Source organism: Arachis ipaensis, chromosome B1 (genome assembly GCF_059453495.1).
Source record: "Arachis ipaensis isolate K30076 ecotype BB chromosome B1, ASM5945349v1, whole genome shotgun sequence".
Lineage (NCBI taxonomy): Eukaryota > Viridiplantae > Streptophyta > Magnoliopsida > Fabales > Fabaceae > Arachis > Arachis ipaensis.
Window position 1 is genome coordinate 139,977,845 of NC_142436.1, and position 72,089 is coordinate 140,049,933.

Here is a 72,089-nt window from a genome sequence, read left to right on the forward strand (position 1 = left end):
TGAGGGAGAAGTTTGAAGGTTTAGGGTTTCATTTGGGTGGTGTAGCCATGGAAGACAAAGCTCGCATGTACCGGCTAAATGGCGTTGCGCACGTGGCTGGATACATCAACCAAGAGGTTAGTTATTATTATTATTATTCTGAGTTGCTAGTATTATTATTATTATTATTATTATTATTATTATTATTATTATTAATTTTATTACTATTATGAATTTATGATAATTGTTAGTATTATTATTAATTTTTTATTTTTATTAGTATTGGGAGCTGTTAGTATTATTATTATCGTTATTGTTAGTACAATTATTCTTGTTGGTATTGTTATTATTCTTATTGTTTCATTATTGTTATTACTATTGTTAAGAAAATAGAATAGCAATGTGGGTATCTAATAAATTTTTTAAATTATGTTTGTTGTTATTAGTATTAGTCGTATGTTGAGGATTTTCTTACCCACATTTTGCAGCCTACTAGGGTTATTAGCGGTGTAAGGAGACAACAGAATATGCCTTTACACGACCAGATTATACCATATCTGGAGACCGCTAGGTTGTATCACCTCGCTAGGCTGAACAGTAAGTGGTTCTGGGTTGATGAGCCTCTACTTAGCGCATTCGTTGAGAGGTGGCGTCCTGAAACGCACACCTTTCACGTGCCGTTTGGGGAGTGCACCATCACTTTGCAAGACGTGGCATATCAGCTGGGTTTGCCCATAGATGGGGAGGCCGTTAGTGGGTGTCTGACTGACTTTGAGAATCTGATGGAGAACGGAAGACCAGCATGGGTGTGGTTTCGGGAGTTGTCTGGGGAGTTACCGCCGCATAATAAAGTCAAGCAGATGACGGTGTGCTACACATAGTTGCAGGCTGACACGATTTACATGTAATTTCAAAACCGTGGTTAACTCCCACGGATTACATAATAATAAAATTGCACATGCACGTAAGCAAGTTTCAATTGTTGGAATCACGTAAAGGTTTCTCACATTTATTTTATTTCAATACATTGCCCATAAAACTACTTGAACTTTATACCTACAAATTTACACAATTTTTCGGGCAATGTACCTATATAAAATGAAAGAGAGAAAGCTTTACGTGATTACAACATTTGCAAAGTGGTTACGTGTGTTAGGTACCAGACAAATGACACAGCAAAATATAGAGATGAAAAATTAGAAATTTGTATAAAATATGGAAACAATTGAATAACTTTCTTTGAGAATTACAACTTCTCTCTATCACAAGGAGACTACAATAACACTCTCTCTTGACAAAAGGAGAACAAACTTCTCTCTATATATATAGAAGAAAACTACTCAAAGAAATATTATGTTATTCTCTTTGGATGACTTGATTGAAATGAATTAAAGAAAAGCTCAATTTATAGGTGAGTCTCTTCAATATGAACCATCCGTCAATTAGAGGTATATAATTTTTCTCTTTTTCAACCATTAAAATTCTAAGGTTATAAACTAAGATTGTTTATTACCTCTCATTTTATTTAGTTATTATTTATTTATATATTTTCTAAAATTAGCTTTACTAATTTTACAATCTCCCACTTAAAGCTAATTTTTGATAAATTTTCAAAATTTATGTTACTCATGTATTCCATAGGCCGTATGAGGATCTACACCATTCAAACTTTTCTGTGTTGATTGGTTTTGTCATGGCATCTGCTAGGTTATCTTAGTGTGAATCTTCTGCATATCAACACTTCCTTCTTCTACTACTTTTCGAACAAAGTGATATTGTACTCCAATGTATTTTGTTCTTGAATGAAAGGCAGGATTCCTTGCAATGTGCAAGGCACTCTGACTGTCACAATACACAGAAATCTTCTGTTGTTTGTGCCCGAGTTCTTCTATCAACCTTTGGATCCAAATAGCTTCCTTGCATGCTTGTGTAGCTGCCATATATTCAGCTTCTGTAGTAGATAAAGCTACAACAGTCTGTAATTTAGATAGTCAACTCACAGCTCCTCCTACAAGTGTAAATACATATCCTGTAGTAGATTTTCGTTTATCAAGATCACCTGCAAAATCTGAGTCGACATATCCATTGACAATGAATTCCGATCCTCCAAAACATAATGCAACATTCGAGGTCCCTTTGATGTATCTCAAGATCCTCTTAACAACATTCCAATGCTCTTTACCCGGATCTGCCATGAATCGACTTACCACCGCAACTGTTTGAGCGATATCTGGTCTTGTACAGATCATGGCATACATAAGGCTTCCCACTGCTGATGCATACGGTACTCGAGACATTTTCATCCTCTCTGCTTCACTACTAGGGCACATACTTGAGGATAATTTAAAATTAATAGGAAGTGGGGTTGAAATTGGCTTGCATTCTTGCATGTTGAAGCGTTGCAAGATCTTCTTCAAATAATTCTTTTGCGATAGCCAAATCTTCCTATCCTTTTTGTCTCGGTGAATTTGCATCCCTAAAATCTTGTTTGCTGGTCCCAAGTCTTTCATATCAAACTCCCTAGCCAACTGTGCCTTCAATTCTTGGATTTGATCTTTGTTGGGACCTACCACCAACATGTCATCCATATACAACAGCAGAATGATGAAATCATTATCACCAGACCTCTTGTAATAAGTACAATGATCTGAACTAAGTCTGTTGTATCCAAGGCTAATAATGAAAGAATCAAATCTCTTGTACCAACACCTTGGCGCCTGCTTTAGACCGTACAGAGATTTAGTTAACCTGCAAACCAAGTTTTCTTTTCCTTTTTCTTCAAAACCTTCTGGTTGGAGCATATATATCTCTTCTTCAAGTTCTCCATGAAGAAAAACAGTCTTTACATCTAATTGCTCTAGATGTAAATCAAATACAGCACACATAGCCAAAATTACTCTAATAGTAGTTAGTCTCACCACCGGAGAAAATATTTCATTGAAGTCAATACCTTCTTTCTGAGCATATCCCTTGACAACCAATCTTGCACGATATCGTTCCACCTGATCATTACTATCTCGTTTGATCTTGTAAACCCATTTGTTACCAATGGCTTTCCGACCTGCTGGAAGTTCAACAAGTTTCCAGGTATAGTTCCTATGTAATGCCTCAATTTCTTCTTGCATTGCTGTCATCCGCATAGAAGCGTCTAGATTGCGCATAGCCTCCATAAAAGTTGTTGGCTCTCCATCTTCTGTCAAAAGACAATATGCATCATGGTTTGTCAAAACATAATTTGAGTGCCATGATGGTGTTCTTCTTTGTCGAGTGGATCGACGAACTTCTATGTCATTAGCCTCTGCTTCTTGTTCTTCGTGCTGTGATTCTGCTTCAGAAAGATCACCTTCTCTGCATTTTTCATCTATTTGAACAGTGGTTATCTCTTTAATAGTGCTGTCATTTTCTTGTTCTTTTTGCAATTCATCTTCTGCAAATATCACATCTCTACTGACAACTACCTTGCGGGCAGTGGGATCCCACAGGCGATACCCCTTAACACCGTCAGCATAACCCAAGAATATACATTTTCTAGACTTTGGGTCTAGCTTTGTTCTTTCTTGGGAATTGTACATCACGTACACAGGACAACCAAATATATGTAAAGAAGAATAATTAGGTGGCTTACCTTGCCACATCTCCATTGGTGTCTTTAACCCAATTGCAGTTGATGGTGACCGATTTATCACATAACAGATGGTTTTAACAGCTTCTGCCCAAAAAGACTTGGCTAAACCTGCAGTTTGCAACATAGCTCGTGCTCTTTCTAGGAGAGTCCTATTCATTCACTCTGCTACACCATTTTGCTGAGGCATATATGCAACTGTGAATTGTCGTTGAATACCTGCTTGCTTGCAAAATGTTAGAAAATCACCATCAACATATTCTCCTCCATTATCTGTCCTTAAACACTTGATCTTCTTTCCAGATTCAAGTTCTAACTTTGCTTTGAACTCTTTGAACATCGCAAACACGTTTGACTTTTTCTTGATCGGGTACACCCATAGCCTCTTAGAGTAATCATCAATAAATGATACAAGATATTTTGCTCCTCCTAGGGACATCTCCGGCGATTCCCACACATCAGAATGAATCAACTCCAATATGTGCTTGCTCCGAGCAGTTGATCTACCAAACGTCAATCTATGTTGTTTGCTTGTAACACAGTGCTTACAAAACGGTAAGTTTACCGATTTGAGCCCGGGAATGAGATTACGTTCTACAAGAATCTTCAAGCCTCGTTCTGACATGTGGCCTAGTTTGCAATGCCATATCATCGTCATTTCTTCTTGGCTTGTTGAAGCAACTGATGCATCTGCCTCTTGCAAAGTATCTCCCATAAGCATGTATAGATTTGCTGCAATCTTTTCTACTTTTATTACCACAAGAGCTCCTTTAACAACTTTTAAGATCCCACCTTCAATATGGGTCTTACAACCAAGTTCATCCAATTGTCCAATCGACAACAAATTCTTCTTCAAGCCTTTCACGTGTCTTACTCCTTGAAGTGAACGAATAGAACCATCAAACATTTTTATTTTGACAGTACCCATTCCAACAATTTCTAAGGCATGCTTGTTTCCCATAAACACAGATCCTTCCAAGACAGGTTCATATGTACAAAACCAATCACGATGAGGAGTCATGTGCCATGTTGCTCCTGAATCAACAATCCAAACATCAGTGAGTTGTTTACTGCCTTTAGAACCAATTGTTGCTTCGCCATACAGGATTTCTCCATCATCAGAGGTACTTGCAACACATCCTTGAGAACTTGATCCTTCTGAAACCTTCTCTATACTCTTCTTATTCCAACAATCTTTCTTGAAGTGCCCTCTCTTACCACAATTGTAGCATTTGACCTGCTTCTTACTTTGTGACTTTGGTCTACTTTGACTCCCATTGAAACCACGCTCCATTGATCTCCCTCTTGTCATCAACAAAGCCTCTGCTTGTTTTGAGCTTTCTAATCTATCTTTCTTATTCTTGCGCCTAGATTCTTCTTCAAGAACCGCAGCAGCCATGTCATCAAAAGAAAGATAATCAGTCAAAATATTATTAGTTAAGTTAATGATAAGCTGATCATATGAATCTGGTAGACTTTGAAGTAAGAGCTCTGCACGTTCGTTTTCCGCTATGGTATATTCCAATGATGAGAGTTGGGAAAATAGCGTATTTAGATTGTTGATGTGATCCGTTGCCGATGTGGATTCACTCATTCGAAGAGTATAAAGTCTTCTCTTCAAGAATATCTTGTTGTGAAGTGACTTGACTTCATATAATTTGGTGAGAGCATTCCAAATTTCCTTTGCTGTCTTTTTCTCTGCTACACTTGATAAAACTGAATCAGCTAGTGCCAAGTGTAAGTTTGCAACAGCATTATTGTCCATCTCCTTCCATTTTTCATCTGTAATTCCAGTGGGTCTACCTTCAATTGCTGTCACGCAATCGTCTTTTCTCATAATGGCTTTTATCTTCAATTTCCATATGGAAAAATTACTCCCACTGAATTTCGGAATTTCATACTTTGCTGCCATTTTTTTTTAAACGATAACTCGCAGCGGAAAAAAAAATATATTAATCAGCAACCTTTGGCTTTGATACCACTGTTAGGTACCACAAAAATGACACAGCAAAATATGGAGATGAAAAATTAGAAATTTGTATAAAATATGGAAACAATTGAATAACTTTCTTTGAGAATTACAACTTCTCTCTATCACAAGGAGACTACAATAACACTCTCTCTTGACAAAAGGAGAACACACTTCTCTCTCTATATATAGAAGAAAACTACTCAAAGAAATATTATGTTATTCTCTTTGGATGACTTGATTGAAATGAATTAAAGAAAAGCTCAATTTATAGGTGAGTCTCTTCAATATGAATCATCCGTCAATTAGAGGTATATAATTTTTCTCTTTTTCAACCATTAAAATTCTAAGGTTATAAACTAAGATTGTTTATTACCTCTCATTTTATTTAGTTATTATTTATTTATATATTTTCTAAAATTAACTTTACTAATTTTACAACGTGAGTGTCCTTTTTCATTATTATATAAACCGTGGGAACTAACCACAGTTTCAAATTTGTGCATAAACCGTGGCAGCCTGGAACGATTTTCACTTGAAAAAGTTTGAGCATAAACCGTGCTTGGTCACCACGGTTTATGAAGAAAAAGCTGTAAGCATAAAATCCTGTTGGCTACCACGGTTTATGATACATCATTGTTATTATTATTATTAATTTTATTTTTATTATTATTGGGAGTTGTTAATATTATTATTGTTATTGTTAGTATCATTATTCCAGTTGGTATTGTTATTATTGTTATTATTATTATTCATATTGATGTTATTATTATCCTTCTTAGTAATTATTGTTATGATTATTATTATTGTTATTGTTTCGTTATTGTTAGTAATAACAAACATTGGTTTTCTATTTTCTCTAATGATAGTAATAACAATAATGAAACAATAACAATAATTACTAAAAAGGATAACAATAACATCAATATGAATAATAATAATAATAATAACATTAATAATAACAACAATAACAATAATAACAATACCAACAGGAATAATAATACTAACAATAACAATAATAATAATACTAACAACTCCCAATAATAATATAAATAAAATTAATAATAATAATAACAATTATGTATTTATACTACTCTAAGTATAAACCGTGGTAGCCAACAGGGCTCGCAATTTTTCTTCATGATCCGTGGTGAGTAGCCACCGTTTATGCTCAAACTTTCTCAAGTAAAAACCGTTCAGGCTGCCACGGTTTATACACAAATTTAAAACCGTGGTTAACTCTCACAGTTTATATAATAATAAAAAGGACACTTACATAACCACTTTGCAAATATTGTAATCAAGTAAAGATTTTTCTGTTTCATTTTATATAGGTACGTTACCCCAATTTTTCTATCAACTTTATTAACAACTATAGAATTCACACTTATTCAATTAACACATTATATATTTTTTTTAAAAAATTTGTGATTCGGCCTTTTGGATCATTTGTCCTTTTTAGTTTTTTTTTTTTTTTTTGTATTGTTACTTGTTAGTTCTAATAAATATAGGTGTGGTTTAAAAAAAATTATAAAATAAGATCTTTTTGTAACTCTTATAATTTAAAAAAATTACCATATTTAATTAGTTTAACTGTCAAAACTCAAGTTAAATTAAAAGTTAATGTTAATTATGATAACATAATTCATTTCATTCAATAATTTTTTGATATATCATAGCGGGTAATTTACCTTTTATTTGATAAAAGATTGGATAGAATTCACCTTAAATAATTAATGCAAGTTGACACAATAGATGAAAGTTTGTGTCTCTTAACCATCTCTCCCAGATTCGATACTCACCTTAAATATATAGAATTATCAATAGAATATCTAAATTTAATATTTTTTAGAAAAAAATAAAGATAATTTATATAAACAAATAAACATGTTTCATTTAGACAAATAAATATGTACATACAAATACGATAAAAATGACTCAGAATATATATGTAAATATGTAATAACTAAAAAATTCAAATAAAAATAAAATATTGTTCAAAATGTATTTTATAGATGTTTGGATAATTTTAGACTTCAAACACATGTAAGAAATTGTATAATTAATTCTTTTTATTTTTACGAAAATTTTTTTTATTCTTTTTCGTATAAAAATCTATAACAGAATATAATATACAAAATAAATTTAGTTATGCTTTTAAAAAATATTTCCCACAAATTATAAGAATGGTACCGCATATAAATATAATAATGTGTTTTAAACGTATAATTGTTCACGAAAATTAATTTTTAACTGTTCTAGAAATTTCAAATAAAAAAGAAATATAAACATTTTCCAAAATCAATGAATGTGATATAAATAGGTCTATAAGTGAGTAATCTATTATCTATTATATTATATTAAAATTAAATTTTTGCACTTAATAATAAACACTACAACAATATAGATTATTTTTTAGGGTTATATGTGTAAAAAAAGAATTAAAATTCGTCAAAAAAATAAATTTTGACACTATTTTAACTATGAAAATATGTTAATAAAAGTTTTGTCAAAAATAGTATTTTTAACATATAAGTAATTGTGAAAAAAGTTTAAATCTTATTTTGATAAATATTAGCTGTCAAAAATAATTTGTTAGAAAAATTTGAGAATATATTTTCTATGATACTTATTAACCGTTAAAAATACTATTTATTTTGACACTTATTGACCATAAAAAATTTTCAACAAAGAATGAGATGAGATTTTGAAATCGAAGAATAAATTGAGATTTTGAAGATAAAGAATGAGTAGTATGATCCCAAACTGAGAGCAGTGTGATGCCAAAATTGACGGAACCCAAAAAAGAAGAGGAACAATGGAGTAAATTGAAAATAAATGAGTGTCAAAATTGAGGAGTAATTTTCTACGGTCAAATTATTCATCAAAAAAACATAAAAAATTTGACATTTGTGATATTTGTCAAAAATATATATTAATTTTTACACTTAATTATGACTGTTAAAAAAGACCATATTAAAATAGTTCTCTTTTTTATAGTGAAAATTGATATGATATATTTTTAAGAATATTTTTTAATTTATTTGTTTTAAATTTTAAGTCATTAAATCAGATCAATTATAGCTAAATAATTATACCAATAAATTAATTTGATTAAATATTTAAATCTTACATAATTATTATAATTAAATTTATTTATTATTATTAATATAATGACTAATTTTATATAATTGATAAATAAGATAAAATTGTTTAATTTAATTTATTTGGTATTAATTAGATGATTGATAACATAATTATATATATGGAAAAAATATGACTATAGGTATTATGCCTTATATATCATTTCATTTTCACTTCTTTTCTTCTTTACAGTAGCTTTAAGAGTTTATTTTGGTAAAAAAAAAATCCTTTTTAATAATTTTTTATTTTTTAATATATTTGTCAAAATTTTTGAAGTAAAAACACTAAAAAAATAAAGAGTATATTTTGTTAAAAATTATAATTTATATATTTTTTAAAAGATTTTTGTTTACTTAAAAAAGGATATTTTTAACATAAAAAATAAATAAAAAAGTATTTTTATATAGTTTTGTCGAAATATAATTATTAGATAAAAAAAATATTTTTACATGAAATATTCAAATATAGAATTATTTTAATTTTTTAAAAAAATTTATAAAAAATTTATTTATAAAAATATCTTTTAGTAAAAACTCACCCAAATAAACTGAGTGGTAAACGGAGTCCAAGTTATTGAAATATATATATATATATTTGTTATTTGAGAAATTGAGTGATTAGATATTCAAATTTCACATCATTATTATAATTTAATTTATTTATTATTAATATAATGATTGGTTTTATATAATTGATAAATAAGATAAGATTGTTTAATTTAATTTATTTGGTATTAATTAGATGGTTGATAACATAATTATATATGGCAAAAATATGACTATAAATATTGTGTCTTATATATCATTTCATTTCATTTTTATTTTTTTTTATTTATTATTTTTTTTTGCAGTAGTCTTGAGTGTTAAACAGAGTTTAAATTAGGTTTAATTACCTGTTAGTCCTATAATTTCGTGAAATTTTTTATTAGGTCTCTATACTTTTTTTCTTTTTAATTGAGTCCCTACACCAATTTTTTTTTTTCAATTAAGTCCCTCTTAATAGTAATTGACTTAATTTTATAGGGACCCAACTAAAAAAAAAAGAATTAGTACAGGAACCTAAATAAAAGAAAAAAAAGTATAGGGACTTAATTAAAAAAAATTTGGTGCAAGGACTCAATTTAAAAAAAAAAAGTATAAGGACCTAATTAAAAATTTTGCGAAACTATAGAGACCAGCAGAATAATTAAACCTTTAAATTATTGAAATGAAGAGATTTGTTATTCGAAAAATTGGGTCATGAAATAGTATAGATGAAGTCTATTGTAAGTCATTTTCTTAGTCTTAGTCTGTTTGTCTTTTTGTAGGATTTATGAGTAGTGTAAAATAGTACTTACATTATATTTTATCTTAGTAAAATTTAGTTGTATACTTGTATGTTTATCTTGAAGTAAGAAAAATATTGTAAATTATGTTGGACGAATAAGTCTGTGATGTAGAATTTTAGAAAATATAATTATTCGATAGTTATTTTATTTAGTCTAATATCTTATTAGTTTTTTTTTAAGTTGAATACTACCTTAATTTTTGTGTAGGACTCGAATATTTTAACAAAAGATATTTAAAAGGATGCAACAATTTTTAGTTAAAAAATAAATAAATTTATATGTTTATTAGAATAACAAGCTAACACTTTGAACTATGATAAAAAAAAATACATTGAAGAATCAAATAAAAAAAATTAACATATTAGAAAAATTTAAAGACGATGTACATGAATATTGAATAAATTTGTATATTGTTTGTTTCTATTATTTTATCATTTATATATATTTTAGTGTTTTTTGTTTGAGATTTTTTAATATCTTGATATTTTTAAAAAGGTTTTTTGGTTCAATAATATATATATGGTACTTTGATATGAAAAAGTAGATACAAATTAAAAAATAAAATTCAAGCTTTATAGGAAACAATTCTAAAGTATATATACATATTGAATATGATTTGTTTTTTTCTGGAGTGTTTAAAACTCTAAAGCTGCGTTTAGAAAAAAAACGGAGATCGAAAGATTGAGATTGAGAGATGGAGACTAAAAGAGAGATTAAATTAAATTTTTGTATTATATTTAATATAAAATATATTAGATTGAATTATATCTCAGTATTATGTTTAATTTAAGATAAATATTGAGATTAAAGAGTAGATTTAGAGTTTAAAAAGTTAAATGAGGATATTTTTTAGGAGAAATTTATCTATTCTATATTATATAAAAATCGAGCTTTTGCACTTAATGATAAAGCTGACGTGGCATGTTTCTGAGAATATTTTTTAATTTATTTCTTTTAACTCATTAAATACAATTTATTACGATGGCTTAATTATATCAACTAATTGATTTGATTAGATATTTAAGTATCACACAATTTAATATTATGTATATCAATTAATTGAATATAATTGTTAGAGTATAATTAGGATCAATTAAATCAATTAGCATTATTCAATATATCTGAATATTTATTATAGGATATTACGTCTTTATTATTTCAATTCTCTTATCACCTATAAATACCCTTTTATATTGTATCATTCTACACAACTTGAATACTCACAAATAATTTTTCTATTGCTCCCTCTCCCCTTTCTAATATGGTATCAGAGTCTTGGTATTCTCCTTGAGAAAGATAAGTTGATTTTCTTCTGGTGAAATACCATATTTTTTTAAAGTGCCATTTTTTTTCTTTCTCTTTTGTCAATGCTTTGATGCTTTTTTGGCTACTCTTGCGGCAGTTCCATCTGCGTTCTCTTCTGGCAGTTCTGTTTGCGTTCCCTTCCGACAGTTTCGTCTACACTTTCTACCGGCAGTTCCGTCTGCGTTTTCTTGTGACAATTCCGTCTGCGTTTCTTTGTGACAATTCTATATGCGCTTCCTTGTGGCAGTTCCATCTGCGCTCCCTTCCGGCAGTTCCGTCTACACTTCCTTCCAGCAGTTCTATCTCCGTTTTCTTGTGGCAGTTCTGTCTGCGTTTTCTTGTAACAATTTTGTCTGCGCTTCCTTGTGGCAGTTCTATCTGCGCTTCCTTCCGACAGTTTCGTCTGCACCCGTTCTATCAGTTTATGCATTTTTTTTATTTAGTTGTTTCAAATAAGTTTCAAACTCAAGTTGTCACTTGAGATTGAGGAAGGATGTTAGAGTATAATTAGGATTAATTAGATCAATTAGTATTATTTAATATATCTGAATATTTATTATAAGATATTACGTCTTAAACATGACAGAATAAAATTGTAAAAATAATCTTTTTATCACTTTGGATATTTTAACTCTTTTTTTTCTTTACGTGTAATTTTGTTTTGCGTTAACTTTATTTATTTAATGATGAAATATACTCATGTTAATTCTATCATATAATAGTTTGTTTTTCTCCTTTGTATTTTGATTTGTATAGTTACTATTGATCTTGTTGTTTTTGTTTTCTTGAATTGTTCTTTTTTTATGACTTGATAATTTAAATAAAAAAAAAAACAAAGAAAGAAAAAAACGATGGCCAAAGGTAGAGGTTAGAAGCCTAAAATAGCAACATTATTCCTCAGCATTATTATTATTAATACAAACTTTATTATTTTTTTTCTAATATTCTTTAATATGAGCTTCATTTTTTTCTTTATTATTATTAATGCTTTTATTATTTTCTTCTCTAATTATAAATCTCCTTATAATAATTATTTGATAGAATTTTTTTTGTCTAATAGATTTTTTTCTCAATTTTTTGTCAAAAATAATTTATATTAAAAAAAAGAAGATACAAATTAAATTTTAAAATTTATGTGCAAAGGGTAACTATTGAATTCATTTGGTAGATTTAAACTATTTGTATTATCGTCATTGAAAATTTTAAATACTATTATAAAATTCTAGATATTTTTTATCTTATTATTCTTAAACTATACATTATACCGTGTATTTGAAGAGTTTCATCTTTTTTGAAATAAATGTGACATTATATACTTTTTTGGATACAAAGGGATAATGAATTTGAAGTGAGTAACAAAATTAATTATATAATAAGATACAAATTTTTAGAATTTTCTAGCACAATTGACAAATTTTTAGTTTCAAAACAAATTTTTACTCTATTTTTATCTTTTATTTGATTTTTTTATTAATTTTTTTTATTTTTTTAATTAATTATTATTGTAATTGTTACGGCCCAGCCCAGCTGAGCAGGGTTACCGCCCGACCTGCAACTAACCGGCCTACACGGCCGGGTTGACGCTTACAATCCGCCCGAACCCAGGACCCGAATACGCGTCCTGACCGACAGCTGGGGGAAGCGAAGCTTCCTAGAAGGTGGCCTCCCCTTGTGAGGCCCGCCCTACTGACAGGGTATATAAGGGGAGGGTCCTACCCCTCCCCCAAGGTACGTCATCATAACTTCCCTCTTTTTCCACCTGCACTCCACACTGACTTGGGCGTCGGAGTATCCTTGCAGGTGGCACCCCCACAACCCATCGGGAGCTTAGAAAGTTGGCAGATAGCACGAACTGTTCCCACGACTCAGACCAAGGCAGGACCCATCTTCACATCTAAACCGTCTGGTAACCCGACGTACCGAACATTGGCGCCGTCTGTGGGAATCTCCCCAACATGGATTTTGTTTTGGTTTCTGGCGAGACCGACGGTAGGGCCAGGACCCGCGGGGAGGGGATGGATCCCATAGGCAGTGGGGTAGCCGCCGGAGCCCCCGTCTGCGAAGGTAGCAGATCTCTCCCGCGACATACAGAGGGACGACCCTTTGGAGGGACAGGCAGCGACAGCGCCAGGATAATACAAGAGCTGCGCCACAGGGTGCAGAACTTGGAGCGAGAAGTAGACAACCGTGAAAGTCGTCAACCCACTCCTAGCCAGGAGCCTTCCCGATCCACTCAAAGGGGAGAAAGAAGTCTCTGAAGGAGTCGCTCCAGGCACACCTCGAGCCCCCGGACAGAATCAGAAAGCCAGAAGAGCAGAGAGGTGCCAAGGAGAAGGCGAGACCCACTGGTCTACAACTGATCACCAACGAGAGACACCAAAGAAGAAGACTGGGAAAGCGACAGAGGACGAAGAAGAAGAAGCCGACCACGTCAAGTGCACCACCAAGAAAGGACGAGGAGAGGCCGGCCTAATAGAGAACACGGCAGCGAAAGGCAACTGGTGGTCATGGGGGAAACCCCTTTCCACCACTCGATCCTCGAAGTACGACTACCAAATCATTTTGACAAGCCAACAAATATGAGGTACGACGGTACCCAAGATCCCCCAGGAACATCTAACGGCCTTCGAGGCCAGGATGAACCTGGAAAGGGTAGGCGACGAAGTGAGATGCCGGGCTTTCTCGGTAACCTTAGCTGGGCCGGTGATTCGCTGGTTTAATGCCCTCCCCCAGGGCTCCATAACCACGTTTGCTGACATCAGTTGTTCTTTCTTGGCCCATTTCACCACGCGCATCACCAAAGCAAAACACCCGATTAACCTGCTAGGGGTGACGCAACGAAGCGGCGAGCCAACCAGAAAATACCTAGACAGATTCAACGATGAGTGCCTTGAGATAGACGGCTTAACTGATTCGGTGGCCAGCTTATGCTTGCCAACGGTTTGCTAAATGAGGATTTCCAAAAACACCTCACCACCAAGCCCATCTGGACAATGCAGGAAATTCAGAACGTAGCTAGGGAATGCATTAATGATGAAGAGGTAAGTCAGGTCGTGGCAGCCAATAAACGGAAGCCCGCATACCCTAGTGCCCACCCATCCGGTGGCGGTGAGAGGTCCAAGAAACACTCCAGAGACGGAGGAACGGCCAAGACTTTCAAACCCTTTTCCCGTGTTGGGAAGTTCACCAACTACACCCCCTAGCGGCTCCAATCGTCGAGGTTTATCAGCAAATCGCCAACAAGGGCATCTTGTCGAAGCCCCGACAACTCAGGGATAGGACGGGAGGAAACAAGAACCTCTATTGTGATTATCACAAGGGATATGGCCACAAGACCCAAGACTGCTTCGACCTGAAGGACGCCCTGGAGCAGGCCATCTGAGAAGGAAAGCTGGCCGAGTTCGCCCACCTAATAAGGGATCCTAGGAGAAGGGACCGATCAACCAAGGACAAAAGCCGCGCCGTAAAGCAGAGACGGGAACCCGAGGAGGACACGGAGCGTGCCCTCACCGTGGTGAATGTGGTGATTGGAAGGGATGTCCCTCCCAGGTCGAAGTCGGCTAGTAAGAAGGACGCCAAGGTTCTAGTTATGTCCTCTGGCCCCGCGCCGACCTCTCGGAGGTTACCCTCGATATCTTTCGGCCCCGATGATCAATGGTTCAATGAGGTTGCGAAGAGTTCGCCGATGGTGATCACGGCCAGGGTGGGCACCGGCCTAGTAAAGTAGATCTTGGTGGACACAGGAGCTGATTCCAATATCATGTTTCGCAATGTATTTGACGCCCTGGGCCTACGAGACGCCGACCTCAGAGGTCACCAGCACGGCGTGGTAGGCCTAGGTGATAACTTCATCAAGGCAGACGACGTAATTTCCTTCCCGGTCTCCATAGGCGGAGGCAGGGGGAAGAGGTCACTAATGGGGGAGTTCGTGATCTTAAGAGACTCGACGACCTACAACCTCATCCTGGGGAGGAAGACCATCAATGAATTGGGGCGGTGATCTCCACCAAGCTATTGCTAATGAAGTTTGTTGCTGATGATGGATCAGTTGGGACCATCAGGGGAGACCTAGAGACGGCAGTCGCATGCGATAACGCCAACCTCTCCTTAAGAAAGAAATCTAAAGAAGCATCTGGTGTCTTTCTTGCCGACCTAGACGCCAGGGTTGATGACAAACCCAGGCCGGAACTAGAGGGAGACCTTGAAAAGTTCAGGGTCGGCGATTCAGATGAGAAGTTTACCTTTGTAAACAGGAATCTGCCCCATGACGTGAAAGAACCCCTCATAGAGATGTTCAAAGCCAACGGCGACTTGTTTGCCTAGACGCCAGCCGACATGCCGGGTATAGACCCCTAATTCATGTCACACCAGCTGGCTGTGAGACCGGAGGCAAAGCCAGTGGCCCAAAGGAGGAGAAAAATGTCCCAAGAAAGGGCGAAAGAGGTGGCCAAACAGACGGCCAGCCTACTAGAAGCGGGCTTCATTCAGGAACTCAATTACTCGACTTGGCTTGCAAACATGGTCCTGGTTAAAAAGCCTAGCGGGAAATGGAGAATGTGCGTGGATTAGTCTGACCTTAACAAAGCATGTCCCAAAGATTCCTTCCCCTTACCGAACATCGATGCTCTTGTCGACGCGGCTGCGGATTACCGATACCTGAGCTTCATGGATGCCTATTCTGGGTATAATCAGATACCGATGCACCCGTCAGATGAAGAGAAAATGGCATTCATAACGTCGGGAGGGATATATTGCTACAAAGTCATGCAGTTCGGGCTGAAGAATGCGGGGGCCACATACCAAAGGCTGATGAACAAGGTCTTCAGGGACCTCATCGGCAAGACAGTAGAGGTATACATAGACGATATCTTGTTCAAGACCGCCAGGCCCGAGGCCCTTTTAAGTGGCCTAGAAAGCGTCTTCGCGTCTCTTCGTCAGCACGGAATGAGGCTCAATCCGCTGAAGTGTGCCTTCGCCGTCGAAGCCGGTAAGTTCTTGGGGTTTATGATAACCCAACGACGGGTGGAGGCCAACCCGGAAAATGCGATGCAATTCTTCAGATGAAGAGCCCGGGAAGCGTGAAAGATGTCCAAAGGTTGGCGGGCAGACTCACAGCACTATCCCGTTTCCTCGGCGCGTCGGCGGCCAAAGCTCTACCCTTCTTTAACCTGATGAAGAAGGGGATCGCGTTCGAGTGGATCCCGGCATGTGAAGAAGCTTTCAAGCAATTCAAATAAATAGTCTCGGCACCACCCGTCCTCGCAAGACCTAAGAAGGGAGAAACGCTATACTTGTACTTGGCAGTAACCGACGAGGCCTTGGCGGTGGTCTTGGTGCGAGAAGAGGGGAAGACTCAACAACCAATATATTTTGTGAGTAAAGCACTACAAAGAGCAGAGCTAAGGTATAGCAAGCTAGAGAAAGTGGCATATGCGCTCCTGACATCGTCGCACAGGCTGCGGCAGTACTTTCAAGGACACCAAGTAATCGTCAGGACGGATCAGGCAATCCGGCAAGTACTCTAGAAACCCGACTTGGCAGGTAGAATGATGACTTGGGCTGTCGAAATCTCCCAGTATGACTTACAGTATGAACCCAGGCACGTGATCAAGGCTCAAGCCATGGCTGATTTCCTGGTAGAAGTAACAGGGGACCTAGACGGGGCGCCGAGCACACAGTGGAAGCTCCATGTTGACGGAGCATCTAACCAAACGTTCGGAGGAGCAGAAATCATCCTGGAGAACCCAGCTAGAGTTATATACGAGCAGTCAATCAAATTAGACTTCCTGGTGTCAAACAACCAAGCGGAATATGAGGCCCTGCTGGGCGGCCTAGCTCTAGCAAGGGAAGTCGGAGCCACAAGACTGGAAGTGTGTAGTGACTCGCAGGTCGTTACTTCTCAGATCAATGGAACCTACCAAGCCAGAGACTCACTATTACAGAGGTACCTGGAGAAAGTCAAAGAATTGAGCAAGAAATTTGAGGAGGTCACGATCCAACACGTTCCGAGAGAAAGGAACACACGGGCAGACCTCCTGTCCAAGCTAGCAAGCACAAAGCCAGGGACTGGCAACCGGTCCCTCATTCAAGGATTGATGAAAGAACTAGCAGTAGTGCTACAGCTAACCCAGTTAGAACCTTGTTGGATGGACCCGATCATCGAATTCCTGGGAAAGGCCAGGCTCCCCAGCGACGAGCAGGCGGCCAAAACAATAAGACAAAAGGCGGCCAAGTATGCAATCATACAGAGCCAGTTGTTTAAAAAAGGACTTAGCCAACCACTGCTGAAATGCCTGCACCCCGACCAAACGGAGTACGTCCTCCAGAAAGTCCATGAAGGATGCTGCGGTCACCACATCAGAGGGAAGGCCCTCGCTAGGAAGCTCATCAGAGCCGGATACTACTGGCCCTCTCTGATGGCGGACTCTAAGGAGTTCGTGAGAAGGTGCAAGAGATGCCAGGAAAACTCCAGCTTCCACAAAGCGCCAGCAACCGAACTTAGCGTTCTCACAACTTCCCAACCTTTCTCACAATGGGGAATTGACCTATTAGGACCCTTCCCGGTCGGGTCAGGACAAGTCAAGTACCTGATAGTGGCGATTGACTACTATACAAAGTGGATAGAGGCAGAGCTGTTGGCCAGCATATCCTCAGCGAATTGTCGAAAGTTCGTATGGAGACAGATAATAGCAAGATTCGGCATCCCAAAAGCCGTTATCTCGGACAACGAGATGCAGTTTGCTGATAAAAAATTTGGAGAGTTCCTTGCCGTTTTGGGGATAAAGCAAAAGTTTTCGTCAATAGAGCACCCCCAGACCAATGGACAAGTGGAGGCTGCAAACAAGATCATCCTGCAGGGCCTCAAGAGGTGACTCGACCAGAAGAAGGGAGCGTGGGCAGATGAACTGGCCTCGTCCTGTGGTCTTACTGCACAACCCAACAATCGGCCACTGGGAAAACACCTTTCCGACTCACGTATGGGGTAGAGGCAATAATACCTGTGGAAGTCGGGGAGCCGAGCCCACGACTACTCTTAGGGGAGTCGAAGAGGCCGTGGAAAAGGACTTGGTGGATGAAGCAAGGGAGATGGCCCATCTATCAGAAAATGGTGCTAAAGCAAAGAATGGCCATGCGCTACAATGCCAAGGTGCTCAAAAGAGAATTCGAGCGGGACGACCTGGTCTTAAGGCGCAATGATGTTGGGGTCCCGACACCCGGGGAAGGCAAGCTGACGGCTAACTGGGAAGGCCCTTACAGGGTGAAAGAGGTGATTGGTAAGGGCGCCTACAAGTTAGAACGGTTAGACGGCAAGGAAATCCCGAGAACGTGGAATGCGAGTAACTTGAGAAGATTCTACTCATAGAATAGACGCGCCAATTTAGTAAGAATGCTTTATGACGAATTACTTGTCAATTTTTACTTGTCGTATTTGCTATCATGTTACATTCAAATCAGTTACCATTGCTACTCTCCACCCCTTTATTATTATTTGCTTTTTTACACTGCTTGTTATTAAGTAAGGCACCATAACGAATAAACGGTCTCGGGGCTGATCATCCCAGGGACCACAAAAGCGACAAACGCCACAAGGTGCGGCTGCTAAAACGGTAAAGGCCATAACCCGGCTCCACGAATTACAAACTAAACGACAAAACGTTCATGAACAAATAAGTTAATGCCAACAAACGATAAAGAAAATAAGGAAAAGTAAACGCTGACAAGACGGGAAATAAACACTTTCATCAAACCAACGGCGAACAAATTCAAATAGTTTGACAAGATTGTAAGGAAAGACTACAAGTCACAAAAGTACATGAGTTACAAAAGTACATAAATCACTTCTTCGGTATATCAACAATTTTGCCATCCCTGATGGTCTTGAAAATGCCAACGCTGGAGGTGTCAAACTCGGGGGCCAGGAGCTTTACTTGTGCCTTTAGAGCCTCCTCGGTCATCAAGATAGCATTCTTTCCCTGCTTGACGGTGTCCTTATACTTCTTCTTGAACTCAACAGCTTCATTCTGAGCAGTCTTGGCTGAAGAGAGAGCCTCATCACGCTCCTTCTCTAAGGAGACCACCCGACCCTGAGCAGCATTAAGCTGACTTTCCAAAGTAAGCTCCCGCTCGGCAAGGCGCGCCACAGAAGCATCAGCAGTCTTCACCTTTTCCTCAGCAGTCTCGACTTCCTCCTTAGCGGCCTTAGCCTTCTCCTTGGCCGCCTTGGCCCTCTCCTTGGCAGCAGCCAATTGCTCCCGAAGTAGTTTCACTTCATCCCTATACTTGGAGTTGGCCTTGACTGAAGACTCAAGCTTCGTTTCCAGAGTCCGTGCCCCCGCTAAGGCAAATTCCTCCTTCCTCGCAATCGCAATAGCTCGAAGCAAGCAGCGATACATCCACCTCGCCTGCGAAACAAGGTCCCCACCGTAGAAGAAGTCCTCTGTACCGGGAAGTAGCTGGGAATCGATAAAGTTCCCAGCATCAAAGATCTTCTCCATGACAGTAAGAGCCCCCTCCGGGCTGGAAGACGGTCTCTTGTTCCTTGGCTCCTCAATTATTTCAAATTCGAGGCTGGCGGAAGATTTCCTTTTCACCTTCCTTCTCAGCCCCGTCAGGTCGTGAGCCAAAGCCATCCCCTGCCTCCAGCCGAGGACTCGAAGAGGCGTTGCCCCCGGGCCCCTCCCCCTGGCCCAACTGGGACTGGACCTCCGGCTCAGTGACGTCGTTGGCAGCGGTCTCCTGAGCAGGGGTAGCGGAATCATCATCACTACCGGCCAAAAAGGTATTGTACAAACCCTCGAGTCCGGTCACCTCGGCAGACATCGACACTGCAGCGAAACACGGAAAACAGCTAATCGTCAAATCGGACAGATAAACCAAAACAACGGATAAACCAAAACAATATGCAAGGAAAAACAAATCGCTAGACAAGCTAGACAAATACTAACGAATATAATTCCTGGCCATATCCCGGTCACCCATGAGAAGATGAGGGTTGACAAGATTTTTCCCGAAAACAGCCAACAAGACGTCGGCAACCCTCTTCTTTTCGGGAGACAACCCTTTGTATGTTATCTTGGTAAAAGCAGTGGCCCCTGCCCCAAAAATCCAGTACATCGGTATGCGATGTTTCCCTTCTAGACTCAACCAAAAGGGGTGCCGACCTTCGGCTGGGTGGACCTTGAAGTACTTGTCCTTAAAACCATGGAAGGAATCTTCAAACACACCAAAGATTCGCCGGCCTTGGGCCGCCCGAAAGGACATATAACCTTTTCTAGCTTCCCCTCCTTCGAGGGGTTTGTCAGGTTGAAAAGGAAAAGAAATACTTCAATAGAGATCGGCAGCTCCAAGTACTCGCATACCATCTCAAAACAGCGGATGGAGGCCCAGCTGTTCGGATGCAGTTGGGATGGCGCTACGTCACAACAATTAAGTAGCGCCATCTGAAGTGAAAAGGGGAGAAGGGAAGGCGAACTCCTAGGCGAGTAAACATGGCCTTATACAACCACATCCAATCGGGAACCTGGGGAGAGTGCAGATTTAACTCATATATACGCTCGTTATCGGCAGGAACGAAGGCTGTGTAATTAGCTTCCTCGTCGGTTCCTCCGCAAAGGTAGTAGGCCTGTCAGAACTCCTCAAGTTCCTCCAGGGACATCTGGTTTGGGGCCTCCTTTACGTCCGACGTTACCCAGGCGTACCGTTCGAATGGAGCCGGCCTCACGACCCTTACGACACGACGTTGATCCATACCTACAGTGAGGCACCACTCAAAATCAGTCTATAAGGCCGGGAGGTCGGAAGTACTACTAGAAAGCTACGACACTACCAGAAAACTACAGATTGCCTATCCATCAGTCATAATCCTTGAAATAAGAAGGCCGAAAAAACAAAATCCTAAAATGGTAACCCCCTACAGTTCCTACCTAATGCTAAAACACAAGAGGATACGCGATCCGCATCAAGCAGTTCATACCAAACTCGCATGCAAAGCGAAAAATAAACACCAATACTAAGAAAAAGGACAGGAAGCTTACCAGGATAAGGATGATAATGGAAAGGGATCGAAGAACTGACAAGAATCTAGATGAAGCAGGGGTCTGCGATGGAGGTTTTTGCAAGAGAGAGGAGAAAGCAATGAAAATGCAGTGGAACTGAGGCAAAACCAAATGGAAACTGTAAAAAAACCAATCCTGAGAAGCGCGAAAGGCAGGGGTATAATGGTCTTTTCTCACAGAGTTTTGAACTGCCATTAAGAGCATTAAATGCTCGGCGCGGTAAACAAGGCGACAAAGGACGCACCCCCACAACGAACAGGTCTGTGCACGCGTAGGAGGCGCGTCCTCATCACGAGGGACTGGCAAGACGACGACTGGGCAAAAGGAGAAAGGGAACGCGCCATACACAGCGCTTACATCCGCATCTGGCGCGTTAGGGGCACTGTTATGGCCCAGCCCAGCTGAGCAGGGTTACCGCCCGACCCGCAACTAACCGGCCTATACGGCTGGGTCGGCGCTTACAATCCGCCCGAACCCAGGACCCGAATACGCGTCCTGACTGACAGCTGCTTGACAACTGGGGGAAGCGAAGCTTCCTGGAAGGTGGCCTCCCCTTGTGGGGCCCGCCCTACTGACAGGGTATATAAGGGGAGGGTCCTACCCCTCCCCCAAGGTACGTCATCATAACTTCCCTCTTTTTCCACCTGCACTCCACACTGACTTGGGCGTCGGAGTATCATTGCAGGTGGCACCCCCTCAACCCATCGAGAGCTCGGAAAGTTAGCAGATAGCGCGAACTGTTCCCAGGACTCAGACCAAGGCAGGACCCATCTTCACATCTAAACCGTCTGGTAACCCGACGTATCGAACAGTAATAATTCATCACAAATTTGTATTTTGTAGAGAAAATTTATCAATCATAAAATATAGAAGACTTAACTAAAAAATTTAAAAAATATTAATTAATCACAAAATAAAAAAGTATGAATTGTGCTTTAATTATGTTGTAAAATAAAAATTGGGGCTATTTAAAATTAGTTTTTTTTACCATTAATGTTAACTTAAATCATAATAAGATAAAAAATAAAAATTGTATATAATAATTTAATTTAATTATTTATACTACCAAAATTATTCTTTATTATATCTCATTCATTTTTATTCATTGGTGATCTTTAATGGTCTATTTTAAATAAAAATTTGAACGAATTGAATTGATTTTTTTAAAAATTAGTAATATAATTACTGTAATATTTTCTTTTCTCAATAATATTTTTTAATTTATTTAATCTGATTAATCATCTCTTTTTTTTTATGCTAATTTAACTAATTAAAGTTAATAAATTTCAGTTATTTTAATTCTTGCTACTTTTTATTCTAATAATGTCTTTCAATTAATGCATTAATACAATTTTAATATTTGTATGTTATTAATAATAATAATCTCATTTTTAAAGTGACATTTTATTCCCAATATATATATAATTTGTCTAATTGTAAAAAATCTACTATTTTTTTATACGATTAGATTAGACATATTTATATTTAATTTATTTAATTACTTAATTAGAATTAATTATATTAAAAGATTAGATTAAGACTATGGTAGACTAATTATATTGTTATTAATTAATTATATTAAAAGATTAAGATTATAATAGATTATCATTATTTTATTATTTTTTATTTTGATATTAATTCAAATATTTAGTTTCTTCTTATTATTATTTTTATTCTCTTATTCTATATATGTGTTTATTTCCATAAATCTTGCTAAATTAAAAAAAGGTACGGTATATCTTCTTTTTATTCCTCTTTTATATACACATAAAATTTATTAAATTATTTCCTTTCTGTCTAATAATTTTGTTTCTCTTCTATTTATATTTTTTTCCTTCAATATTTTATTGGTTCTTTTTTTTCTAAATTTTACTTTAATTTATGTATTTGTTCTTATTACATCTAACATTTTTTCTTTATGTGCAATATATATACATTTTTATAATATTTTATTGGTTCTTTTTTTTCTAAATTTTACTTTAATTTATGTATTTGTTCTTATTACATCTAACATTTTTTCTTTATGTGCAATATATATACATTTTTATATATGTTATAGAAATATGATTTGATTTCATTAACTTGCCAAATTTTTTTAAAAAATCCAAAGCTAAAGCACAAAAATATGTTTATAGATATTTTAATTTTTTAACTAAAAAATATAATATTTTTTGCCATATTTGTTGAAATTCTAAGTTAAATATGAATATTGATTTTTGAAATAGAATAAATATATTTTAAATTTTTTGCATCTAAATAATATTCTATCAATGTTAGAATTATTTAGATAGATAAGTAATAGTGAATAACTGAATATAGAATTATTTAGGATGGATAGAACTAAGTACATCTTTTTATTGAAAATATGAATTTAAAAATATTATATTCAATTCTCAATAGTCAACCTCTCATTGAACCATTGTATGTTCAAAATATTTTTGAAAAAATAAAATTATTTTAGGTATATAATTTTTTGTAAAAATTTAATTAATTCAAGATATTTATTGTTGTTGATTAAAAAAGTAAATTGAAATAATAATTTAATATTTTTATACTTTTAAAATATTATTTATTTATTTTTCTAGTATTCTTTATCATCCAATGATCATATTAATATAATTTAATTCAATAAAATTATTTCTCATCATTTGATTGAATAAAAATTCTATATTATCTAAAAAATTTAGGATTTCTCAACCTTAAGATCATCCATGTTAAATCATTAAAAAATATAACTGAGAACACGAAAGTGTCCCTTCATTCGAGAGCATGATTGAGATCAGAGAGCTTGACTCTTGTGGTTCTTTGATCTTCGTCAACCAAAACCTTATTTATTTCTGATAGGGCTGAATCACAACTCCACTGTGAGAAAAGAACTACGGAGACGAGTTTGATGTGTTGGAGACCAAAATTCTGAAGTCATTATTTATATTTGAGTGTGATACTCATTAAACTCTAAAACTCAAATAAAATAGTATCTATGGTTTTAATCTCATTTATCTAAATCAAAAGTAATGATGACTTATTTAATTCAACATTTATGACAATAAATGAGATCACCATTATATAAGTCATTTAATGTAAAATTACTTAATTTGCAATTATAATTAATATAAGTATTGTTCATAAATATATTAAAAAATAATAATTTTCTAAAAATCTTCAACTTGGACTATACATATATATTTTCCTGAAATAATCACATCTTATAAATTTTATGCACACATCTGAATGTTATTTCCTCGATTACTTTGTTAATATGGTCTGTCTCATATATTAGTTATGAAATTATCACAACTTTATCACATTAATGTCGCAACGAAACCACGATGATTGCTATACTAAAATACTCAACCACATAGATCAAATTTGGATGAGAAAATTCAGAAATTATATGCAAAATAATCTCATGCATGCCTATTTTCAACTGGTCCAATTTGAATAAAAATTTTATTTTATTCGGTGACAGACTCAGATGAAACTACAACGATAATGCATGGGCTTATAGCGACGACAACTAAGTGACGAGTTTGTGGAAGAAGAAGAGAAGAACTTAACAGACTCATAGAGAGAGAGAGAGAGAGAGAGAGAGAGAGAGAGAGAGAGAGAGAGAGAGAGAGAGAGAGAGAGAGAGAGAGAGAGAGAGAGAGAGAGGGGGACTCGGCAGGAGAAAGGTGGCGATGGGCTCAATAACGATGGTAACAGGATAAGCAGCGATGGCGACATGAGCTGTGAAGGAAGATAGGAGCTGTGAAGTGGTAGGCGGTGATGGGCTCAACAACAACGATGACGGGAGCTATGAGATTTTTTGTGAAGAAGTTGAGAAGAAGAAGACTCCGGGTGAGAATGACTGGGTTTCTCTTACATGGCTATAGAGTGTGGACTGAAACTGTGAATCAATGAATCTGTGATGTGAGGCAAATTTTAATTCCTAAAAAGTGTTTATATGTATATATCCGAAGCGGGTACACCCTAAACCCGACCATGCCCTGGCCTGTCCTAAGCAAAATCTGCCCTGACTTTAGCCAATGGATTGCTACACACACAAGGCGAGATTCTAACTCATAATAGTTGTTTAAGCGGACGAGTGAGATGATCACTCAACAAACTCAAATTGATTAAGACAAATACTAATTATTTTTAATATTAAAAATCTTGAGAGTTTGATTTTAATTATAACTTTGTAAAATATTTATAATAATAATTACTATATATATTTTATTTAATTTTTTAACATAGACTAATATTATTAAAATTTTAGTCTCTATCTTAAAAAATTATAATTTTATGTATTTTCAAAAATTTTTGTTTTAATCTCTAATCATTAAATATAATACTAAATGATAATATTTCGGTCTCAGTCCTAGTTTTATAAAACAAATACTACCTAAGAGAACAATTCTGGATCCTTTTAATTTTTCCTTTTAAATAATTCTCTTTGTTTTGTGAATTTCTTAAAAAATTTCCCAGTGAGTAGGTAAATAAATATTATTTTATGGTTTGTCATTCACCGTTAAATAAGACAATGAGATAGTCATAGAATTAAAAAACAAAGAAAAAAAAAAAACAACCAGCAAAGCTACAGATTTTTATTTTAATAAATAAAATAAATATAATAATTACTGAATTAAATAATTTTAAAATTTGTTACCGAAATCTCTCACCCTCTCTTATCTCGTTTACACTGTGAACGAGATAATTTTACACATCTTTTGTTTACAGTGTAAACGAGATCTAGTGAGACAATTTTTCAGTAACTATAAAAGGATGTCTAATCTTTAGTATTCTCTACATTCATTTCATATCTTCTCCTGTTCTGTTTTTCTCAAAAAAAGAAGGCAATAATGGCCAGTAATAACGTATACATAGTTTTTTGTGTTTATTCCAATTGTCGTATGAGAAATGGCGACAATGAAGTGATATTTGAGTGTGAGAATCTGATTCTGTTGCGCACTCAGCGTGTGAGTTCGTTATGCAAATGTGGTGGTGTCAAACATGGTACTAACCTCATCGAATCGTAACCTATCGATCGATACTCTCCATCGCAAGACCCTGGCCTCATGCTGATATATGCTCTACTGGTGCAACCAACCTGACACCAATCAAAAGAATAAAAGTAGTTCATTATGAAGAAGGTCGTAAGAAGTTACAAATTAATAACTAAATAAAGATATAAATAGTTGTTACCTCACAGGCATAGGATACATGTAGAACGCTCACTCCGGTGGACACCACTGAAAAAATCTCTGGTATATCTAGGACATCAACAGTGGAGTACAGCCAGCAATGTCCGTGATGCCTCAGTGTGCCGCCGAGCACAGTGACTGGTACGTCTAAGCCAACACAGCCGAGCCCCAAGACAACGCCTGGCACCTCCCAAAAAACTCAAGAAGTGGGAGTCAACGCAGATGGACCAAGTTGTTCGACTTGTCCGTCATCAGATATCCTCCGATCACTAACATGATGTAGCATCTAGCATACTGTCAGAGGGTCTCTGGGTCGTCCGTAGGGGTATCTGGCAGACACAATCCCGCAGCCATATGAGCTTCATGCGCCGCCAGCTGTGGAGCCACCAGAGGCCTGGCACCGAGTAGCTGCTCCACCAACTGCCACGTCTCCGTCTGATACCACCTACCGAAGTCACGGAAGCACCCCCAACAGGGTCCCGTGGACGCGTAGCCTTAGGTGGTACTCCACGTCCTGCAGGGTGATAGTCACCTCACCCCACGGAAGATGAAACGCGTGGGTCTCTGCGTGCCATCGCTTCACGGATGCCTTAATCAGGGCATTGTCGAATGTGAAATCCCTGAGAGGCACCGTGTCCCCGAATCCAGCCTCCCTCGAATACGGGACAATGGTGTCGGGTGGAGAAAGGGTATGACTCACTCGCTGGGACAGTAGAAGGCGAGGCCTCTGTAGAAAAAATATATGTTCATAATTATCAATATGTAATTTTAAAACTTTTATTGGTTCTTTTAAGTTTAACGGTTCTTATAATATCACTAAATTTTTAAATAGGTTTCTATATTTTTTTATTAAATTCCTACAATGTTTTAAGTTTTGTAATTAGATCTTTTCAGTATAAAAAAATTAAAGTTAAATAAATACTTTTTTTATAAATTATAGATATTTATAATTAAGAACATAATTAGATATTTAGCTACATATTTTTGAGAAAAATATTATTCTGTTAGTTTTAATATATTTGATATAAAAAAATCTAATTATAAAATTAAAGTAGTATAATAACTAAATTAAAAAAAATAAAAAACTAATTATAAATTTGACGAAACTAAAAGAAATAAAATAAAGTTCCAAACTAATAATTATGTAATAACAACCTAACACAAGTGAAATAAAAGAGAGTTTTAAATTTCTACCAGTGACCTATTCCTAACTATACAAACTATATTCTAGTTCTTGACGACTATCCTAACCATGGCTACATACACACATATATCTATATGGGATTGCATAAAATTCAACACAACAGAACTAACTGCAAAGTCAGCTGTCCCGGCATAATGCGAAGTCTCATTCAGCCTGTTGATATCTCAGTTGTTACCAGCTACGTACACCATCGTCGAATTTATCGATTATATGGTCAAAAAAGGGTAAAAGAGAGGAGAAAGTAGTTAAAAAGTTCAAACTGGTACCCGGTCAAACGCTGTAAACAAGTTATATATATAGCCGTCGTCCTCTCTTATCTCGTTTACACTGTAAACAAGATAAGATATCCACGTGTCTTATCTCGTTTATACTGTAAACGAGATACGTATAAAATTATTTCGTTTATAGTGTAAATGAAATAAGATAGAGTAACGAATTTCGATAATAAATTTTAAAATTATTTTTTTTTGGTGACAAATTTTAAAATTATTTAATTCAGTAATTATTATATTTATTTTATTTATTAAAATAAAAAATCCACAAAGCTAGCAAACGAAAAACAAAAATATTTTATAATAAAAAAATAGTAGTTAAAAGTTATCAAAATTTATTATTTTTAATTTTATTTAATATATTCTATAATAAATAAATATTAAATGGGATAAATTTAAACTGATTTTTTTATTTTTTTTAATATTATCGAAAAAAATACAAAGCATATAACAAGTAGGTAAATAAATAATGTTATTAGTCCAATTAATATTATATAAGATTATCATCAATTAATTAATAGCATATGTGACAATTTTTTTGTAGTGTTTCTTTATTTATTTAGCGAGCTAATTCACTAAATGTAATTAATTACACTTATGTCTAATTATTTATTTTTATTTTATATTAAAAATTTAGTTAACACATATTCTAAAGATACATAATAAAATTATTATTATTAGTAGTAGTAGTAAAAAAATTTAAATTTTTTAAATAAATATAAAATAAATGTATTGAAAAATTAAATATTTTGTATTTTTAATAAAAACTTTTTCGATTAGTAATTTTAATATGTATTCTTAAAGTATAAGATAGTTGAATTCTTAAATTAATTAATATTTTATAATTACTAACATGACATTCTTTTGAGTTTGATAGTGCTTCTTGATTTATTTAGCCTAATTTATTAAGTATAATCAATTAGAATTATGGCTAATAATCTTTCTTATTTTACGTTAACTTAATTAATTATTTTAAATTACGTTTATTTTTAGAATTTGTGTGCATGTGTGAGTGTGTTGATTTGATACGTTATTACTTTAATAATAAAATAAGATTCATATGCTATACAAATGTTATATACTATCTATGATTTTAATTATGTGCTACATTTATACTTTTTTATTATTTGCTTTAATTTAAATTTCTTAATATCTTCGCTACAAGAAAACCGTAAAATATCATTGAATTGACCATTGAACATTAGCAGTGGATTAATAGGCAGATTTGACAATCAATTTTTCGGATAAAAAAATTATTGTCGAATTCAATTTTTCGACGGTAAATTCACCGATAATATTTAGAGAAAAAAAAATTAGCACGATCGTTATCGTTGGAATAATTATTTGATAAATCCGTCGGTAAAGCTCAATTAATGGAACATTGCGTTTTGGTTACAGGCAATATATTACTGTCAGATTTATCCGTCAATAAAATTATTTTAAATTGAAATAACACACCATCTCTCCGCATTTTGAAAGACAGACTCTCTCTTTAAACCTCTCCTCTCTCTTCGGTCTCATTTTTCAGAGCGTCAAAACACCCCCATTCCCCGAGCGCCGAATTTTCTCTCCCTCTCTCAACCTCTCACAGCGACGAAATTCCTCCCTCTTCTCCGTCGGCGATGTTGCCCCACAGCACCCTGACCCGTGTTCTACGGTGAAGCAACCCTTTCCTTTCCTTCCCTTATCCTTGAAGCGCTTCTCTCTCCGTCCTCCTCCACGGCGCCACGCACCAGCAGCAACTGTCATCGTCTTTCACGCATCAATAGTAGCCGTCGTTGACTATCCTCCACGCACAGCAGCAACACACACCGGACATCGTCGTCCTCCACACACAGCAAGACTTTCCTCCACGCTGTCGTCCTCAAGAATGGGGCCTCTGTGTCGGGTTAGTTCCTGATTATTTTGTTGATTAATGTTCTTCTATTTCCTTACTGATGGCTTCAGCTATTTTTTTGAAATTGTTAGTGATGGTTTAAATTTTTTTAATTATGTTTTGATGATTTTGTATTTAAAATTTTGTTTATAAATCTGATTTTTAATTCTGTTTTGATGATTTTGTGTTTTAAGTTTTGTATTTATTATTCTGATTTTTAATTCTGTTTTTATGATTCTATTTTTAAATCCTGTGATAATTATGTAGTTTGATATCAGTTCAAGTAAGAACATTGGTGTCATAGAAAGAGCAATAGGACTTGGTGTTGCTCTTCGGAATGAATCTACAAGTATAAGATCCCTAATTACATTGTTCCGATTTCTATTTTAGTGTTGTTTGAGTTAATTATTTTCTGAGTTAATTAGTTAATTATTGTTAATTTTCTAAGTTAATATTAACTTGTTTATTTTTTGAGTTAATTATTGACTTATCTTTGTTAAGTTTTTAAGTTTATTATTATCTGAATTAATTAGTGTTGTATTTTTTCACTTATTAGTTTAGAAATTATTGAATTTAAATATTTAAAATTATATATTTAATTTTTAAACACATTTTTTAAAATCTTTAAAATTTAAGTTTGCTGAAAAAAAATCTGACGGTAAAAATTACTGGCAAAATTTTTTTTTTATAGTAATTAGTATCGGATGAAAAAAAATCTGCCAATTGTCAAATTTATTCCGACACTAAATCTGGCAGAAAGCACCAACAGTGCGAACCTAGCTTATGTCAATAGAGAAGAAAGAAGAGGGAAAGCACAGGAAAAAAAAAAACAATTGACGTAAGTGAGGGTCTGGTTGATTTCATTCGTCAGTCACTAAGAGAAATGACTCTCGATTGAGATCATGCCACCCTTACCATCGAAATCTTTCTGATGGCTTTCCCATGTCGGCGCTGCCGCATGCCTTTGATCAATAGAACAGGAAGAGGAGGCCGCCGAAAAGTGAAGTCAATGATGAATACTTGTTGTTCGTTCTTCAAAAAGATGGTAAGTAAGCTGTCTAACTGCTGTTGTACCAGAAATCCGGTACCTACTTCAGGGACTGTTATAACTTCCACCACTCTCACTCTGGAAAACAATCAGTGCTTTCATATGAGTGTTCAGTGTATGTGTTGTGCTAATTTAAAACCAGAAACGATAAAAGAGGTGGATATTACAAGTGTCCCACCCGACGATTTTTTTTAGTAAATTCGTCGATAAATCTAACAATATCTGACAAATTTCTTGTAATACTTTTTAATTATGCATTATTAGATGTTCTCTTATGTGACATGGACAGATCATTGATGTCAATGGTTGTTGAGGAACATTAAAATAAAAAAAAAAACGCTAATATTAAGGAGACAAAAAAAAAACAGTCAAAACTTATTTTATTTAGTATTCATTAATTGTTGTAATAATTAATAAATATTAAATAAGGCAAGTTCTTACTATTTTTTACTAATATTTTTTAGTTACTAAATATTTCTAAAAAAAAAGGAGATCAAGAGAGTCAAAGCTAAACCATTATTAATTAAAGAGAGCCATAAAGAAAATATCAAAATGTTATAAGAGGGTTCATACACTAATTTGATTTTGGGGTAAAATAAAACACATTCTTATATAGATGAAAAATTAAAATATCTCAAGATTTTATGAAAAAAAAATCTGATAACTATTTATTTAGCTAATTAGCATTCAATTTTCAATATTATTTCAGATATGATAATAAATAAATGACTAAATTGAATAATATAAATTATGTTATAAATTATTATATTAATATCAAATGAATTTAACTTAAGTAGTTTGATATTTTTCCTAATTAAATAAAATAATCGATATAATAAACAAATTATAATTAGGGCAAAAAACCATATTAAGCCACATGCAGAAAAGTTTAACCAAAATACGCCAAACAGAAATTTGTTTCAGCAATAAGCCAAGAGGCATTTTTATATAAATCGAACCAACAAGGTTCGAACTCTATTAGCAAGTAATTCGAACCACATTGGTTCGAACTACCACTAAAAAAATGTGAATAATTCGAACCGGTCAGGTTCGAACCAGGAGAGCATGTAATTCGAACCGATTGAGTTCGAATTATGTGGAGATTAGTCAAGTGTAATAAATCGAACCAGGCTGGTTCGAATTATGGGAAGAGAGGTCGACTGAAGTAATTCGAACCAGGCTGGTTCGAATTACATGTACCTGGTTCGAACCAAAGAGTGGCTGATTGTTATAATTCGAACCAGCCTGGTTCGAATTACATGTATCATGGTTCGAACCAGGTTAGTTCGAATTAGTAGGAGTCAGAGCTCTATATAAACGCTGTAAACGTGATTTGCTCTCATTAGAGGACTTAAGATGGCTAGTGAAGAGGAGAGTTTTGCTGTTTTGGTACACCACAGAGGGTCCATCAAGAGGAAAACTCGGTCCGGAGTGAAGTTCACAGATAAGAATCCTCTCTATATTGTGGTGAATCGAACGACAAGCTATGATGACCTGGTTAGAGCTGTGCTGATGAAACTTGGCCTGGAAGGTGCGAAGCGGATTAAGAAGTTTTTCTATCGCATTCCAGTCACGATCCTGCACGATACGGTGAAGTATGATTGTCTCACGATTGGTAGTGATGAGGACCTCCAAGTCATGTTTCTTTGTCGGAGGCAGTTTCCGGAGGTCCGCACACCAGAGTTGCTGGCAAAGCTGGTTGATGTGGTATCCAGCTCAGGCGGTTCGAACCGGAATACCGCCAATGTAGCCAATGCAGCTGGCTCCAGTTCGATGGCTGCTGTGGCTTCTTCCTCCGTCCCAGTTTACGAGCCAGCGGCCCAACTTGTCGCCTCTCCGTCATTTGCTGTTGATTTGAATGACGGCGTCCGCGACGAGGTAGGATCCTTTGATGTTCTGCCAAACGCTTTACACGGCGTTCCACCGGTTGGCGTCGGAGACGGAGAATTGGGTGATCCTGATGAGGACGACGTTGAGCCCGAAACGATTGAGGAAGATAGCGGGGACGAGCTTGTAGCGGCTGGGCCTGCATTGGCTGGTGGTGGTTCTAGCTCTGGCACACAGCAGTATCCACCATATTTTTCTTCGCTGGACCTGGACGCCATGACGCATGAGGGTGCGCTAGGGCACCCTGTTGGATTCGGAGCTAGAGATGCGGAAGGGAATGCTGGTCTCACAGAGTTCCAAGTTGGTCAGCAATTCCAGGATAAAGATGAGGCCCTGTTAAGTGTGAAGACTTACAGCATCCGGCGAGGGGTACAGTACAAGGTGGTGGAGTCCGATCACCGCCGGTATGTGGGTAAGTGTTCCGAGTTCGGGAATGGTTGCACATGGTTGATTCGGCAAAGTCTCCGGAAGCGCAAGGGCCTTTGGGAGGTCAAACGGTACAATGGCCCTCACACTTGCCTAGCCACATCCATATCAAGTGATCACAGAAGTTTGGATCATTCTGTGATTTCGGCGTTCATTATGCCAATGGTTAGGGCTGACGCATCGGTTAGCATCAAGGTGCTCCTGAACGCCACGGCAGCGCATTTTGGTTTTAGGCCGACTTATAGGAGGGTTTGGATGGCGAAGCAGAAGGCCGTTGGCCTCATCTACGGTGACTGGGATGAGTCATACAGCTAGATACCTAGGTGGGTGTTGGGTGTCCAGCTGACGATGCCTGGTACTGTTGCGGTCCTCAGGACGAGCCCGGTTATAGTTGGAGGACAGGTGGACGACTCTCAAGCTTATTTCCACAGACTTTTCTGGACTTTCCCTCCGTGCATCGAGGCATTCCGGCATTGCAAGCCGCTAGTCAGCATTGACGGGACACATCTATATGGTAAGTATGGGGGAACGTTGCTCATTGCGATTGCACAGGACGGGAACTCCAACATTCTACCTGTCGCATTCGCACTAGTAGAGGGTGAGAATGCGGAGTCGTGGACCTTCTTTCTCTCGCACCTTCGGCAGCACGTGACCCCGCAGCCCGGTCTGCTGGTTATATCGGATAGGCACAACGGCATCAAATCTGCGCTTGAGGCCCCGGACGGAGGTTGGTTACCACCATCTGCGTACCGTGCATTCTGCATACGACACGTAGCTGCTAATTTCGCCCTTACCTTCAAGGGCAAAGACGCTAGGAGGCTTCTCGTGAATGCAGCGTACGCGAAGACTGAGGTTGAGTTTGATTACTGGTTTGATATACTGCGGTCTGAAGACCCGGCGATGTGTGATTGGGCGAACCGTATTGATTACTCCTTGTGGACGCAGCATCGCGATGAAGGGAGGAGATTCGGTCACATGACGACGAATATCTCCGAGTGTGTGAACTCAATCCTCAAGGGTGTAAGAAATCTTCCTGTAGCATCCCTGGTGAAGGCAACATATGGCAGGCTGGCCGAACTCTTTGTTCGCAAGGGGCGAGAGGCTGAGGCCCAGATGGGCACCGGACAGGCTGATGCAGCGGTGAAGGCGGATGCAGCGGTGAAGGCTGATGTAGGGGTACCTCCAAGACGAAACTGCTGACCAGCGGATGAGGATGGAGGCTCGTTCAGATCAACATCTAAGGGGGCCTGGATCCCTGAGGTCTGGCCAGCTCTGCGGGGGGTCACCTCACCCTGCATGATGGCGGTGATCTCATCTAGGAAGCGTGGACTCCCGAAGTCTCCAACAAACGAGTCTGACCCAACAAAGTCTGCCCACTGTGATCCTGATATGCGCCAAGGTGTACCACCCTGCTCAGCCTGATCATCCGCTGGCACACCAACGAAGTAATCTCCAAGCGGGCCCGCTCCAGGTCCAGGTCCAGCGTCACCAGTGTCAGCCCCGTCACCGAGCCCTGTGCCATACCACTCACCTCCATGACCGCCATCGTGTGTACTAGTACCTCCATCGTGTGTGCATCCTCCAACGTGGCCAGGCTGGTCGTCATCGTCGTCCCCATGGTCAGAACCACTCCTCGCCGTCTGATCCGGCCACCTCCACTGACGCTGGCTCCTCCGTGTCCCTACACCCATCCTCCTCTCAACCCTGCGCCTGTCAGGCACGTCATCCGGCCGATCCATGTCAGGCACACGCCCCGGACCCCGCTGTGAGGCCTCAACTGGTATAGGAACTGATCTCGGATCCCCCAGCTGAGTGTCCGGTGCCAGGAACCTCTTCCCATGCTGACTCCACCACTGAAGGAACTGATGAGACGGTCCAGGGTCGGCAACAACATCGAACCTCAATACACTGTCCTGACGAGCGTCCCAGTATGCATGCCACTTCGGCATGGAAGAGGGGAACCATCGATCACCGCCTCTCCCGTCCTTGGACATCAGAAAGTCGATGTTCAAGGCGGGACGCGGAGGGGCCTGTACCCCTCCAAACTGAGGAAGAACACGATCTATCTGATGCCACTCTATGACAGCAAAGTAGATCAGCGCGGTCACAGAGCGCCACACCGCCATGTGCCGAGGCTCCAAAACCTCCGGGTGCAACACCTGAAGTACGTCGGGGCTACTGTACGGCATCCATATAAACTGCAGAACAAACCCACAATTATCAGGGCAACTGTACGAGCCAAGTGTAAAATATTTAACTAAAAGAGCATCAGTTATTAATTAGCATACTAACCTCCCTGGACTGTAACCGGTCTATCCTAACCCTCCATGCCCGCACTCTCGGACCCTTCTCGCTACCGGAAGGGTTGTAACCTGCCTATCTGCACCATACATATGAGTTACATATACTGATATATGTGTTTACATTATGCAACAGAGTATTAACATACACGCAATTCTGTAAGTCATATTGAAAAAAAATAGGCCCAGTATAGTACCTCGACGCCAAAGGCCAGCTGAAGGCCTCATATCCTGTAGGCCTAAACTGAGGAAACCGCCAAAAGATCCAAGACTGCAGTAGCTGGAGCGGGCCCGCTAACTTCACAACATGTCTGTTTGCCACCCTGCACATGCACCGGTACAACCAGGCCAGTGCTGCCGAACCCCAGCTGTACGTACCCAGCTCCTCCAGCCTCGCTACATATGGAAGCCATCTAATGTGAATCCGGTTGCCAGACTTGTCCGCAAACAGCTGCGTGCCCAGCAACATCATGATGTACGCCCGGACATATCGGCGAACAGTCTCATCATCTGCATCCTCAGGGCACTGACCAAAGGTCTCCTGAAACCAGGTGCAGTTCACTGCATACTTCTGAACCTGACTGGGAGGAGGTATAACTCCTAGCAACTCCTGGAACCAGACCCAGGGTGGACGGCCGCCATCGATGTATATATGAAACTCTGACAGGCAGCCGCTCACGTAACGGCCATCGACTGGCAAACCCAGCTGGTATGCCACGTCCTGGAGTGTGATCGTACACTCTCCGAACGGCATATGAAATGTGTGCGTCTCGGGACGCCATCTCTCCACGAATGCACTGACGAGCGCCTCGTCTAGCCGGAACCACCGGTCGTTCAGCCTTGCAAGATGGTATAGCCCTGCCATCTGCAAGTATGGAACGTATCTATCATCAAGACGCATGCCCTGCTGCCGCCTCATGCTCCTAATGCATCGCTCGGGCTGCGCATGAAAAGAAACGCATACTGAGATATATAACTACACAGGTTTTACAGTAAACCGGTTCACATAAACCGGTTTACAATTAACCGGTTCACATAAACCGGTTTAAAGTAAACTGGTTTACATAAACGGGTTTACATAAAACGGTTTCCATAATCCGGTTTACATTAATCATTTCGCTAAATTAAACAGCATAACATCACATGAAAGATAACTAAATGGAAAACAAACCCTAAACCACACAACTAAACCGCTAGCATATACCACAATTAACGAGAGCCATTAACAAGAAAGAAATTCAATAAACCGGCTTACTTAAACCACCTAGCATTAAACAACTACCCTAAACCACATATAAAAACCGCTTGCAAAAACCGCTAACAAAAACCGCTAACATAAACCACCAACATAAACCACTACCAAAAACCACTGACTTAAACCACTAACAAAAACCACTACCCTAAACCACCACCCTAAACCACTAACATAAACCACTAACTAATACCACTAGCTTAAACCACTATCATAAACCACCTATATAATCCCCTCACCTAAACCACCTACATAAACCACTAACATAAAGTACCGTCTAACCAGGATACAAAACCACTAAAGCACAACTAACGCTTGAATCAAAAATATTTCCGTACTAACCTCGTCGTTGATGACCCCGGCTATATGAGCGACTCCGTCCAACCGATATAACTGTGCCGGATCGTCCCCCATCAGCAGAGTAGTCCGTTCAGGTCTTCCTCGGAGAGAATCTGGGTCGTTTTCTCTGAGATTTTGTGGGGTAGGGGTGAAGGGATAATGGTTCGAATGAGGGTGATTCGAACTCCTTATATACTCGAATCACACCTAATTCGAACCAGCCTGGTTCGAATTATGAAGGAGTGCATTAGGAGTAATTCGAACCGGCCCGGTTCGAATTACATGGAATCGATTTTAAAGCATAATTCGAACCAACCTGGTTCGAATTATGTATGAGAGAAGTTCGAACCAGGGTGGTTCGAATTATGTATGGGAGGAGTTCGAACCTTATTGGTTCGAATTATTCAAATACCTACAACACTAAATCGAATCAGGATGGTTCGAATTATGAAGGAGAGAAATTCGAACCAGCTTGGTTCGAATTATATTAAAATACACTTTGGCTCATTGCTGAAACGAAATTGGATTTGGCGCATTTTGGTTACACGATTCTTGCTTTGGCTCATTATGGTTTTTTGCCCTTATAATTAATTTGGTTTAATAAGATCATGTATTTCATATTTTTAAGAGTTAGATGCTTTTTCAAAATTAAGATGCTCTTAACCTCACATATTAATAAATATTTAAATTTATTTTACTAAACAAAATTATTATTTTTTAGCTTGTATTTATTGAAAATTATTTTTAATTTAATTTATTAAATATAGATGCTACAACTTTTATTTGAGTGCAACAACAATGATGTTTTAGCATAATAAAATATTATGTAATTAAAATACCACACATTTCACTGTCCTCTTCAAATAAATAATTAAAATAAAATAGTCTTAATTTTTTGTACAAAGTATAATAAAATAAAATATATGAATCAAATAAGTATAAATATGAAAATTATAAACCTTTATTAATAATCTCCTTATACAAAATTATCATTTATAAGACTATATGTATTAACAATTCAAATAAATTAATATCATAAAACTTAATTCATTGTCTATTTTAAAATAATTACTCACCTTTTATTGTTATAATTCTTAACAATCCAAATAAAACAATACCTTAGAACTTACTTCATGATTTATTTTAAAGTAATTACTAATATTTTATTTTTTTAATTATTTTTTTGTTTTATTATCATTATTTTTAATCCTTTATATTGTTTGATTAAATTTTTTGTTATTTTGACTTTTAAACTTAGTTCTATTTCTTCGCATATCATCCTAAACGAGTTAAATCTCAATTTGGCCCTGAAATTTGGCCTGATACTCAGAATGATTTCCATAATTTCGTTGACCTCAATTAGACCCCAAAATTTACAATTATGGTTCCAGCTTGCCCCTGCAATAATCTCCGTCACCGGAATGCTGATCTAGCACAATTGCATGACATGGTGGACACTATTTAAACGACGGCGCATTGGTTTCGCGCGCAAACCCTTTGAAAACCACGTAGTGTAAGGGTTTTTCTTGATGTTTGGCAACTTATAATCGTCGTACTGAAAAGAAAGAGAATTTTAACCCACAAAAGACTGAAACGACGTGGTTTCCAAAGGGTTTGGGCGCGAAACCAATGCACCGTCGTTTAAGTAGTGTCCACCGTGTCATGCAATTGCATCAAATCAGTATTCTGGTGACGGAGATGATCGCAGGGACAAATTGGAGCCACAATTATAAATTTGGGGTTCTAATTGAGCCAACAAAATTGTGGGAACCATTCTGAGTATCGGATTAAATTTTAGGGGCCAAATTGAGATTTAATTCCATCCTAAACATATTATTATTGTCATTTACAGGTAACCTTTCTTTCATATTATTTCCTATTTATTTTTTCTTCTCTGCATGTGTTTACTTATTGTTATTGTTTCCTTTTTTTTTTTTTTTTTTGGCTCTTGCAATAGTTAAGTAAATTAAAAGGATATCTTCTTTTGCATTTTATTTCAGTTTTATGATAATCACAAAGTCATCATAAATATTATACTATGTTCTATTTTTAATTTATTTTTCTAGGCATATATTCTCAACTTCACTAACTGTTTGCAATTATAAAATATATATCAACTATGCATAGTAATGTAAATTATCATTTTTTTAATGAAAAATTAAAATGATCAAAAATAAAATAGAAAAGATTCTATCAAAAGAGTTTTGAAACATAAAGTATAATTTAAAATAGAGTAAAACAATATTGTCTTTTTTTTTTACAGAAAATAATACTAGACTAAACATAAGTTAATTCCAAAATGTTAATGAGTCTAAGTAATATACTGTATTTAATTTAATTTATTTGTATATTAATATAATTGATTAAAAATAACAATAAATAAAAAATTAATTAAAAAAATAAAATGTTAGTAATTATTTAAAAATAAATAATGAAGTAAGCTCTAAGGTATTGTTTTATTTGGATTGTTAAGAATTATAACAATAAAAGTCAGTAAAATTTTAAAATAAACAATGAATTAAGTTTTATGATACTAATTTATTTGTATTGTTAATATATATAGTCTTATAAATGATAACTTTGTATAAGGAGATTGTTATTAAAGTTTTATAATCTCTATATTTATACCTATTTGACTCATATATTTTATTCATTATACTTTGCACAAAAGATTGAGACTGTCTTATTTTAATTATTTATTTGAAGAGGATAGTGAAATGTGTTATATGATATTTTAATTACATAATATTTTATTATGCTAATGATCGTTTTGCACTTAAATAAAAATTATAATATTTATATTTGGTAAATTAAACCATAAATAATTTTCAATGAGGACAAACTAAGAAATAATAATTTTGTTTGGTAAAACAAATTTTAAAATTCATAAAGATCATAATAGGCATAACTATAAAGTAAATTATAACTATAAAGTAAATTAAATATTTATTAATATGTGAGGTTAAGATTTTTATTTTAATAATTAGCACACGTTAATTTTAGAAAAATATCTTAACTTTTAAAAGTATGCAACACATACACATGATTTTATAAATTAAATTAATTATAATTTGTTTATTATATCAATCATTTGATTTAATTAGGGTAAATATCAAACTACTTAAATTAAATTCATTTGATATTAATATAATAATTTATAACATAATTTATATTATTTAATTTAGTCATTTATTTAATATCATATCTGAAATAATATCAAGAACTGAATGCCAATTAGGTAAATAAATATTTATCAGATTTACTTCTTTCGTAAAATTTTGAGATATTTTAATTTAAAAAAAGGAGAAATAGATTCTTGACCTTCGTTTTTAACTATTTGAAAATATTTTTATATCTCTCACCTTTTTAAAAGTTGAACGGATTAATCCTTTCGTGCAAATGCTTCCGTCAAACAAACAGAAAATCTAACGTGATTCCCGTTCTAATGACCTGGCATTACGGGTGCACATGTGGCATATGAGGGAGAAGGAATTTTTTTTGGTCCAATTTTCAAAACTATCATTCCACTCAAGCTGAAATTCACCTAAGATGAAATTCACCACAATCTTCCTCAACTGCTTGAAAAGCTCGGGCAGGATTGCTCCGGTCAGCTCATTGGAGTTGAGATCCAACCAAATCAAGCTGTGTGGCAGTCACCCAGCTCCGGCGGAATGCCAAAGAATGAGTTATTACTAAGCTTCAAGATCGCCAAATTCAAAAGCTTTCCAGTCCAGGAAATCTCCCCGTGAGACGATGTATCGAACGAGATGAGAGACGAGCATGACGTGAACTCGTCAGGAACTGGACCCGTCCGTGAGGTTGTTGGACGAGACATCGAGTTTGACAAGTATAGAATAGAGACTGTCCGCCATGGCGACCAGAATCTGGCCAGTGAAGTGGTTGTCAGAGAGGTAAAGGAACTAGAGCAAACCGGTGGGGAGTGAGGGAATGGGACCGGAGAACTGGTTGCCACACAAAACGACGTAGTTTTGAGAGATAATGACTTTTTTTTGTCTAGTTTTCAAAACTACCATTGCACTCATATGCCACGTCATCAAAACGAAAGCCACGTCAGACTTTTTTGTTGGGTTTGACGAAGGCATTTGCACGGAGAACTAATCCGTCTAACTTTTAAGGAGGTGAGAGACTTAAAAGTATTTTCAAATAGTCAATGACGAAAAATGTCCGCAGGATAAAAGGTCAGAGACCTATTTGTCATTTTCTCTTTTAATTTTTCACATATACAGGAATGTATTGTATTTTAATCCAAAATCAAATTAGTCTATGGACCCTCTTATAATATTTCGATATCTTCTTTATGACTTTCTTTAATTGATATTTTTTTTGGAACAATGTCCAAGCTGGGCAGCACAACCTTCCGCAATCTTCATCTTCTTTGTGATAGTTTCAACTTGTTGGCCCCTTTAACGACTTCTGTAGTGCCGCCCATCATTGCGCCCCTTTCGTCGCTGATGCCGGTGGTTTGTTGTTGTTGCCGTGCTGCTACCTCCATCCAGTGTGAAGAATGAAGATACCCGAAGCTATATCAACCTCGATCTCTCTGGCAACAACTCCTATCTCTCCTTCTATCAACCCCGTTCTTGATTGATGCTACTTTCGCCAATGATGCCACTGTGTTGATGGTGTTGGAATTCCTCCTCGGCTGGGACAGTGAAGGCATAATGATGCTAATTTCCTTCTGATTTAAATCGATTTGCAGCCAGTCAAATTTAGATTCCCTTAGTCATGATCTGTTTGTCGTTTGTAGTGACATGTAATTCTCTTTAGAATGTTTGTGATGGTTTGTGGCTTGCACATGAGCCAATTTTGTTGAAAGGTATATCATCAACTGTAAGCTTGGCCACTTCATGCGCTAAGGCATTCCCTTCTCTAGGCACCCAAATGAACCCACAATTTGAGATACTTCTTGCTAAATCCAAAATGTCATCTAAAATAACTTGAATTTCCGCAATTGATGCTTGTGATTTTAGTGCTTGGATGAGAATCAAACTATCAGATTCTATGATAATTCTTTCCAGTTGAAAGTTGTTTGCCATTATTAATGCTTCCCTAACTGCTAACGCTTCCGCAGCTAAAGGCGAGGTGGCCATTATTTTGGAGTTTGAGTCTGTGAGAAGGTTTCTAGTGTGGTCTCTAATTACTGCTGCTGTAGCCCCTCCAGAATGCACTTCAACAAATGTTACATCAACATTGCCCTTAACCCATCCTGCCAGTGGTGGTCTCCAGGTAACCCTTCTAACTGGCCTTCTTTCATTAATAGAAGTCTTTGCCGGTTCTTCTACAATTTCTGCAAACTCTATTTTCATTTGTTTAGCCTTGTAAATCCTTGTTAATGGATAAGGTTTGAACCTCTGATGTACTACTTGATTTTTTGCTTTTCACACCTCCCATACTAAAAATCCAACCTTACTGCCACACTGTTCATAACTAACTCCTGTATTCAACTTCATATTTTTCAAAATATCCCTCATCAATTTTCCAAAAGATGTTACTGTATGGGCTGTAAGGCAGCATTGAACTTGAACTCCAAACCACACTACCCTTGTCCAGGGGCAGAGCAGCAGTGCATGCTCAGTGGTCTCTAGTTCTTGCAAACAAATTGCACATATAGGGGTGTTAGTTATTTTTTTATTATAAAGATTTTAAAAAACCAGTATCATGTTATGTGAAGCTCGCCATAAAAAGGTTTTGATTTTTTGAGGTACTTTTAATTTCCAAATCTCCCCCCATAAGTCCTTTAAATCATCACTAGTTGATGGGTTATTTTTATTATCGATGCTCCGTTCCTTTCTAGTAATATGATATTCTGTCTTGATAGTGTACTTGCTATCTGTTTTAAGAGGCCAGCTGAATTTATCTTTTCTTTCAATAATACTCACTGGGGTTCTAATGATTTTTTCTATAGTATCTCCATCAAAATATTTCTTTAGCTCATTCATATTCCACCCATGTTCTTCACTGATAAGCTCCTTTACAAAAGTGACATCATTATTCCTAATTTCAGGACTCTTATCCATGTTTAATATCCAGTTATCTTCTAAGATTCTCACTTTCTCTCCATTTCCAATCAACCATCTTCCATTCCTCAAAAGAAAATCTTTACCATGCACAATACTTTTTCAAATCCATGATGCTGCCCTTTCTACCTTAATTTCTTTAAAGTCTTCATTTGAAAAATACACAGCCTTTAGCACCTGAACCCATACCGCATTAGGACATTCAAAAATTCTCCAGGTTTGTTTTGTCAAGTATGCTATATTTTGACTATAAAAATCCTTAAAACCAATTTCTCCATCCTTTTGCTAGTACATATTTTTTTTCAACTCCTCCAATGGATACTCCCTATCCTTACCTGTAGATGCCCACCAAAATTTAGCCACTCTCTTACTAAGATGTTGACAAAAGCCTTTAGAAAAGAGGATGACATTCATGGTATAAGCAGGTATCGCTTGAATTATCTATTTGATGAGAACCTCTTTCCCAAATTGATTAAGGAGTTTTTCTTTCTAATCTCCTAGCTTATTTGACACTCTCTCCTCAATCCACCTCAGAGCTCTATTCTTTGATCTTTCCCATTGAGTCAGAAGTCCAAGATACTTACCTGGTTAATCCCAAGCTGACAATCCTAAAATCTCTTTTATTTCTACTCTATTCCTGATCGGAATATGGTTGCTAAATGTGATCCCAAATTTGTCCACATTTATTCTCTACCCCGAGGCTTTCATATACATATTTAAAATAGTTATGAGCTAATAAATTTTCTCCTCACTGTCTTTTGAGAATATAATGCAATTGTTCGCAAATAGGAGATGTGAGATGGCTGGTGCAGAAGGAGCAATTTTGACTCCAAAAATTCTACCCTCTTCTCTAGCCTTATTCATAAGGATGGTAAAAACATATGCCGCTGTGATAAATAGGTACGACGATAGAAGATCTCCCTACCTTAGTCCCCTCTGCGGCACAAAACTCCTTGATAAAATTCCATTGATCTCAATCTTATAAGTGACTTGTGTCACACACTTCATGATCATCTTAATCGGTCTAAGCTGATTAAGAGTTTCTGGGTAATTGGTCTTAGGAACCAAAATTATAATGGTTTTTCCTATGCTGCTTGGCATGTTCTCGTCATGAAAGAAACTCTTAACAATTTCACAAACCTCTTTTCCAACAACTGCCTAATGTTTTTGAAAAAAGAGACCATTTAATCCATTTGGACCTAGTGCTTTGAGACCTCCAAGGTTGAAAGTAGCTTTTTTTTTATTTTTGGATCAGTAACCTCCTTTATGAGCTCTCCATTCATATCTTCAGTCACTTTAATAGGAATTTTACTTATGCATTTAGTCATATCTAAGTTCTCTAAAGTCTTAAAAAGATTCTGAAAATGATCTACTGCCAACTTAAGAATATCATTCTCCTTACACACCCATTCTCCACTAGAATCCTTCAATCTCTTTATCCTATTCATGTCCCTTCTTTGAATGGTAGAAGCATGAAAGAATGGAGTATTTTTATCCCCAAATTTTAACTATTTTACTCTTGACCTTTGACCCCAATACTTTTTCTTGTCTCCATAGTCTAGTAATCTCCATTTTCAGTCTGTTGTTCTCCTCTTGCTGTCTATCCGAGTACTTTCCTTTCTGTGCTTGTTTAAGGTTATTCTTTTGTTTTTGTATTTCAACATCTGTCCTCTTAAAGTTAATTTACTCCATTTGATCAATTCCTTCTTACAATTATGCATCTTTTGAGTTAAATTCGTCCAATGATCAACCTTACTATTACAAGTACTGCTCCATCCTCTCCTTATGACATTATCACAATTAGCATGGTTAGCCCAATAATCCATAAATTTAAAGCATCTACTCTTTATTTCTCTTGGTTTAACATTGAGAACTAAAGGTGTATGATCAGAGCTTATAACTGGTAAGGCGAAAAGAGTGGCATGTTGGAAAGCTCTTCTCCATTCTCAATTAGCAAGTACTCTATCTATCATTTCTTTAGTAACAAAACCATCCTTGGGTTACTAAACCACGAGTATTTTGTCCCTTGTAATTCTAAGTCCATGAGTGCATTCTCATCTACAAAACTCCTAAAAACTTCAATCTGACTAGTCGATTTTGGGTGCAATCTTACTTTCTCCTCTTGTGTAATTACATCATTAAAGTCCCCAATAAAAGCTTTCGGTTCATCCAGGTTATTATTTGCATAAGTTTACTCTTTCCATAACTCCTTTCTCCTCCTGTGATCAGGATGACCATAAACAAAAATTTCTTTCCAATCTTTATCATTGCTAGTACCGATCTTAGTTTTAATAAAATTTTCACACCAAACATAAACATGAACATTTATATTACTTTTTCAAAATAAGCATAGCTCCCTAGACAGCCCCCGAAATTCCATACAAAACATATTATCAAAATCTAATTTTCTCCTAATCCTAACACAACTAAGTTTGTTAGCTTTGGTCTCCATAAGAAACAAAAGGGACGGCCTAAGAGATTTACATATACTTCTCAATTCAAACACTGTCAAAGGGGCCGCCATCCCACAACAATTTCAGCTGACAACAATCATGGCTGTTGGTGGGGCATGTTAAGGCCCGCCTCCTCAGCCATGATTGTTCCAGCTTCGTTCTTGAACTTCTTACCAGATTTTTCCATTCTTAGTTGTTCCTCTTCCTTCATCTTGTCTTCATAGTCTACTAGGCTGCTTGTATCTCTTTTTCTTTTGAAATTCAAATTCATCCCTATGTCAAAAGCCAGCTCCTATGCGTCTTGATTTTCATTCCTCTGCTCTGACATAGCAGCATTATCCTCTTCCATTTCTTGCTGCTCCTAAGCTAGTTCAACGTAATACTTTTTTTCATTCTCCATTCTTTGAATCATGGTTGTACCAACTGCACTAACAATTCTCTTCATTTTGGTTTTTTTCCTGTAACTCCACAACTGGCCTGCAATATGTTTTATGGTTCCTGTCTCCTTCTCTGTTTGTTTACTGATTTCCTTATTGATATGTTGATTTAGTTGGGCCTCCTTCTTTCCAAAAAGCGTCTCCAACTCTTTCATGATTGTTAAATCTTTGGAATTCTCCCAGCCACCTTCCTCTACTTGCTGGTTTGTAATTCGGTTCCTCAATATCCTTCAGCCCATCCAGATGTAACTCATTCAACCTTGTTTTCATAACAAAAGGTTGGCCCTCCATATTTTTCGCAACTTCAATATGCTCCTCATGCCACTCTTTAATATTCTGAATATTGCATGTCCCAGAAACCTCTTGTTCTATAGAAAATATGACATTGGACCTAGACGCACAATTCACTTCACCTATCTTTTGAAGCTTATCCTTTTCTTTTCTCATCCTATTTATAAGGTCTGCTAACTTGTCACTTCTTCTCAAATCTTTCATGTCTGAAAAAACACGCTTGATTATTAGATTTTCTGAATCCTCCTCAACCTGCTCTCTAGATCCCTGGCTCTCCCTACTTAACACCTTCTGCTGCTCTAAATTTGTTTTGAGAGTTTTCTGAAACCCTCCTCCTACTCCCCTACTTATGCCACTCTCTTCTGCCCAATGCTCCTTCATACTCTCCATTTTTACAATCTCCCACTCACATGCCTATTTAGTCTCTGTCCATTCCCTGTTCTCCTCTTCTTCTTCCTGCTTTGTTCCCCTGGCTGAAATGGCCCTGACTCTATTAACTCATATACTCAGTCCATACCTTATTTTCATGTGGTTCCAGCTTGTCATTGCCATTGGATTTTTACATTCTTTTTTTACATTCCTGAATCCTCTCATATTTGAACTCAACCCAAAGAGTTTGATGATTTTGTCTCACTAGCCAGAAGCCAGTTGGCAAAGGTTTAGTGATGTTCATTGTCATGTTCACCCTCAAGAAAGTTCTGTGTAGTATGTTGTTCAATATGGAATTTTCTATTTCCATCACGACTCATATTTTTTTACCAATAATCTCAGTTGTTTTTCTTGTTATATAATTAAGTGGAAGCCCATGTATTTGCACCCATAATTCCATATACTTATGATCCACTTCATAGACTGACTCTCTTCCGTTCCATATTTGCAGATTAATAATATTTCTTCTAATACTCCAAGGTCATCCCTTATGTATTTGGATTCCTTTCCTCGTATCTTTAAAGCTGATAAGCCCTTTGTTTCTACTGACATTGGAGATGACCACTTTTTCTGAATTTTTCCAAATTTTTAGAAGAGCTACTTTGCAAGTCTTAAAGCTATTTTTTTTATTTGAGAGAATCTTTCCCACTATATTCAAATTTTCTTTAGTAAAACTCTCGTCCTCGTCTGGATTGATGGAGATAACTTCGCCTTCAACAGATTGTTCCTCTTTATAGGCCATATGTAGTATTGCGGTAATAAAAGAAAGAAGATAGATATAAAAGTTTGCGTAAAAGTGTGAAAGATAAAACAGGTACACGCAAAACCTTTAGTTCTGAGAAATACTCCTTATAAGAAAGAGTTCTCCATGAGAGAGATAAGGCGGCACCCTTTAATTAATGGTTTATCTTTGACCCTTTTGATCTTTTTTTTTTGGTCCTCTACAACCATTGACATTAATGATTTACCCATGTCGGCATAACATAGATCCAAGACCAAACAAAATTATTTTGACCAAATGACATTTTGGGATTGCTGAAGAAATAATAAAGCAACCGAACCATCATAATATTTTATAAATACTTCAAACAAAAAATTAAAATTCTATTAAATAAAAATTTTTACTTATAACTCATATAAATATCTATTTTAGAATCTATTTATTTATGAATGCCAACTAAGTATCGTAAATAAATTACTTCCGGTTGTTCAATCATTTGAAATTGAGTATCCGTATCCTCCATTTTCTTGCTAGGATTGGATTATCTATAAGGTTCATAACTACTCCTCTTACTACTCATCACCCATCAATGCATAGTGTTCTTCGACTTATTTCAGCTCCATGCTTTCTTCTCTTTGTAAAAAATTTAGCAGAGTTTAAAAGATTTCTTTTCTTTTTCCAAATAAAAAATGAACAAGTGTATTATCATACCTATATTCCTTGCAAAAATAGAAGGTGAAATCAATCCATTTTTTTAGTTCTACGTTTTACATTATTCATTCTTTCTATTTTTTATTATTTTAATAATATATTATTATATATAGAATTAGATTCTATTTTATGCTTCTCAATGTACTCTTTTCTACTCATTCTATTAACTGAATATATATATTTAGTTAATAGAATGAGTAGAATCCATAAAAATATTTATCGAAAAAAATAATTTATTGAGTTATACTAAGTATATTTAAATTCTATTGATTATAGGTTATTTTTATAACAATATAAGAAAAAAATACGTTATATAAATTAAATATTCTATAATTAATAATTATATATAGCAGGTACAAATATTAAATCGAGATACCCATTTTATGATAAACTTACTTTTTATTTTTGTGCCTTTGTCCCTCTTCATGTCAACATATTCTATTGTTTAGAAAGAATTACACTTATTTATTTTTTAGTCCAAGTAGTAACAGAATTTGCTATGACTTTTTATTATCGTCCGACTATTACTGAGATTTTTGTTTCGGTTTAATATATAATGACTGAGACTAACGTTGGTTGGTTAATCTGATCATTGATGGTCGACAAATATAATAGTTTTAAGGGTAAAGTACTAAATTGGTCCCCTAAGTTTGGGCGTAATTCTGTTTTGGTCCTTAAGGTTTAAAGTATTCTATTTGAATCCAAAAAAGTTTCATTTAGCATCAATTTAGTCCTACAGTGAGGTCAAAATTAAATAATTAACAAAATGTCCTACATAACAACAGTTCAAGAAAAAAATCGATAATCTGGAGAACAAGTACAAGCTCCAGAGGCACAAAAATCAACCATTGATGCATCAATACATTTATTTATTATTTTCTTTAGTTTAATAGAAAATATTTTATTTATATTATAAAAAAATAATAAATAAATGTATTGATGTATCAATGGTTGATTTTATGCCTCTAGAGCTTGTACTTGTTCTCCAGATTATCGATTTTGTTCTTGTACTGTTGTTATGTAGGACATTTTGTTAATTATTTGATTTTGACCTCACTGTGGGACTAAATTGATGCTAAATGAAACTTTTTTGGATTCAAATAGAACACCTTAAACCTTAAGGACCAAAACAGAATTACGCCCAAACCTAGGGGACCAATTTAGTACTTTACCCTAGTTTTAATGATGATCTGCATGTATTAGAATTTTGAATAAAACGACCTTTTTTGTTTTCAATTCTTGTAGAAAATGGAAGTCATAGTAGAGAGAAGAATATAAAGCTCCAATATTATATTATTTAGCTTTTATATCCACCCAAAACACAACAGAAAAAATTGTTAACTTTTACTTCATACCACTTTTGACACCTTGTTATTCATTCTTTTATTTCATATGTTCATGTTAGTATGTTACTGACTATTTTTAAACTAAATCAATCTTAATATTATTGGTTTATAATTAATTATTTTAATTTCTATTATTTGTATATTTTTTTCAGGTTTTTTATTTAAATAAAATAGATTAATTATTTACTCAATTAAATAAATTTTTAAATTTTTATCATTTTAAATATTTAGATATAATTTTATTCACACAAAGAGAGAAATTATGAATTACAATAATTGTGCCGTTACTGACAGTAAATTAAAATTCAAGAACAGGACAATACTACTAGTAAAGAGTCTAGAGAATGGACACTCATTGATGAAACATTTTTCAAGTATAACCGTGGAGATGGTAATCAAATTGTGACGAAAACAGAGTGTATAGTTGACGATAAGTCGATAAATTAAAAGTTCCTTATAATTTCCAGTTGTTATTCAAATTTGGGCGCCATACATAAAAATGTGACACACACATGCTAATGAAGTTCTATAAAATATCTATTTAAATATATGTACACTACCACTTATACAATGCTGATGATTCATAAAAAAATACTTTATTGATAATATTAAGAACATTTATATTAGATGTATATTATTAAAATAAATTACTAAACTTAACTACTAATATTATTCATAATAAAATATAAAATATATATTAAAAATAAATTAAATTATATATATATATATATATATATATATTTAAAATATATAATAATTAATTTTAATAATTAATTTTAATATATATCTATATTTTTATATTAAAAATTACTACAATTATAGATACATTTCATCACGTGAAATAGTATAATATTTACTTGGCTACAAATCGGAAATAAGCTAAAGAATGATTTGTGATTAGATTTCTATTTCTTTGAAAAAATGAGCATTATGTAATTTAGAGAAAATTTATTAATATAGATTATATTATTAAATGACACACATAAGATTTTTGTCTGTATGTTCATGGAGCAGTATTAAAAGTGGAATTTTAACCATTGTTTTAAAAGTGAAATTTTAACTAATATTTTTTAAAAAAATATTAAAAATTACTATCGGTAGTTTCTCTTAAATACTCAAAAAAAAAAAAATATCAATTTTCAAGATACAAAGACAATAAGAGTAATAATTTATGTTACCTATATATCCATGGATATTTTATTATTGGATTAATATAAGATGATATGAAATTTAATGAAGTCATTAAATAAGCAAATTCATAAGTCTCAATATCATATGGTAGATGGTTGTTTGTCATTCTATTACTTTCTAACGTCAGACCAAAATATGTCTAAGATAATTATTGTCATGGACTCTTAAATAATATTTTGTATCAATAAAGAATAATATTAAATATGAAAGGTGAGTTTTATTAATTACAATAATACATTTTTTTATTTATTGATTATTTTAAATTGATTAAAATTTAATATTATTATATGTTATGTGTAAAATTAACCATATTACATTATTAGATTAAACAGTTGTGTTTTTTTTTTTTAAAGATAAATGTTATTTTATTAATATAAAATAAAAGTGTTTCCATAAGGAAGTACAAACAAATTGGGTATTCCTATTTATTACCAACTGTGACTGAAAGACTAAGAGCTTAAAGAAGAGTAAAGTAAGAGTAAAGAAAATTAGTAGCATCTATCAGGTATGGCTCACGAGTTCACGCACTAAATTGCTGGCTTCTTTCACTATCTCTGGTGCTAGGCTTATTACCTTCTCGAAAACACACCGATTCCTCGCTTTTCAAGTGCTCCAACACAGCGCCGCTATGAGGGGGTCTTTTGTCTACCGTCGAATTGATCCGCTGCCCAGGATAAGACTCGTTATTGCCACCAATTGAAAAAAGTTTCTTCTTCTGTCATCCATAGGTCAGGGGTTATTAAGCTTAGGCTCCATATTATTGAAGACAGGGGGTATTGGAACAAAGCATGAGAAATTGATTCAGCCTTCAACATGCATCTTGGACAAGTGGCAGGAGTGGATGCGAACCGGCTATGAACTTGTTGCAACACCGGAAGCTTTTCATGAATACTTTTCCATAGAAAAATCTTAATTTTATGTGGTAATTTCAACTCCCAAATACTATTCCAGACTCTGTTGTGTATGTTCTGGGGCCTCAATGAAGTAGAAGAATGAAAGAATCCATAGGCAATTTTGTATCCTGACCCAACTTCATATATACCAGATTTTGTCCAGCACCAATTAACTTCATCCTCCTCCTCTGTTGGTTTGATTGAAAAAATTTTATTGCATATATCAATTGAAAAAATCGACTCAATCAGATTTCTATTCCAACTTCTATCAGGATTTAATAATGCACTAACGTAATACACTTGCAGATTTGGCGGGATTGTGAGTGCATTTTGAGGGACATTAAGGGGCACTGGTGGTGGGAGCCAGGGGTCATGGAAGATGCGAACATTAGTGCCAGAGCCTATTTTCCATAACAAGCCTTTTTCGATCACCTTGCGCCCTTCAAGAACACTTCTCCAACCCCACGACGGTACGCTTCCTATCTCTGCATGTAGGAAATCTGTATATCTAAAATATTTAGCTTTGAGCATTCTTGATATAGTAGAATTAGGTTATTTCATTAGACGCCAACATTGCTTGCCCAATAAAGCCAAATTTTGCGCCCTTAGATCCTTGATCCCCAGCCCTCCATCTTTTTTCGGTCTCGTCATTGTGACCCATTTAATTCAAACCATTCTTCGTTCTGCGCCTTTTTGATCCCACCAAAATTGTGAGAGCATGCTATGAATCTCAGTCAACAGTGTGTTCGGGAGCTTGAAACAAGAGAGTGTATAAATAGGAATCGCCTCCCCCACCGCTCTCAATAGCATGTGCCTGCCACCTGATGATAATAGACTTCTTTTTCAACCCATAATCCTCTTCTGAACTTTATCCTTGATAGCTCCAAAAATTGCTTTCTTTGATTTTTGAACGGTTGTGTTTATTTAATATAAATAAAATCTTACAATTCTATGACAAAATTCTAACTATCTTACTATTTTTTTAGCAACTCAAATTAATAGTTTTTTATTAGTTAAAAAAAATTACTATGAAAGAATTATACTTTGAGAAAAATGAGTTAAAACAAATAAGATAACTCATGTTGGCCTTTGCAACACATCTAAGTAGAAGAAACATACATTCGATAAAGTTATTACAGTTATCTATATATCGTAGAGAAGAGTTTGGGCTTTGTTTATAGTTATGAGTCATGGCAATAACATTTCTTTACATCTTGATTTTAGTTGAAATTTGCTCAATGGGTAACACATTAAATTGTATTTTAAATGGGTTGCATCTTTACTTCATAATAGAAGAATGGGATACACTTAATGTTTAAAATATACAACAAATATAATTAAAAATTCTATATTCAAGATTTAATCTGATTATCCACAAGCAATATTGTTAGTAATTGAAAAAAAAAAAAAACTCTTATGATTAGTAGGTAATGCTACGAGAGACACTTGATAAATGTTTGGATAATTTTTTTTTTTGATATATAACAAAGATTTGTCTTTTGAAAAAAAAAAGTAAGGGTATTGAACAAAAACTTTAGACAAATTTAACTTGTCATTCTAAGATAGTCAAAGACAAAATATTGTGCATTTATTTTTTTATTTATCTTACCTTTAATAGTTTTAGTAAATATTCAAATTAATAAAAAAGCATTAAACTATCTCTAGATATAAATACAACTATATCTACTTAAGAAGAGACAATATGTTGATAAATTTAAACATACATCAACGTTTGCAATATTAGTTTAATTCCAAAAATAAATATAGTACCGCTTAAAATATAAAACAATCCTAAATATGTTTTAACAATTTTTTTCTATAAAAATAAAAAGACAATTCACGCACAAATTTGTATATTTTTTTCATTTTTTAAAATCATAAAATTCTTATGATCCAACTAAAATCTTAAAGGAAAACATAAAGATATAATTTTACTAAATATGATAGACAAATACTGAAATTAAATTTTGATTTAGAGTAATTAAATAAACTTATAATTTTTATTGAAAAAATTAAATAAAAAATATTTTTAAAGAATAAAAAAGAGACAACTTGCTCAAAACGTGAATTATATAGATTAAATTTATTACATTGTGAGTTATGAAAATCAAATCAAAATTAAGTATTTATATGTGATTCAAAATTTTAACAACTAAATTTTTAATAATTTTGAAAATTAAAATGAGTCAACTTACAAATAGAGATGACAAAAAAAAAAAAAAACCACAAGAATAAATATTTACATAATCACAAGTTATATATAACTTACTTTAATAATTTTATATATAGTTTATAATAAGACTAAATAATATTTATAAATTAAATTAAGGGCAAATGGCAATATTAAGCCAGCTTGCATCAAAATTTACGTGATTAAGCCAAACAAAAAAATGAGACATGGATCAATCAAAAGCATGTCTCTATATAATTCGAATCAAACCTATTCAAACTAAAAAGTTTAGTAATTCGAATCAACCCTATTCGAATTAGTGAGAGAGTTTGCAATGTAATAGTTCGAATCAACCCTGTTCGAATTAGTGAGGGAGTTTGTAGTGTGAATAGTTCGAATCACACTAATTCGAACCATGCAATGTGAAGTTCGAATCAAAACTATTCGAATTATTGATGGGAAATTCAAATCTATCTGATTCGAATTATGTGTATGTGATTTGAATTAAGTCAATTCGAATAATAATAATAATAATAATAATAATAATACCGAAAAAAAAAATTATTATTATTCGAATTATTATTATTATTATTATTATTATTATTATTATTATTATTATTCGAATTGACTTAATTCAAATTACATACACATAATTCGAATCAGATAGATTCGAACTTTCCATCAATAATTCGAATCGTTTTGATTCGAACTTCACCTTGCATGGTTTCGAACTATTTACACTGCAAACTTCATCACTAATTCGAACAGGGTTGATTCGAACTATTCACACTACAAACTCCTTCACTAATTCGAACAAGGTTGATTCGAATTACTAAGCTTTTTAGTTCGAATAGTGTTCCGAGGGTTACCTGAAACTGAAGGTCGATCTCGGATGAGATCTGCTACGGTGTCCGGAGTTGTCATGTCCGACTTGTTGAATCTGGTGGTGTTGCTGATCTTTGATCACCGGAAGGTGGTGGTACCTGCAAGAGACTCCGATGCTTAAGTTAGCATGGGCTTTGAGCAGGTATTTTGTGTAGAATCAGAGTATGAATTATACCTGGGTGCTCCAGTGTATTTATAGTAGCAGGGAGTGACCTTTCTTCGAGATAAGTTAGTTATCTTATCTTATCTTTAAGGGGAACCACCTTTATCTTTCTAGGCTTTGGCTGCCTTTAGATTGGGCTGTGTCCCTTTGTTTGGGCTTGCTTGGGCCTCTTATGGCGATTTGACCGAACTCTTTAAAGGAGAGGTCGAGGCGACCCAACCTGAAGAGGTCGGTCGCTTTTGTCTTCAATCTGCCTGGGTCGCATAGCTCGACCCAAGGTATGAACAATGCCCCTGCTTGAGCTCGGTCTTTCCTTTGAGGTCGTGTCTTTTAGACTTCGACCCCTTTTGGGGAAGTCGTGCTCGAGCATTTTGTCTTTTGTCGATCTTCCGTATAACTCCTGCTGGGACTCCTTGAATGCCAAGCATTTTTCTTCTTTTTCCTTTTTAATTGCAGCGCGCGTTTTGCTTTCCTTGGAAACGTGAGAGGGTTTAAAGGCCCATTAATTCCCTTCGCCGTTTCCTTTTTTCCCTCTTTTGCACTTTTATTTTGAAATATAAAGAATCATTTTTACAATTTCTTTCTCTCCTTTCTCCTTGCTCCTAGCTCGTTACTTGCTGTAGCGCTTCATCTTCTTGTTTTCGTGCCTCCAAGCCTTCTATTTTCTTTGCCTCAAAGCAACTGTTTGGTGTGGATTTCGTCGTTCTTGACTTGAGCCGTTATCATCTTCTCTTCTGCAAGTTAGTCGTTCTTTCTTTCTTCTCTCTTTTTACTTTCGACAACTGTGCATGCTTTTGATGTAAAACTTTGACTTTGTATTTGGGTTTTGCTCTGAAAAACTGATGAGCGGATATTTTATACGCTTTTTGGGGTTAATTTCATATAGTTTTTAGTATGTTTTAGTTAGTTTTTAGTTTATTTTCATTAGTTTCTAGGAAAAATTTATATTTCTGGACTTTACTATGAGTTGTGTGTTTTTCTGTAATTTCAGGTATTTTTCTGGCTGAAATTGAGGGAGCTGAGCAAAAATCTGATTCAGGCTGAAAAAGGACTGCTGATGCTGTTGGATTCTGACCTCCCTGCACTCAAAGTGGATTTTCTGGAGCTACAGAACTCGAAATGGCGTGCTTCCAATTGCGTTGGAAAGTAGACATCCAGAGCTTTCCAGAAATATATAATAGTCCATACTTTGCTCAAGTATAGATGACGTAAACTAGCGTTCAACGTCAGTTTTCTGCCCAATTCTGGCGTCCAGCGTCAGAAAAGGATTAAAAGTTGGAGTTCAACGCCAGAAATGGATCCAAACCTGGCGTTGAACGCCCAAAATGGCCTTATGCACGTGAATTGCTTAAGTCTCAGCCCCAGCACACACCAAGTGGGCCCCAGAAGTGGATCTCTATACCATCTGTTATAGTTTACTCAATTTCTGTAAACCTAGGCTACTAGTTTAGTATTTAAACAACTTTTAGAGACTTATTTTGTATCTGATGACATTTTAGATCTAAACTTTGTACTCTTTGACGGCATGAGTCTCTAAACTCTATTGTTGGGGGTGAGGAGCTCTGCTGTGTCTCAATGGATTAATGCAAGTATTTCTGTTTTCTATTCAAACATGCGTGTTCCTATCTAAGATATCCATTCGCGCCTAACTATGGAGAAGGTGATGATCAGTGACACTCATCACCTTCCTCAATCCATGAACGTGTGTCTGACAACCACCTCTGTTCTACATCAGATTGAATGAATATCTCTTAGATTCCTTAATCAGGATCTCCGTGGTATAAGCTAGATTGATGGCGGCATTCATGAGAATCCGAAAAGTCTAAACCTTGTCTGTGGTATTCCGAGTAGGATTCAGGGATTGAATGACTGTGACGAGCTTCAAACTCGCGAGTGCTGGGCGTAGTGACAGACGCAAAAGGAGGGTGAATCCTATTCCAGCATGATCGGGAACCTCAGATGATTAGCCGTGCTGTGACAGAGCATTTGAACCATTTTCACAAGAGGAGGGGATGTAACCATTGACAACGGTGATGCCCCAACACACAGCTTGCCATAGAAGGACGTGCGTGCGTGAATCAGAGAACAGAGGAAAGCAGAGATTCAGAAGACAAAGCATCTCCAAAACTCCAACATATTCTCCATTACTGCATAACAAGTAACTTTTAACCCATGCTCTCTTGTTCATTCGCAATTCAACTGATAAATATAATTGACTTCCTGACTAAGAATTTCAAGATAACCATAGATTGTTTCAAACCAACAATCTCCGTGGGATTCGACCCTTACTCACGTAAGGTATTACTTGGACGACCCAGTGCACTTGCTGGTTAGTGGTACGAGTTGTGAAAAGTGTGATTCACAATTCGTGCACCAAGTTTTTGGCGCTGTTGCCGGGGATTGTTCGCGTTTAAACAACTGACGGTTTATTTTGTTGCTTAGATTAGGAAAAAATTTCTTTTTTTTGTTTAGAGTCTCTTATTATTGTCGTGTTAAAATTTTAGAATCCTTATTTTCTTTTTAAAATAGTTTTCAAAAATAATTTCTCTATTAAATCCTGTGCCAAACTTTAAGTTTGGTGTTTTCTTGTTGATTTTCCTTAAAATTTTTGAAAATTTATTCTGGTTTTCTAAAAATTTTAAGTTTGGTGTTCTTCCTTTGTGTTTTTGTGGCTTGTGAATCTTCAAAGTGTTCTTGAGTTTTCCTTGTGTCTTGATCTTAAAATTTTAAGTTTGGTGTTCCTTGGTGTTTTTCCTCCAAAAATTTTCGAAAACAAGGAACATTAGATCTAAAAATTTTAAATCTTGTGCTATCTTATTATTTTTCTCTCTCTTCCTAAAATTTAAAAATATCTTTTCTCTCTATTTTAAAAGCAAAATTTTTGAAATCTATTTCTAAAATTCAGATTTTTATTTCAAAATTTAAAACCTTTTTCAAAAATCATCATATCCTTTTCAAAACTTCCTATCCACCTTCTCTCTCTCCTCATTTTTTCAAAATTTTTTAACTATTTTTATTTATTTTATTTTAATTTATTTCATTTTCGAAATAAATAAATAAATAAATAAATAAATTTTTTTTTATTTTACATCATCTCCCTTTCTCCATCATGGATCTAAGTGGAAATGAACAGTCCAGGAGGACTCTGGGGTCATATTCTAACCCCTTTACTGCTTCATATGGGAGTAGCATTTGCATACCCTCCATTGGAGTCAGTAGCTTTGAGTTGAATCCTCAGCTCATTATCATGGTGCAGCAAAGTTGCCAGTATTCCGGTCTTCCACAGGAAGAACCTACAGAGTTTCTGGCATAGTTTCTACAGATTGCTGACACAGTACATGATAAAGAAATCAATCAAGATGTCTACAGACTATTACTGTTTTCATTTGCTGTAAAAGATCAAGTTAAGAGGTGGTTGAATAACCAACCTAAGGCCAGCATAAGGACATAGAAACAGCTAACAGAAAAATTTCTGAATCAATACTTTCCCCCAAAACGGATGACACAGCTAAGGCTGGACATCCAAGGCTTCAAACAAGGAGATAATGAATCTCTTTATGATGCCTGGGAGAGATACAGAGAGATGCTACGAAAATGCCCCTCTGAAATGTTTTCAGAGTGGGTCCAGTTAGACATCTTCTATTATGGGCTTGCAGAAGGAGCTCAGATGTCTTTGGACTACTCAGCTGGTGGATCTATTCACATGAGAAAGACAGTTGAAGAAGCTCAAGAGCTCATTGATACAGTTGCCAGGAATCAGCATCTATATCTAAGCAGTGACCCTTCCATGAAAGAAGAGGTTAAAACAGCAACTGCTGAACTCAGTCCTGTAAAACAAGCTGCTGAATTCAATCAGCAATTGGACTTTCTAACAAAGCAGTTAGCCGAATTCAAAGTTATACTACAAGAGACAAGGATGGCTAATATACATATGGACGAACAGTTTAAGCAAACAAAGCAGCAGCTGTCAAGGCAAATAACAGAAGAATGCCAAGCAGTTCAACTAAGAAGTGGGAAAACATTAAATACCCCACCTCAAGGTAGCAAAAAGCTAAGAAATGAGCAAACCACTCAAAATTCACCTGAGGACAGTAAGAGCCCAGGGAAAAGTAATTCTGGAATTAAAACGTCAGAAATTTGGTGGAAAGCTGGCGCTGAACGCCCAGACCATGCTCAGGACTGGCGTTCAACGCCAGAAACAAGGCAGGATTGGCGTTCAACGCCAGAAATAGGCAAGGATCTGGCGTTGAACGCCCAAAATGGGCAAGACCTGGCGCTGAACGCCCAAAATGGGCACAGTTCTGGCGTTCAGACGCTAGAAACAGACAATGAGTTGGCATCTCACGTCACTCCAGCTTCTAACTCTGGCACTCAATTGCCAGTGAGGGATCAGACACACATACGTACTGATGACAACCCCTCTAAAAAGGCTTCTTCAACCACTTCTGTAGACAATAAACCTATAGCAACTAAGGTTGAAGAATATAAAGCCAAGATACTTTATCCTCAAAAACTCCGAAAAGAGGAGCAGGATAAGCAATTTGCTCGCTTTGTAGATTACCTCAGGACTCTTGAAATAAAGATTCCATTTGCAGAAGCACTTGAGCAAATACCTTCTTATGCCAAGTTCATGAAAGAGATCTTGAGTCATAAAAAGGATTGGAGAGAAACAGAAAGAGTTCTCCTCACTGAAGAATGCAGTGCAGTCATTCTGAAAAGCTTTCCTGAAAAGCTCAAAGACCCTGGGAGTTTTCTGATACCATGCATATTAGAAGGTCAATGCACCAAGACAGCTTTATGCGATCTTGGGACAAGCATCAACCTAATACCTGCATCCACTATCAGAAAGCTTGGCTTAACTGAAGAAGTTAAACCAACCAGGATATGTCTCCAACTTGCTGATGGCTCCACTAAATACTCATCAGGCGTGATTGAAGACATGATTGTCAGAGTTGGGCCATTCGCCTTTCCCACTGACTTTGTTGTGTTGGAAATGGAGGAGCACAAGAGTGCTACTCTCATTCTAGGAAGACCCTTCCTAGCAACTGGACAATCCCTTATTGACGTCCAACAGGGGGAAATAACCCTGAGAGTCAATGATGATGAGTTTAAGTTGAACGCTGTCAAAGCCATGCAGCATCCTGACACACCAAAAGACTGCATGAAAGTTGATCTTATTGACTCTTTGGTAGAAGAGATCAACATGGCTGAGAGTCTCGAATCAGAGTTGGAAAACATCTTCAAAGACGTTCAGCCTGATTTAGAGGATTCAGAGGACATGAAAGAGCCTCTGAAAATTTTTCTGGAAGAAGAAAAACCTCCTAAACCCGAGCTCAAGCCATTACCACCATCCTTGAAATATGCATTTCTGGGAGAAGGTGACACTTTTTCAGTGATCATAAGCTCTGCTTTAAATTCACAGGAAGAGGAAGCACTTATTCAAGTGCTAAGGACACACAAGACAGCTCTTGGGTGGTCCATAGGTGACCTTAAGGGCATAAGCCCAGCTAGATGCATGCACAAAATCTTATTGGAGGATAATGCCAAACCAGTGGTTCAACCACAGAGGTGGCTAAATCCAGCCATGAAGGAAGTGGTGCAGAAAGAGGTCACCAAATTACTAGAGGCTGGGATTATTTATCCTATTTCTGATAGCCCCTGGGTGAGCCCTGTCCAAGTCGTCCCAAAAAAAGGAGGCATGACAGTGATTCATAATGAAAAAAATGAACTGGTTCCTACAAGAATAGTTACAGGGTGGCGCATGTGTATTGACTACAGAAGGCTCAATACAGCCACCAGAAAGGATCATTTTCCTTTACCATTCATAGACCAAATGCTAGAAAGACTGGCAGGTCATGATTATTACTTCTTTTTGGATGGCTACTCAGGTTATAACCAGATTGCAGTAGATCCCCAGGATCAAGAGAAAACAGCATTCACATGTCCATCTGGAGTGTTTGCTTATAGAAGGATGCCATTTGGGCTGTGTAATGCGCCTGCAACCTTCCAGAGATGCATGCTCTCTATTTTCTCTGATATGGTGGAAAATTTTCTGGAAGTCTTCATGGATGACTTCTCAGTATATGGAGACTCATTCAGCTCCTGTCTTGATCACCTGAAACTTGTTCTGAAGAGATGCCAAGAGACCAACCTAGTTTTAAATTGGGAAAAATGTCACTTCATGGTGACTGAAGGGATTGTCCTTGGGCATAAAATCTCAAACAAGGGAATAGAGGTGGATCAAGAAAAAATAGAGGTAATTGAAAAATTACCACCACCAGCCAATGTTAAGGCAATCAGAAGCTTTCTGGGGCATGCAGGATTCTATAGGAGGTTTATAAAGGATTTTTCAAAAATCGCAAAACCTCTGAGTAATCCGCTAGCTGCTGACACACCATTTGTGTTTGACACAGAGTGCCTGCAGGCGTTTGAAACGCTAAAAGCTAAGCTGGTCACAGCACCAGTCATTTCTGCACCAGACTGGACATTACCATTTGAGCTAATGTGTGATGCCAGTGATCACGCCATTGGTGCAGTGTTGGGACAGAGGCATGACAAGCTTCTGCACGTCATTTATTACGCTAGTCGCGTTCTAAATGATGCCCAGAAAAATTAAACAACCACAGAAAAAGAATTACTTGCAGTGGTTTACGCCATTGACAAGTTCAGATCATACTTAGTAGGATCAAAAGTGATTGTGTATACTGATCATGCTGCTCTTAAATATCTACTCACAAAACAGGATTCAAAACCCAGGCTCATCAGATGGGTGCTGCTTCTGCAAGAGTTTGATATAGAAATAAGAGACAGAAAAAGGACAGAGAACCAAGTGGCTGATCATCTGTCCCGGATAGAGCCAGTAGAAGGGACACCCCTCCCCTCTCTTGAGATCTCTGAGACTTTTCCAGATGAGCATTTATTTGCCATTCAGGAAACACCATGGTTTGCCGATATTGCAAACTATAAAGCTGCAAGGTTCATACCCAAGGAGTACAACATGATACAAAAGAAGAAATTAATTACTGATGCAAAGTACTACTTGTGGGATGAACCCTATCTCTTTAAGAGATGTGCAGACGGAATAATCCGTAGGTGTGTGCCTAGAGAAGAAGCACAGAGGATCCTATGGCATTGCCATGGATCACAATATGGAGGCCATTTCGGAGGTGAGCAAACAGCCACCAAGGTCCTCCAATGTGGCTTCTATTGGCCCACACTCTATAAAGATTCCCGAGAGTTTGTACGTAACTGTGACAGTTGCCAAAGAGCTGGCAATCTGCCTCATGGTTATGCCATGCCTCAACAAGGAATCTTGGAGATTGAGTTGTTTGACGTATGGGGAATTGACTTCATGGGACCTTTCCCACCATCATACTCAAAAACTTATATTCTGGTGGCAGTTGATTATGTATCAAAATGGGTTGAGGCCATTGCCACACCCACCAATGATACTAAAACGGTGCTGAAGTTCCTCCAGAAACATATCTTTAGCAGGTTCGGTGTCCCTAGAGTACTAATCAGTGATGGGGGCACTCATTTCTGCAATAAACAGCTTTACTCTGCCATGGTTCGGTATGGGATTCGCCACAAGGTGGCTACTCCATATCATCCACAAACTAATGGGCAAGCTGAAGTCTCTAACAGAGAATTAAAGAGAATCCTGGAACGGACAGTAAATACCCGTAGAAAGGATTGGGCACGGAGCTTGGATGATGCTCTGTGGGCTTACAGAACAGCATTCAAGACCCCTATAGGGACCTCTCCATACCAACTCGTGTATGGTAAGGCATGTCACCTGCCCGTGGAACTGGAACATAAGGCCTACTGGGCAGCCAGATTCCTAAACTTTGATGCCAAATTAGCAGGAGAAAAACAATTGCTCCAGCTAAATGAGCTAGAGGAATTCAGATTCACAGCTTTCGAAAATGCCAAGCTTTATAAAGAGAAATAAAAAAAGTGGCATGATAGAAAGCTGTCATCTAGAATCTTTGAACCAGGATAGAAGGTTCTGTTGTTTAACTCTAGACTCAGGCTATTCCCCGGAAAACTGAAATCCCGGTGGAGGGGACCATACGTGATTACAAGTGTATCACCATATGGTTATGTGGAGCTTCAAGATATTGATTTTGATAAGAAGTTCATTGTCAATGGACAGAGAATCAAGCACTATCTTGAAGGCAACATTGAGCAAGAGTGCTCAAGGCTGAAGCTAGATTAAAAGCTCAGCAAGGTCCAGCTAAAGACAATAAAGAAGCGCTTGCTGGGAGGCAACCCAGCCATGGGGCAACAATCCTCTAAGCATTTTGCCTTATTTTTATTTTTATTTGTTTATATAAAGTTCACTGACACCAAGGTGAGGAATCATTTGTATAAGTCCACAGAGTTACAGAAGGATTCGGCACACAAAACAGAGAAAAAGAGCTCACTAGCAAGAAAACGCCAGTAATGGTAGCAATCTGGGCGTTCAACGCCAGAAATGGGCACCCACTGGGCATTGAACGCCAGTAATGGCAGTAGCTGGGCGTTGAACGCCCAGGAGAGCAGCATTTGGGCGTTGAACGCCCAAAACAGGCAGTGTTTGGGCGTTCAAACGCCAGGATGGCAGGGAGGAGGCAAAAACTCATTTTTCTTCAAAATTTTTCATTCTAAATCTTGATTTTCATACTTCAATTCATGAATTTCTTGCATAAACATGTTAAGAACCCTGATTTCTAAAAACCCTACCTTAAAAATATCAAATGTATTTTAATCCATAAGCACCAGGCCTCTTTGCAAATTCAATCCAACTCTTTTCAAATCCTTTTTTTTACAAATCTATCTTTTCAACTCATCAATATCTTTTTCAAAACCTCCACTTTATCTTTTTCAAAATCTAAATCTATCTTTTTCAAAAATCTTTCATATCTTTTCAATTTTAAACTATATCCTCTCTTATCATATCTTCTATCTTATCTTTTCCAAATCAATCTTTTTATCATATCTTTATCTCTTTTTTCGAAAACCCACCCTCCCTCCCTATAAATTTGAGTTTGGCCTCCCTCCCCTCCCATCAACAATTGCACCTAGCTCTCCTTCTTTCCCTCTCATTTCTTTTCTTTTGTTTGAGGACAAGCAAACCTCTAAGTTTGGTGTGTTTATCCGCGATCACTAAGATCATGGCTCCTAAAGGAAAACAACCCACTCCAAGAGGCAAGAAAGAGAGCGTTCCAAAACCACTTTGGAATCAAGGGAAGTTCTTATCTAAAGAACATTCAGACCATTATAATAAAATAATGGGCCTGAGATCAGTGATCCCGGAAGTTAGATTCGATCTGAAAGAAGATGAATATCCGGAGATCCAGGAGCAAATTCGAATCAGGAACTGGGAAGTCCTAGATAATCCTGAAACGAAAGTGGGAAGGAATATGATCCAGGAGTTCTATGCTAATATGTGGCAGACTGACAAGCAAAAACTATCTGGAACTGCTTTCTATGAATATCGGACCATGGTCAGAGGAAAGATTGTTCATACCACCCCTGACAAGATCAGAGAGATCTTAAAGCTACCTCAGCTGAAAGATGATCCAGACTCCTTCAACAGGAGAATGATGAGAACAGACAAGGGCCTGGATAAGATTCTAGAGGATATATGTATCCCTGGAGCCAGGTGGACCACCAACACAAAGGGTGTCCCAAATCAACTCAAGAGAGAAGATCTCAAACCAGTCGCCAGAGGATGGCTGGACTTCATTGGGCATTCTCTGTTGCCTACTAGCAACCGTTCTGAAGTTACAGTTAAAAGAGCAGTGATGATCCATTGCATTATGATGGGAAAAGAAGTGGAAGTTCATCAGCTGATCTCAGCTGAACTCTACAAAATTGCTAACAAAAATTCTAAAGAAGCCAGGTTGGCTTATCCAAACGTGATTTCTCTGCTCTGCAAGGACGCTGGGGTAAGGATGGGAGTAACTGAGTATATCTCAGTTGAGAAACCAATCACCAAAGCATCAATGGAAAAACAACAAGCACAGGATGATCCCACCAAGAAGAAAACACAGGAATCTCTCTCAGAAATCCCTCAATCTGAATACTGGGAGTATCTTGAGACGTCTGTTACCAAGATACGGGAAGCTATGGAACAAATAATAAAAGAACAGAAGGAGCACATTCAAATTCTCACCTATATGTTTAAAGAACAAGAGGAGCAAGGGCGTGACTTGAGGGACTTGAAGCGCCAGAAGTTATCTCTTGAAGGACCAAACACCCCAAAGATCCGAGGAACACCCGTTTCCCATAACTAAGGTTGTTAAATTCCAATTTCTGCTTTAACTCTGTGATAGTGTTATTATAGAAGTTACCTTAGGAGTCATATAGTAGTAATTAGTATCTATTTTGATTTTATCTCCAGTTAAGCTATAGTTTATTTTTCTCGTCATCAACAAACATGAATAAAATAGTAGATCTTTTGAATAAGAGGCAATAAAATTTCGAGTTTTAATAAAAGAAATTCTAATTAGTTACATGTGGTGGCAATACTTTCTGTCTTCTGAATGAATGCTTGAACAGTGCATATGTCTTTTGAATTTGTTGTTTAAGACTGTTAAATATGTTGGCTCTTGAAAGAATGGCGAACATGAGACATGTTATTGATAATCTGAAAAATCATAAAAATGATTCTTGAAGCAAGAAAAAGCAGCAAAAAAAAAAAAGAGAGAAGCAGAAAAAGCCAATAGCCCTTAAAACCAAAAGGCAAGGGTAATAAAAAGGATCCCAAGGCTTTGAGCATCAGTGAATAGGAGGGCCTAAGGGAATAAAATCTTGGCCTAAGCGGCTAAACCGAGCTGTCCCTAACCATGTGCTTGTGGCGTGAAGGTGTCAAGTGAAAACTTGAGACTGAGCGGTTAAAGTCAAGGTCCAAAGCAGAAAGAAGAGTGTGCTTAAGAACTCTGGACACCTCTAATTAGGGACTTTAGCAAAGTTGAGTCACAATCCAAAGGGTTCACCCAATTATGTGTCTGTGGCATTTATGTATCCGGTGGTAATACTGGAAAACTAAGTGCTTAGGGCCACGGCCAAGACTCATGAAATAGTTGTGTTCAAGAATCATCATACTGAAATAGGAGAATCAATAACACTATCTGAATTCTAAGTTCTTATAGATGCCAATCACTCTGAGCTTCAATGGATAAAGTGAGATGCCAAAACTGTTCGGAAGCAAAAAGCTGCTAGTCCCGCTCATCTAATTAGAATCTGAGCTTCACTCAAAAACTCTGAGATATTATTGCTTCTCAACCTATTAGTCTTCTATTTTATTTGTCTAGTTGCTTGAGGACAAGCAACAGTTTAAGTTTGGTATTGTGATGAGCGGATATTTTATACGCTTTTTGGGGTTAATTTCATATAGTTTTTAGTATGTTTTAGTTAGTTTTTAGTTTATTTTCATTAGTTTCTAGGAAAAATTCATATTTCTGGACTTTACTATGAGTTGTGTATTTTTCTGTAATTTCAGGTATTTTTCTGGCTGAAATTGAGGGAGCTGAGCAAAAATCTGATTCAGGCTGAAAAAGGACTGCTGATGCTATTGGATTCTGACCTCCCTGCACTCAAAGTGGATTTTCTGGAGCTACAGAACTCAAAATGGCGTGCTTCCAATTGAGTTAGAAAGTAGACATCCAGGGCTTTCCAGAAATATATAATAGTCGATACTTTGCTCAAGGATAGATGACGTAAACTGGCGTTCAACGCCAGTTTTCTGCCCAATTCTGGCGTCCAGCGCCAGAAAAGGATTAAAAGTTGGAGTTCAACGCCAGAAATGGATCCAAACCTGGCGTTGAACGCCCAAAATGGCCTTATGCACGTGAATTGCTTAAGTCTCAGCCCCAGCACACACTAAGTGGGCCCCAGAAGTGGATCTCTATACCATCTGTTATAGTTTACTCAATTTCTGTAAACCTAGGCTACTAGTTTAGTATTTAAACAACTTTTAGAGACTTATTTTGTATCTGATGACATTTTAGATCTAAACTTTGTACTCTTTGACGGCATGAGTCTCTAAACTCCATTGTTGGGGGTGAGGAGCTCTGCTGTGTCTCAATGGATTAATGCAAGTATTTCTGTTTTCTATTCAAACATGCGTGTTCCTATCTAAGATATCCATTCGCGCCTAACTATGGAGAAGGTGATGATCAGTGACACTCATCACCTTCCTCAATCCATGAACGTGTGTCTGACAACCACCTCCGTTCTACATCATATTGAATGAATATCTCTTAGATTCCTTAATCAGGATCTCCGTGGTATAAGCTAGATTGATGGCGGCATTCATGAGAATCCGGAAAGTCTAAACCTTGTATGTGGTATTCCGAGTAGGATTCAGGGATTGAATGACTGTGACGAGCTTCAAACTCGCGAGTGCTGGGCGTAGTGACAGACGCAAAAGGAGGGTGAATCCTATTCCAGCATGATCGGGAACCTCAGATGATTAGCCGTGCTGTGACAGAGCATTTGGACCATTTTCACAAGAGGAGGGGATGTAACCATTGACAACGGTGATGCCCCAACACACAGCTTGCCATAGAAGGACGTGCGTGCGTGAATCAGAGAACAGAGGAAAGCAGAGATTCAGAAGACAAAGCATCTCCAAAACTCCAACATATTCTCCATTACTGCATAACAAGTAACTTTTAACCCATGCTCTCTTGTTCATTCGCAATTCAACTGATAAATATAATTGACTTCCTGACTAAGAATTTCAAGATAACCATAGATTGTTTCAAACCAACAATCTCCGTGGGATTCGACCCTTACTCACGTAAGGTATTACTTGGACGACCCAGTGCACTTGCTGGTTAGTGGTACGAGTTGTGAAAAGTGTGATTCACAATTCGTGCACCAAAAACTTTGATTCTTTCTGCGAGAAGATTGTGTCTTTGTGTCTTGATCGTTTGTTGTGACTCTTCTTTTTCGCATCCTTTTGAGAGGAATGTGTGCCTTCTGGTGATCTTGCTTAGGGTTTTCGTTGCTGTTCCTGTTTCTTTTCATCGTTGCCTGACTTCTTCTTGTACAAAGTTCTCTCTTTTGTTTTGACCTGTTGGTAGGAAAATGATTGTTGCTTTCTTGATGATTTTTTGTGTGGTTGTGATGATGATGGTCTTTACTGTGTGAAGATTTGCTTCCAATTAATTTGATTGTTCCCCTAGTATCTTTTGTTTGAGAGATGTTCGGACTGTTTGAGGGCATAGATTGTCGACTTCCCTTCTCTGTGTTCTTGCCCTATTGTTGCCTCCAAAGGGTGCCCCTGGACTTTAGCGCGAGTCCAGGGATTTCCCTTTTTACTGCCGTATCTGACGCTTGCTGTTTACTTTTTGTTGTCCGAGTTGTTGCCTAATTTTCCCGAGTTGTTTTGGTAGTAATCCATTTTCTCTTTTCTTACTGTAGGAATAGTTGACCTATGTCTTTCTGCAAAAATATTGTTGAGATGTCTACTAAGATCTCCGACAAGATGTCTGACTGGCTAGACTCCATAGTTTTAATGTGTGTTACTGTGGCTGACCCCGAGTACTGTGTGCGACTTAGGAGGTTCCATAGGATTTGTAGCAATAGGGATGACGAGAAGAACTATGAACTGGTGTCCCCTGACCTTGAAGAGAGGGTTTGCTTTCCTTCTTTAACTCAGGGAGAACGGCCATTTTTCTATACTTATGACTATTTTTTTAGTCAGCTGAGTATCACCATCCCTTTTTCTACTTTTGAGACTGACTTATTGTGGTCCTGCAATGTAGCCCCGTCTCAGCTCCATCCGAACTCGTGGGGTTTCATAAAAAATTTTTAACTGTTGTGTCAAGAATTGGGTGTCCGACCTACCCAAACTCTTTTTCTGCATCTTTTTATGTTGACCAAACCTGGGGTAGCTAAGAAGAAAGCCTCTTGGATTTCTTTCCGAGCTACTCGAGGAAAGAAAGTGTTTTCGATGTATGACGAGTCTTTTCGCGACTTCAAGAATTATTACTTTAAGGTCCGAGCTGTTGAGGGAGCTCAGCCTTTCTTCTTAGATGAAAATAATGAACCTACTTTTCCTTTATCGTGGCAAGAGAATGTAGTAGTAGTCAAGTATCCCTGGGAGAATCTGAGTGAGATCGAGCAGGCTTTTGTGAGTGTGTTAGAGGAAAACTGGGGAGAGCCTCCTCATCTCGACATGAAAAAGTTTCTGGGAGATCCTTCCCTTCTCCGTGCTGAACTGGGTAGTAGCCGACTTCTTTTTAGCTTTCCTTTTTATTTGTTAGCTCACTCCTTCATCCCTTTGTAACTTGTTTTCTTGGCTTTATTTTTCAGAAATGGTGAAATCTACTGACTCCATGAAGGCCTTTCAAAGGGCGATGAAGGCGACTGCTGCACAAAACTTGAGTGTGAAGACTTCTGGAGAGGGATCTTCCTAACTTCCTCCTAAAAAACTGACTTCTGACACTTCAGGGCCGAGGAAGATCATTCCGAATCCTCAGGTCCAGACTGTTCCCTCTGACCCAGTTCAACCATCTTCTGGTGCTGCCTCTTCTCCTATTGCTGGGCCTCCTCTAAAAAGGCAGAAGATTGTTGGTCTTTATGACTTGAATGCCCAAGATTTTGATGTTGTGGGGTTTGTTGATGAACAGATTGCTCCCTATGGCCAACTTTCCATGGATGATGTTTCCATCCTTCGCCACTTGGATTTCATTACCAGCAATAGTGTTCGAATGGCCCATATAGGTGCAGCCTTGTTCCGTACTGTCCAGGATTCCCCGGTCTATGCGACTAAGGCTTTTATGGTGGATGCTAAATTGGAATTTGATAGAATCAAGGGGTTGAAGGATGAGCTTGATGCTAAGGTAATTAAGCTGGAGTTGGATCTGGAGAAGGAAAAGTCCCGAGCTACCAGGGCTGAGGCAATTGCGAACTTGGCTGAGGAAACGACAAAAAACCACAAATAGAGCTACACCCGCACATATGGTAATCTGCTAGAGATCAGGGAAAGGCTTCAATTCGCCCATGCTGATTATGCCGAGCTTCAGGGTCACCTGGTGGGTAGTGTGACTGATGCTTATGAGAACTTGAAGGCCCAAGTCCGGGTTCTTGCTCCTGAACTCGACCTGACTCTCTTTAGTTTGGATAACATAGTGGAGGACGGCAAGATTGTGCCTGCCCCGGATGATGAAGATGACGGACCTCCCCTTGTGCCGCCAGCCAAAGCTTCTGCCGCCACGACTTCTTCAACTCCTTCGGCGGAGGTCGACCATCCCGAATTTGATCCTAATGTTCAAATTCTCAATCGGGAGGATGGGACTGTGGATGCCACTCCTTTGAAGACCATTCCTCCTCCTTCAGCCACGGATGCTACTACCGGGGAGACTTTGGATCCCTTGTGATCTCTTGTTTATTTGTATAGCCCGGCTTGTGGGCTTTTGAATTCTGGTTTTTTGTAACTTTTAATGTGGTAGACTCTCTTGACTTTAGTTGCTTTTATACAACTTTATAAGTAGAAAAAATAAAACACTTTGAACTCTTGAGGCCGTCTTTCAGGTGACCTTCTGAGTCTTTAATGATAGCTGTGTTTCTCTTGATATGTTGATCGCACTGTTGCAACCTTTGCAAATCTTTATAGAGAGTTGGTACTTTGCTGTCCGACCTCTTTTTGATCATTTCTTGTTTTGTCCACTTTCTGCTTGGTCGAAGTGATCCTTGGGGCTAACTTGTCCGACAAATTTTTAGTGTTCTCGTAGAACCTTTTTAGTTAGTCTGAACAGTTTTGATAGCCTTGTCGTGGAGTCATGGCTTTTTGGGTGAAGTTGTGTCCCTTTTAGCGCACGCTTTTTGAGCCTTTGCGAGGTGTCTTTGTCCCTTTTTAGTGATCCTTTCGTTGGTCCGACTTCTCTTGTCGATCCTTCTTAAGTTATTTTTAGTAGTCCATTTTTAGTCAGACCTCGTCAGGCCGCTTTTTATGGATTACTTTTTATAACTTCTTGCATTAATCTATTTTTATCGCTTTCACCTTGCCGACTTTTTTGTATTCGGGCGATGAATTTGGTTTTCACCTTACCAACCTCTTTGTAATCGGGCGATGAATTTGGTTTTCACCATCCCGACCTTTTTGTAATCGGGCGATGAATTTAGTTTTCACCTTGCTGGCCTCTTTGTAATCGGACGATGAATTTGGTCTTCACCTTACCGACCTCTTTGTAATCGAGCGATGGATTTTTGCGCTCAGATTAATGCGCCTTAGTAGGAAAATTTTTAGGGAATTTAAAAAACTTTATTCAAATAGAAAATAGGAATATAGACAAGAATATATACATATGAGCACTTACCCTTCTAAGTCGGGCAATTTTGTAGATCTTGGCCTAGCGCCTTGTTAAAAAACCCTTTCAAGAAAAAGAGTGCACCTTGGCCTAGATCTTTATTACTTTCTAACTATAGTACCTTCTTAGGTTACAGGCATACCATGACCTTGGTAGCTCTCGCCCCTCGAGGTTGGACACTTTGTAGTAGCCTTTTCCCAGTACCTCCATAACTCGGTAAGGTCCTTTCCAGTTAGCTGCTAGCTTCCCTTCTCCTGATCGACCTACTCCGATATCATTTCGAATCAAGATAAGATCGTTGTTGGTGAAACTTCGCTGGACTACCTTCTAGTTATACCTTGAAGCCATTCGACACTTTAGTGCTTCTTCTCTAATCCGAGCTCTTTCTCGGATTTCTGGAAGTAGGTCGAGCTCTTCCTTTTGCCTTTGGGAGTTGGCCTCTTCGTTGTAGAGGATCATTCTGGGAGATCTCTCTTTTATCTCTACTGGGATCATTGCCTCCATTCCGTAAGTGAGTCGGAAGGGTGATTCTCCTATGGTGGAGTGCGGAGTTGTCCGATATGCCCATAGGACTTGTGGGAGCTCTTCGGCCTATGCTCCCTTTGTGTCTTGTAGTCTCTGTTTTAACCTAGCTAGTATGACTTTGTTAGCAGCTTCTGCCTGTCCGTTGGCTTGTGGGTGTTCTACAGATGTGAATTGGTGCTTTATTTTCAAGTGAGCTACCAAGTTCCTGAAACCTGTGTCAGTGAATTGGGTGCCATTATCTGTGGTGATGGAGTAAGGGACCCCGAACCTTGTAATAATGTTCCTATATAGAAATTTCTGACTTCTTTGAGTGGTGGCATTAGCTAGGGGCTCTGCCT

The 72,089-nt window shown here is 36.9% G+C and overlaps 2 protein-coding genes across 2 annotated transcripts; one reads left to right on the plus strand and one right to left on the minus strand.

Annotated features, from left to right (window-relative positions):
- The first annotated feature begins 16,895 nt into the window (after positions 1 to 16,895).
- LOC107613141 (uncharacterized) lies at positions 16,896 to 18,218 on the plus strand. The gene has a single exon (XM_016315001.1). It carries the CDS (start codon positions 16,896 to 16,898, stop codon positions 18,216 to 18,218), a length of 1,323 nt encoding a protein of 440 aa, XP_016170487.1.
- A 23,757-nt stretch (positions 18,219 to 41,975) lies between these two features.
- Positions 41,976 to 42,518, minus strand: LOC107613135 (uncharacterized). Its single transcript, XM_016314992.1, has one exon. It carries the CDS (start codon positions 42,516 to 42,518, stop codon positions 41,976 to 41,978), a length of 543 nt encoding a protein of 180 aa, XP_016170478.1.
- Positions 42,519 to 72,089: the final 29,571 nt, after the last annotated feature.

Bases quoted from the DNA above. Each gene is read 5' to 3' on its own strand.
- LOC107613141 (XM_016315001.1), top strand. From the start codon at position 16,896: ATGACTTGGGCTGTCGAAATCTCCCAGTATGACTTACAGTATGAACCC.
- LOC107613135 (XM_016314992.1), bottom strand. From the start codon at position 42,518: ATGAAAATAGAGTTTGCAGAAATTGTAGAAGAACCGGCAAAGACTTCT.